General features: G+C 40.2%; 2 protein-coding genes across 2 annotated transcripts; both read right to left on the bottom strand.

Annotated features, from left to right (window-relative positions):
- Positions 1-38,717: 38,717 nt before the first annotated feature.
- Positions 38,718-39,794, bottom strand: LOC132620553 (F-box/kelch-repeat protein At3g06240-like). The gene has a single exon (XM_060335179.1). The coding sequence runs from the start codon at positions 39,792-39,794 to the stop codon at positions 38,718-38,720; it is 1,077 nt and encodes a 358-aa protein (XP_060191162.1).
- Positions 39,795-42,400: 2,606 nt separating this feature from the next.
- Positions 42,401-43,560, bottom strand: LOC132628634 (uncharacterized). The gene is made up of 3 exons (XM_060344398.1): positions 43,164-43,560; positions 42,999-43,071; positions 42,401-42,890 (listed from the first exon to the last, which is right to left on the bottom strand). Exons 1-3 carry the CDS (start codon positions 43,558-43,560, stop codon positions 42,401-42,403), a joined length of 960 nt encoding a protein of 319 aa, XP_060200381.1.
- Between the last annotated feature and the right edge of the window lie 28,529 nt (positions 43,561-72,089).

The raw sequence follows: 72,089 nt of genomic DNA, 5'->3' as shown, positions 1-72,089 counted from the left end.
TGCATGTTGGTATTGGATTGTTGTTGTTGAAGTTGAAGTGGGCCGTGTGCCATTGACTCATGTGAAATAATGCTTAATCTCCTTGTGCATGTATTGGGAATGGATTGAATGTGTTGTAGAATGAAATAAATGAATGCAAATCATGAAGTTGTAGTTGTGTTGGAGCCGTGTAGGGGCTGGTTTGGAGGAATTTATGGACTGTTTTGTGTCACATTTTGGTTGTTGTTGTTATGGACATTGTGGTGTATTGTATGCATGTTGAATATGTGAATTGAGGTGTTAAAGAAATGAATTATGTTGAAGTGTATAGGCAGTCCAAAACCGTGGACAGTTTTGATGTTAGAAGTGAATTTGTGTGTGTTGAATGTTGATTCTTGTTGCAAACGTTTAGTGAAAGTAAAGTGCATTGATTCAAGTTAAAACTGAAATGATGGTGGGCTGTTGTCGGAATGAAAACGAGGTTAAAACAGTTCCAAGAATCATGAAAGTAATGTCATTAAACGTGTTGTTGTTGTTGTAAGTTAAAACTGGAAAATTGCTAAGTGAGAATGGAAGTGTTATGTGTGTTGTTTAGCCGTGTGTATGAGACAGTTTTGAATGATGTATGGACTGCCCAAGTTCCCTAAGTCATGTTTAAACAAGTTTGGATTAATATATGTAAGAACAATTAGCAATGTTAGCTTGTAGCGCTAGTTGGTTTGAATGCGAACGAAACGTTGTTTAAATGTTAGAAAGGGATTGTGAGCGTCAAAATACGTATTGAATTCCCTCGTAGACTAATTGTAGCTCTTGATATCTTGATATAGGATAAGTGTTTTTGGGCAGCAAGTACAAGTTATAATACGACTAAACGCTAAAGGTATGTAAAGCCTATTCCTTCTTTCTTTTGGCATGTCCTAGACGTAAGTATGAAATGATATGAACCTTGGGGTAAATTCTATTCTCTAGTTCCATGCATGACTTATGATTCTATATTTCCTTAATGCTATTGTCACGAGCCTACCATATGATTGACTAATGAATGATGTATAGAAGTTCCTACTCTTAAAAGAATGGCATGAATAGAAGCATACTTGACTTCCAAAAACTACATCATGGAAATTGATACATGTACATGAAAGCTGAAACGTTCCTTGCTATGGCTTGTAATGAGAGTTAAAAAGAATTGAATATGATTATTATCCCAATACTTTAGAGCTGGTTAGTTGCTTATCTATTGAGTCTCAAAAGATGAATGGCTTATATGTGGTTGCTTATTATTCTGCTCGTGCTTATCACTATATCCTTCACTGAGTCCCGGGCCAGGACACGTTTTTGTGCGCATGTTTATTATATTATTCAACGAGTCCCTCACTAGAGGGCCGGGACACGTTATATATATATGATGATGATATGATGATATGATGATATGGAGATGGTGGCCAGGAGGGTATATATTCCTATTACCGAGTCCCATACTAAAGGGTCGGGACACGTATATGTTTATGTTTATGATGCTATGATTATAATTACCGAGTCCCTCATTAAAGGGCCGGGACACGTTATATATGTTATATACAGAATGAGTATGCAGCATTGATTACACAACTCTATATTGAGATTGATATGAGAATGATACAAATGAAAAATGTTCAAAGGCAAGTTTTATGAAATTTTGTTTGTTGCATTGAATCCTATACACCTTGTCTCAGTATGAGTCTATTATTACATTTCATGCTTTACATGCTCAGTACACATTCCGTACTGACCCCCTTTCTTCGGGGGGCTGCGTTCATGCCCGCAGGTACAGACGCTCGTTTTGGAGATCCACCAGCCTAGGGTACCTATTCAGCTATTTTGGACTGCTCCTTTGCTTTGGAGCCTAGCTTGTGGTATAACTTCCTTTGTTGTATGTATAAGTGTTCATTTGGACACGGCGGGGCCCTGTCCCGCCATATGATACGGTCATTACTCTTAGAGGTCTGTGGATATTTGTGTGGGTCTGTTTGTGGTTGTTGATGCGTTTTATGACTATGACTTATGTTTGGGGCGTACCCATTCGTAATGGCAGCCTTGTCGGCTTGCATATATATGTATGTTTGGTATGTTGCATATCGTGGCAGCCTTGTCGGCTTGCGTAGGAATATATGTATGTTGCTGTTTAAAAATTGTAACTCCTCAGGAGATAGGTGCCTACGACATACAAAACTTTAACAGCTTTAAAATAACACCCTATCTTTTTATACAAATGAGATCATGACATGCTGATTATAAATGATTATAATTAACAGATAATATGAGTGTCCAACTCGGGCACTAGTCATGGCCTACGGGGTTGGGTCGTGACAATAGTGTCATGGTTGAATAGGGGTTGGATTGAATCATGAATGTTGATATGTTGTGATTATGAATACGTTATAAATGACGTTTAGACCACGAAATAAGTATTATATATGAGAAAACGCGATAATGAGTTGTAACCATAAATGTGGAGAAATTGAAGAGAAATGGTGAATTGTGGTCAATGTATATAAATGATGATTGTTGATTGCAATATTGTTAGTGTTGTTGTGAACGTTTGAGAGTTGAAATCGAACATGGGAAAAGTAGTATAAACAAAGGAAATGCTGCCAAATTTTCCCTAGAAATAGTAGCGCATTCTTAGAGTCGATTAACTAACGTTAATGCGAATTCTCTCTTGAAGGTAGAAACATGACATTGAAGAAGAACAAGTGAATGATAGCTTAGTTAAACGTAAAAGGTATGTGAGGCTAGTCCTTTCTTTCTATGGCATGAATCCGATGGTATGATTCTCCTTTCTCTCCATGAATTCTTTACATATCCCGGAAAGTCAAGAGTCTATGATTATGATTAACTATATGAAAGAAGAGATATGTTATGAGTCCAATGATGATAAGCTTGAGTCTAAAGACTCTAGAGTTCATGTTATGACTTTCCTATAACGCTAATGATGTCGAATGTTGTAAACACTCACCTCATACACTATTCCCTTCGAGGTGATGCAGAATACCATTAAGTTGAGCATGTCATGTATTGTATACACTCACCTTATGTATTGTCCCTTCAAGGTGAGGCATAGTACCATAAAGTTGATGATGTTGTGCACTATACATACTCACCTTATATACTACTTCCTTCAAGGTGAGGCAGAATGCTTGTGAATGCTCCATAATGAAATCGGGGGATCACGACCCTACGTCACCCCGATAAAGTATGGTTGTCCTTGAGTCCTCATGCATGTATTATGATGAGCATACTATGATGAGTATATTATGATGAGCATGATGATGATATTACACCGTACCTATATGGTCGGGCAGATATACACACCACTATAGTGGGCAGCTTATACCCCGGACGCGGGAGGCCTGGACGCCGGCTAATGATTATCACACCGTACCTACATGGACGGGCAGCTTATACTTATACATTTATGCATATATGATATGATGACGAGCATGAGTAAGACAGAATGATTTATTTATTTTATGATTCATAGTCAGTTACAGATTGTTCCTCATTTGATGCCTCCTCATTTCATTGATGCTTCATTATTGTTTATGCCTCTCATACTCAGTATAATGTTCGTTCTGACGTCCGTTTCTTTGGACGTTGTGTTCATGCCCACAGGTAGACAGGGGGGAGAGCTTGACCCAGATACGTAGTAGCTGTCAGCTGATTTGAGAGCACTCCATTGTTCCGAAGGTGCTTATGATTATTCTTTTGTGTATATATTCATGTATATATATCTTGGGCATGACGGGGTCTTGTCCCGTCCTTATATCTAGTACTCCAGTAAAGGCTCGTAGATACGCAGTGTGGGTTAGATGGTCTTAGAAGATTTCTACTTTGTATATGTATTATTTTGATGGCCGAAAGGCTGATGTATGTAAAAGTATTTATGTTTTTCAAAGTAAATATGACTCTCTCACTATTTGAGTATAAAATTGATAAAAGATCATTAAATGAGTAAGATGAGTAATAGAACGAGCGGTGCTCGGTGGTTAGCCCCGGGTACCCGTCGCGGCCCTAGTCGAGTCGTGACAAAAGTGGTATCAGAGCAGTTTAGTCCTAGGAAGTGTCTACGAGCCGTGTCTAGTAGAGTCTTGTTTATGGTGTGTTGCGCGCCACTCTAATAAACAAGGGGCTACAGGGCATTTAGGAAAAATGACCATCTTTCTTCTTAAGAGATCATGTGATAGAGCCGTGTATAAGATTTTATCCTCCTTAATAGTGTGTTGTGATTTTAGAATTCCGCCAAAGGAAAAAGCTACAGCCGCCCAGAAGGGCAAGACTACGACAAAAAGGCGGGTGGAAAGAGAGCCTCCGATGAATGTAGAAGAGGGCGAGTCACATAACGAGGCACTATCTAATTCTTCCTCCACCCCGCCTAATGTGGAAGAACAAGGAGGAGCTCCATCTCCAATTCCTCCCCCAGGTGCTTCGGGTCAACAAGTGACCGAGGCCATTCATTTATTGACACAATTGGTCACCGCACAGGTACAGCGGCAAAATCCGAGTTCAAGTGATCGGGCAGCAAGTACCAGAGCCCGTGACTTTATGAGTCTAAATCCTCTGGAGTTTTTCGGGTCAAAGCCGGATGAAGACCCGCAAGGCTTCATTGATGAGATGATGATGACGTTGAGGATTTTCCATGCCTCCGAAACTAAATTCGTGGAGTTGGTATCTTATAGGCTCCGAGATGTGGAAGTTTTATGGTATAATAACTGGGTATTATCAAGAGGAGAGAATGCGCCTCCTCCGGTTTGGCAAGAGTTCGTAGGTGCTTTCATTCATCACTATTTGCCACCCGAGGTCCGCCGAGCTAGAGCGGATAGGTTCTTGAATCTAAAGCAAGGAAGCATGAGTTCCTGGGAATATAGCCTGTAATTTAATTCATTGGCTAGATATGCCCCGACTATGGTGGCCGACATGGGAGATCGGGTACATAGATTTGTGAGTGGTTTGGGACCATATTTGTTTAAAGATTGTTTAACGGCTTCATTGCAAGACGGGATGGATATTTCCCGAATACAGGCCCATGCTCAGAATTTAGAGGGGAGACAATAACCACAAAGAGGTGACCGCGATATCGAAAGAAGGCAAAACAAGAGGGCCAGATCTATGGGAGCAGGTAGTGATTATAGAGGGGGATCAAGGCAGACATATTCTAGGTACTTAGGCCAGTCGGTGACTAGTGCGCCTCCTCGATTCGCAGGTAGGAGATTTGATCTCTCCTTTCGTTCAGGACAGGGTCAGAGTTTGGGGGTTCCAGATTCTCAGTTTGGGGGAGATTATAGTCAGGGGAGACCCTCGGTACCGCAGTGCAGCCAGTGCGGTAGATTACATTCCGGACGATGTCGTCAGGGTTCGGATGCTTGCTATGCCTGTGGACAGATTGGGCACATGCTGAGAGATTTCCTATCGATGAGAGGTAGAGTGGTGACTCAGCCCACAGGTTCAGCAGCTGGTTCATCGTCAGTGCGCCCAGTAAGGCAGACTCCTCAGATGTTAGCAGGTCGAGGTAGAGATAGAGGGGCAGCATCTACTTCAGGTGCCACTCAGCCCCGTGTATATGCTTTACCCGGACGGCCAGATCTTGAGCCCTCCCCGGATGTAGTTACAAGTACATTGTCTATATTCTCCCGTGATGTATATGCATTAATAGATCCGGGCTCTACTTTCTCTTATATTACTCCGTATGTTGCTGGTTGTATTGGGGTGAAACCTGAGCCAATTAAACCTTTTGAGGTATCCACTCCGGTTGGTGATCCCGTGATAGCTAGACAAGTGTATAAAAATTATATAATTATGATATGTGATCGCCAGACAAAAGCTGATTTGATTGAGCTGGAAATGTTAGATTTCGATGTAATTATGGGTATGGATTGGTTGGCATCATGTTATGCTAATGTCGATTGCCGATTGAAAGTGGTTCGATTCCAATTTATGGTAGAGCCCATGCTTGAATAGAAGGGTAATACAGCATCATCGAAAGGCAGGTTTATTTCCTACCTTAAGACAAGAAAGATGATAGCTAAAGGCTATATTTATCATCTAGTCCGAGTACATTACACCGAGGCAAAGTCGCCAACTTTCCAGTCAGTTCCGGTAGTGAATGAATTTCCAGATGTATTCCCAGATGAACTTCCAGGTCTTCCTCCAGAAAGAGAAATTGACTTCGCCATTGATGTGTTGCCGGACACCAAGCCTATTTCTATTCCTCCTTACCGAATGGCCCCGGCATAATTGAAAGAACTGAAGGCACAGTTGAATGATCAGCTTGAAAAAGGGTTTATTATACTGAGTTCTTCACCGTTGGGAGGACCAGTCTTTTTCGTGAGAAAGAAGGATGGTTCCCTACGAATGTGCATCGATTATAGGCAGTTGAACAAGGTGACAATAAAGAATAAATATCCTCTCCCAAGGATTGATGATTTGTTTGATCAACTACAGGGTGCCAAGTGGTTTTGTAAAATAGACTTGAGGTTGGGTTATCATCAAGTGAGAGTTAGAGAAGTGGATATTCCCAAAACAAATTCAGAACGAGATATAGCCACTATGAGTTTCGAGTAATGTCGTTTTGGTTGACTAATGCTCCGGCCGTGTTTAAGAGTTTGATGAATAATGTATCAGGCCACTTTTGGATCTATTTGTGATAGTGTTCATTGGTGATATTCTGGTATATTCTCGCACAGAATCAGAACATGCAGATCATTTGCGAATCGTTCTTGAAATTCTTCGAGCCCGAGAATTATATGCAAAATTTTCAAAGTGCGAGTTTTGGCTAAATTCTGTAACATTTATGGGCCATGTTATTTCAGATGATGGCATTCGAGTCGACACTCAGAAAATTGAAGCTGTGAAGACTTGGCCAAGGCCTACGACGCCTACAGAAGTTCGTAGTTTTCTGGGATTGGCAGGTTATTATAGAAGATTCGTAAAGGGCTTCTCGTCTATTTCAGCCCCATTGACGAAGCTAACCCAGAAGTCGGCTAAATTTCAATGGAACGATGCTTGTGAGCGCAGCTTCTAAGAGTTGAAGGACAGATTAACGTCAGCTCCAGTCTTAACACTTCCAAAAGGGTCAGATGGTTATGTCGTGTATTGTGATGCTTCTGGCGTTGGGTTAGGATGTGTATTAATGCAGCACGGTAGAGTTATTGTATATGCTTCGAGACAGCTGCGGAAACATGAAAAGAACTATCCAACTCATGATCTCGAATTGGCCGCGGCTATTCATGCTTTGAAAATGTGGATACATTACTTGTATGGTGTACATATTGACATCTATGCCGATCATAAAAGCCTTCAGTACATTTTCAAACAGAACGAGTTAAATTTGCGACAAAGGCGGTGGTTAGAATTGTTGAAAGATTATGATGTGAATATTTTATACCACCCCGGAAAAGCAAATGTGGTAGCCGATGCGCTTAGTCGCCGATCAATAGGCAGTTTATGTGAAGTCCCTCCGGAAAAGAAAGAGGTGGTTCATGAGCTCCACCAATTAGATAATCTTGGAGTGCGTGTAATTGATTCGGGTAATGCAGGGATTTGCATTAGTGATCTCACAATTTCATCTCTGAACGTAGAAGTGAAAGAGTGGCAGTATGAAGATCCTCAATTGTGTCATTACAGAGACGCATCTCATGGAAAAAAGAAGTCTCTAGTTGAAGTTTCTATGGATGGAATTCTTAGATACCAAAGCAGGCTATGTGTGCCGAATGTGGCGGAATTGCGCCGACGAATTCTAGAAGAAGCACATTGTTCTCGGTATTCTATTCACCCAGGCGCCACCACAATGTACCATGATCTCAAGTTAATATATTGGTGGGATGGCATGAAGAGAGATATAGCGTAATTTGTAGCACAGTGTCCAAATTGCCAACAAGTAAAGATTGAACATCAAAAGCCAAGAGGCTTATTGCAAGCAATGGAGATCCCTACTTGGAAATGGGAAGTAATCAACATGGATTTTATTGTGGGGTTACCTCATTCCCGCAGCAAGTATGATTCTATATGGGTGATCGTGGATAGATTGACGAAAGCAGCCCATTTTCTTCTGGTTAGGACCACATACTCAGCAGAAGATTATGCGAGGTTGTATCTCAAGGAAATTGTGCGACTTCATGGTATTCCATTATCCATTATTACAGATAGAGGAGCACAGTTTACAGCCAAGTTTTGGAAGTCCTTTCAAGAAGGTCTAGGTACTCAGGTGAAGCTTAGCACGGCATTCCATCCGCAAACCGATGGACAAGCCGAGCGCACTAGTCAGACCTTGGAAGATATGCTACGAGCGTGTGTGCTGGATTTCGATGACAGTTTGGATGATCACTTACCCCTTATTGAATTTGCATACAACAATAGCTACTATTCCAATATCCAAATGGCTCCGTATGAAGCTTTATATGGAAGGAAATGCAGGTCTCCAATCGGATGGTTTGTGTCACGACCCAGCTAGGGGCCGCGACGGGTACCCGGGGCTAACCACCGAGCACCGCTCGTACTATTACTTCTTAGACTCATTCAACAATCATTTATCGGTTTCATGCTCATTTTACAAGGAAATTTCTTTTCATTACAAAACATAAGGCTTTTATACAATAACATATATCGATATATTTACACAATATCCACGTCGTGAAACCACATAACCCACATTGAATATCTACGAGCCTCTATTGGATTACACATACAACTGTACACAAAATATTCATCATGACCACCTCCAGAACAAGGTAGTGCTTTCAGTCAGCTAACAGCTTCTAAGAGTCCGGAGCAAGATCTCCTCCCTGCCTACCTGTGGGCATGAACACGGCGTCCAAAGAAAACGGACGTCAGTACGAACATTGTACTAAGTATGTAAGGCTGGAATGAAATGAACAATGTCATAGAAGCAACATGAGTCATAACAAAAGGTATAACCTGCTTGAATTTTATAAGCAACATACTTTTACATATATCATATTTTACATCATCATAGTATATGTTTTGTCATATCCCATATATCATCACATTCATCATCACATACATCATCACATACTTCATCATGTACATCGTCACATCGTACTTCGCATCATTACCCGCGTCCGGGTAACCCTCACATGCCGCCCACTAGTGGTGATCATGCCCAGACCTCTAGGCTCGGTGTAAACATAGCAGCCCGCATTAGCGGTGACATGCCCGGCCATATAGGCGCGGTGGAATCATATGCAGCCCGCATTCGCGGTGACATGCCCGGCCAAATAGGCACGGTGGAATCTTATCATCACAAAATTAATCATAACACATCACTATTACACATCTCATAACATAGCATCATCTTATCATTTCTTGGTATCTTATACATATCATCATCGTATTACAACTAGCATTGTTAATCATCCTATAGACATATCATATATTAGCATTAAGAGCACACATTAAGCTTTAAAGGCAACCACACTATGTCGGGGTGACGTAAGGTCGTGAACCCCCGATTATATTATGAACGTTTATGAGTATCGTGCCTCGCCTTGAAGGAAATATAGCATAAGGCGAGTGTTAACAAAGATAACATCATTAGCCTTAAAGGAACATCATGCAACAATTTATTAAAGCGCTATGCTGTAGCTCATTATCATCACCATCATATTCGTATGTAATTCAATATATTGAAGGGCTCATAGGCTTCGTTTTATAGAAGGATTATATAAGACTTGAAGGATTCATGCCTTTTGAAAGAAAAGATAAGCCTCACATACCTTTGTCGTTTAACTATGCTATCGTTTGCTTGATTCCCTTTGATGTCACGCCTCTACCTTCAAGAGAGAATTCGTACCATCGTTAGTCAATCGACGAGAAGAACGCACTACTATTTCTAGGGAAAATTGGGCAGCATTTCCTTTGTTTCTACTACTTTTCCCATGTTTCATTTCAACTACCAAACATTCACAACAACACTCACAATATCGTATCAACAATCGTCATTTATCTACATTTACCATATTCCACCATTTTTCTCCAATTTCTCCACATTTATGGGTTTTAGCTCATCATCACATTTTCCCATACATCACACCTATTTTATGGTATACACGTCATTTATAACATATTTATACTCCCAACTCATCAACATTCATAATTCAATCCAACTATCATTCAACTATGGCACTATTCACATTTTATGACCCATTTACTATACTCTTCTATAATCCAAGTGTTTCAACGTATAAATACTTCAATAATCATGAGAAAGTCATGAAACTTACCTTAGATGTGGTAGGAATGAGCATTGAGTAGCAATACTCTTCTATGCCAAAAACCCTACTTCACTTCCTTTGCAATTTCTTGGTGTAGATGAACTTTGATGAGTTTCACACCCTTGATTTCATGGATTTAGTGTTGTTGATCTTGATTTTCCTTTGCTTCCCTTATGGATGAATATTAGAGAGTATTCTAGATGTTTCTTGAAGTGTGGAGTGAAAATTAAATGAATGGAATGAAAAAGGGTCCCTTATACTTAATTAAAAATCTGATTTTTATGAACAGTGGTCGAAGTGCACAGTGGCCGTAAACTCAGTTTACGGGCCGTATTCTGGTTTACAGTCCGTCTTTCACGACCGTATTTAAGCATAACAGTACCAGAAAGGTTTGTTGGAGTCATGGTGGTTTACGGTCACAGTTTACGGGCCGTATTTCGATTTACGGTCCGTATTCTGAGTCGTATTTAACCATTGAGACATTTGGCAGAAAGTTGAAGTTTTGGAATGTTGAAAGACGATAGCAGTTTACGGTCCGTAAACCACTTTACGGGCCGTATTCTATTTTACGGCCAACTGGGCCGAAGTGCAAATCTGCAACTTTCGTATTTTCAAAACTCATAAGTAGTCATCCCCTTCTTAGTAAAACATCGTACACTCATACTCTTCGTTGGTCTATTCATTGTATGTTCACGGAGAAATTTCCGAGGTGTAACAGTTTGAAACAGGAGAAGCACAATTGATAGGTCCTGAACTGATTCCACAAGCGGTAGAGAAAGTCAAAGTGATCCGAGATCGATTGTTGACAGCCTAAAGTGGCCAAAAGTCTTATGCGGACAATAGCCGGCAAGACTTGGAATTTCAAATTGATGATTGGGTATTTTTGAAAGTGTCGCCAATGAAAGGGGTGAAGAGATTTGGCAAGAAGGGGAAGCTAAGTCCTAGATACATTGGACCCTATAGAATTATCTACAAGGTGGGTCATGTAGCCTATGAATTGGACTTGCCTTCGGAGCTTGAAACAATCTATCTAGTTTTCCATGTTTCGATGCTCCGCAAGTGTGTTGGAGACCCCATGAGGATTGTTCCGAATGATGATGTCCAAATGACAAAAAAGCTAACATACGAAGAGATACTTATTGCCATCCTAGACAGGCAAGTGCGAAGACTTCGAAATAAGGAAGTAGCCTCAGTCAAAGTCTTATGGCGAAACCACAACCGAGAAGAAATGACTTGGGAAGCAGAAGAGAGTATGAAGTCCAAGTGTCCACACTTATTCCAACCCCAGGAGAGATCTAAGATGAAACGCCAACGATATAAGGTATGTACGCTTACTTTTTGTGCTTTTGGTCGTGTGTAGCCATAGATATGTTGCCATTATGTTGTGGCCCTGTGAGGCAGTGATATTATGGGTTGTTGTGACAGGTTGGTAGTGCCACATTACAGGGGAAACTCTGGCGAAATTTTCATAAAAATCCGAGTGTTTAACATTCGAGGACGAATGTTCTAAAAGGGGGGAAGAATGTTACACCTTGGAAAATTCCCCGTTAGCGTATAGTGAATAGGATAGCGAAGAATAAGATGTATACGGTGATTTCACAAGTAAGAGAGAGCATTTGATGATCTTAATCGGGATTCGAAGACATTAGACGTAAAGGAAGAAGTTTGACGAAGAGAGTAAGGATATGTTATGTATCGGGTAGGAATTATGGATGACGAGTTAATGAGGGCATAATGATGTATTATAGATGAGTAACGATGTCCCTTAGATTGGTATTGAAGTGTTAAACAAGTGTTAAGAAGGTTCCATAAGGATCGGAGATCAAACGAGTCGACGAGAACAAGTCCCGGAAAGCTGGACATTATACGGCTAGACATACTGGCCGTATAAAATCCACGGACCGTATGTCCAACCGTGGATTCAGCCCAGCATAGTATAGCTCACTGGACCAAACATACGGTCCAACATACGGTCAGTGAAAAATATACGGACCGTATGTTGGTCCATATAAGTTGGTCGGGCCAGCTTTGTGATTTAATATAAGGGACCTTTCTCATTTCATTTTTCATTATATTTTCACTCCACAAGTCAAGAAGCCTCTAGAATATTCCCTAAACTTCATCCACAAGAAAATCAAAGGAAATCCATGATCAACAACACCAAATCCATGAAAACAAGTGTATGAAACCTAGCCAAAGTTCATCTACCTCAAGAAAACCCAAGGGAAATGAAGTAGGGTTTTGGTGCTAGAGGAGTAACTCCACTCAAGACTTGTTCATCCATCACATAAGGTAAGTTTCATGACTATACCATGTTGTTTAAGGTATTGGAAGGCTAAGATACTTTAATTGTAGAAAGACATAGAAAATGGGTCATAAATGAGTGAATAGTGTCATGGTTGAATAGGGGTTGGATTGAATCATGAATGTTGATATGTTGTGATTATGAATACGTTATAAATGACGTTTAGACCATGAAATAAGTATTATATATGAGAAAACGCGATAATGATTTGTAACCATAAATGTGGAGAAATTGAAGAGAAATGGTGAATTGTGGTCAATGTATATAAATGATGATTGTTGATTGCAATATTGTGAGTGTTGTTGTGAACGTTTGAGAGTTGAAATAGAACATGGAAAAAGTAGTATAAACAAAGGAAATGCTGCCCAATTTTCCCTAGAAATAGTAGCGCATTCTTATAGTCGGTTAACTAACGTTAATGTGAATTCTCTCTTGAAGGTAGAAACGTGACATTGAAGAAGAACAAGTGAACGATAGCTTAGTTAAACGTAAAAGGTATCTGAGGCTAGTCCTTTCTTTATATGGCATGAATCCGATGGTATGATTCTCTTTTCTCTCCATGAATTCTTGATATATCCCGGAAAGTCAAGAGTTTATGATTATGATTATTAACTATATGAAAGCAGAGATATGTTATGAGTCCAATGATGATAAGCTTGAGTCTAAAGACTCTAGAGTTCATGTTATGACGTTCCTCTAGCGCTAATGATGTCGAATGTTGTAAACACTCACCTCATACACTATTCCCTTCGAGGTGAGGCAGAGTACCATTAAGTTGAGCATGTCATGTATTGTATACACTCACCTTATGTATTGTCACTTCAAGGTGAGGCAGAGTACCATAAAGTCGATGATGTTGTGCACTGTACATACTCACCTTATATATTACTTCATTCAAGGTGAGGCAGAATGCTTGTGAATGCTCCATAATGAAATCGGGGGATCACGACCCTACGTCACCCCGATAAAGTATGGTTGTCCTTGAGTCCTCATACATGTATTATGATGAGCATACTATGATGAGTATATTATGATGAGCATGATGATAATATTACACCGTACCTATATGGTCGGGCAGATATACACACCAATATAGTGGGCAGCTTATACCCCGGACGCGGGAGGCCTAGATGCAGGCTAATGATTATCACACCGTACCTACATGGATGGGAAGCTTATACTTATACGTTTATGCATATATCATATGATGACGAGCATGAGTAAGACAGCATGATTTATTTATTTTATGATTCACAGTCAGTTACAGATTGTTCCTCATTTGATGTCTCCTCATTTCATTGATGCTTCATTATTTTTTATGCCTCTCATACTCAGTACAATGTTCGTATTGACGTCCGTTTCTTTCAACGCTGTGTTCATGCCCACAGGTAGATAGGGGGGAGAGCTTGACCTAGATTCGTATTTGTTGTCAGCTGATTTGAGAGCACTCCATTGTTCTGGAGGTGCTTATGATTATTCTTTTGTGTATATATTCATGTATATGTATTTTGGGCATGATGGGGTCTTGTCCCGTCCTTATGTCTAGCACTCCAGTAGAGGCTCGTAGATACGCAGTGTGGGTTAGATGGTCTCACAAGGTTGCTACTTTGTATATGTATTATTTTGATAGCAGAAAGGCTGAAGTATATAAAAGTATTTATGTTTTTCAAAGTAAATATGACTCTCTCACGATTTGAGTATAAAATTGATAAAAGAGCATTAAATGAGTAAGATGAGTAATAGAACGAGCGGTGCTCGGTGGTTAGCCCCGGGTACCCGTCGCGGCCCTAGTCGGGTCATGACATATATGCTGCCCGCCTTAGCGGTGACTGCCCGGCCATGTAGGCGCGGTGTTATATCATCATCATAACATGCTCATCATAATATGCTCATCATAGTACATGCATAAGGCTCAAGAATAACTATTCTTTATCGGGGTGACATAAGGTCGTGATCCCCCGATTTCATTATGGAGCATTCGTCGACATTCTGCCTCACCTTGAAGGAATTAACATATAAGGTGAGTGTAAGAAATAATTTGCATCATTAACGTCATAAGATCATCATATCCTACATTTTATAATCTCTATACTTTAACTCATCATCATCATTATAGGACTCATAACATATCTCTTATCTTATATATCTATTCATGGACATAGACTTTTTAGCTTTGCGGAATGTAGGAACTCATAAGGAGGAAAAAAGAGTCATGATATAGGATTCATGCCATTAGACTATTCATGGACATAGACTTGCTTGTTCTCTTTCGATATCCACATTTCTACCTTCAAGAGGATTCGCATTAACATTAGTTAATCGACTATAAGAACGCGTTACTATTTCTAGGGAAAATTGGGCAGCATTTCTTTTGTTTATACTACTTTTCCCATGTTCTATATCAATTCCCAAACGTTCATATCAACATTCACAACATCGCAACAACCATCATCATGTATCTACATTTACCACAATTCACCATTTCCCTTCAATTTCACCACAATTATGGTTATAGCTCATTATCGCGTTCTCTCATTTATAATACTTATTTCATGGTCTAAATGTCATTTATAAGATATTCACAATCATATCATACTAACATTCATGATGCATCCCAACCACTATTCAACAATGACACTATTCACATATTTATGACCGATTTTCTATATCTTTCTACAATTCAAGTATCTTAGCCTTCGAATACCTTAAACAATATGGCATGGTCATGAAACTTACCTTAGATGATGGATGAACAAGCCTTGAATGGAAAGACTCTTCTGTCACACCCTAACCTTACTAGGGTGTGATGGGCACCCGACCCCATATTCGGAGCCGAGCGAACCCGTTGACTCTTATTACATACATAATCTCTTTGGACCTTTAAATCATATAAGAATGAAATACATAGTAAAGTCTTCAGAAACTTTTGTTTCATCGTACTCAAATCAAGTATAGTCTATAATCATACTGGATCTGTAACATGATACTATAGGATACATCGGCTGATGGAGCCGCTTACAAACTGACATTCTAAGCCCACGACTCTGTCTGCAAAGTCTCTAACTTCGAACAAGACATCATAGCATAGCACTCTGACCCGGCAACACTCCAGGGCAAATGGAGCTTGCCAACTCCGCTGGAACATCTTCTACTCATCTGGGTGTACCTGTCTGGCATGAAACGCAACCCCCGAAGAAAGGGGGTCAGTACGAGCAATGTACTGAGTATGTAAGGCATGAATAGTAACATAGTAAGGGATATAAATATGAATAATAACAGAATGGAAATATAGAGCATATCATGAGGTAAAAGAGTAACCTGTACATCTGAGTGCCTCTTAGGGCAGATGCCATGCATGCTTAGCTTTCTTTGAAAAACATTTCTTGTTCATATATACAGAAAATAGAACATATCATAGTGGCGAACAACGTCGGCTCCCCCACACATGTCCCGCGTCCGGGATGATAAGTTACACCAACTGACCAGGTGGCAATGCGTCTATAGCGCAACATATGTCCCTTTTTCCCCACATTCCCCATATGCATATACATATATCATATACACATATCATATAAGCAGCATGCATGAGAGCCCAAAGAAAGTCATGTATCTATCGGTGTGACATAAGGTCGGTAACCTCCGATTATATTATGGAATAATCATCCCGACTTTGTCTCACCTTGAAGGAACAATTATTATAAGATGAGACTAGCAACGAATCACAGCGTTAAGAGAACATGGAATAAGATCATAAATCTCATAAGGCGTCGCTTCATATACATATGCACATAGAACAAATTTTCAAGACTCGATGGGTACGTACATAAATCGACACATGAAGGCTCAGAAACAAGTTTCAGGTCAATCCGACTTAGTATAAGAAAATTATGAGCGTTTGAAGTACAGAACCTTTTACGAACGTTTCAGAAGCTATTTTTGGAAAAATCAAAGCAATAACCATATCAAGTACCTTTAAACATAAATCATTCTTATCATAGTCATCATAGAGATATTCTCATCCTCGACATCATCAATGTCATCGTAAAACATATCCAACGTTATTGTCATAAGATCTTGCAAAATCATAAACCTCTGTTTTGGTAGAATACGGACACTTTGGAAAAACATTTATGAGTTATCGGGAAGAGAATCATGCCTTGAAATCATAAACATATAACTGTTGAAAACAAGGAAGATATGGAAACAATTATGAAATCATAACATCGGAATCATGCCTTTGAAAGAAAGGGGACGAGCCTTAACATACCTGCTCCACGTCCTATTAGCTACACTTAATTGTCCAAGCTCGCTATCGCTAGTCTACATTCAAGAAGAATGACACAATCATTAGACTCATCATTATATACTTGTCTTAATCCTTCAAATAAATTCACTTATGATCTGCCGAAATTTCGGCAGCATCTCCCCTGTAAATATACCATCCCCGAGAATCTAACTCGGCCCAAATCATCAATCAACAATCCGAGAATTTAACTCGGCCAAACTATCAACAATAATACCAACAATCGTGCCAACAACATCAACAATCAATTCAAGACGCATTCTAACATTAACAACCTTTGTCATACAATTCAACGACATTTCATTTATATTCAATTCAATTCACATAACATTCAAAACGATTCAATTAACATACTACTTCACCCGAAGCCTTCCAAATTCAACAAGAACAATAACAACCTATTTCCTTCTTTCAAATTCAACCACAACAACCCAACTTACCATCTTCCAACACATGTCTCACTTCCAAATTCATGAATTATGTCAACAACCCATACATTAACAAATTTATTCTTACAAATATAAGAAACCACACTAATGTCACAGTAACTTCTTCAATAATGCACAAACAATTTCAAATTCATTTCAAGCCACCAAACCTTCATTTTACATCATGGAATCCACAACACAACAATAAAACTACTAAATAAAATTAATTCATCACTTCTACACAAGCAACCACTCACACGGCCTCAACCATACACATACATATTTCATGAATTTCATCCATTTCTACATACTATAACATGCACAAATCACCCCTAACACATGTGAAAGAAGATTGAATACATACCTTCTCCACTTAACTCCTTCATTCGTCTAGGCTTATGAATTGCCCAAATGAATGCTTTGCTTGTTCCAACAACTACTCCATGTTAATAAGGGTCTTCCATTTAATAGAAAAGCTAGAATAAATAATTTTTCTTGATCAATTTCCATGGCCTCAATTGTTTTGAGCCATGGCCGAACCTACTATATTTCCTTTCTTCTTCTTTTTTTTCTCTCTCCAAGGTTGTAGAGTAAAAATGATGAGTTTCCCCTTATTTTGTCATCAATTATATGTATATATATATATATATATATATATATATATATATATATATATATATATATATATATATATATATATATATATATATATATATATATATAGCTTCTACCAATACAAGGTGGACACATGTCCCCTTCTCCATTTTTCTTGAACTTTCTTAAAATAGCAAATATGACCACTTGGCTTATGTAACAAGCTTGGTCCATATATATATATATATTTATAATTAGCCTCATTAAATAAAATGTGGTCATATACTTATATGCCACACGGCCAACTTGGCTTCTTCAAGAATTTTCAAGACTTCTTGTGAAATTTCCATTTTGCCCTTAGCCTTCTGCAATATTACCATGAGCCATTTTGTGAATTTTCCTTTTTACCCTTAACCTTTCTCAATATTTCCATACTAATAAACAACTTGTATATTAAAATAATGTTGGAACATAGTCTTGCCCTTAACCTACCACGACCACCTTGAAATATCCGAATGTGTAAAATACGGGATATAACATCTTCTAGCACCAAAACCCTATTTCACTTCTCTTGGGATTTCTTGGCTTGGATGACTTTCACTAGGTTTCATACACTTGTTTTCATGGATTTGGTGTTGTTGATCTTGGTCGTCCCTTGAATTCTTGTGGATGATTGATGGAGAATATTCTAGAGGGTTCTTGAAGTGTAGAGAGTGGGAATGAAATAAAATGAAATGAGAAAGGGTCCCTTATATCAAATTAAAAGCTATCCCGGCCAACTTATACGGACCAACATACGGTCCGTATATTTTTCACTGACCGTATGTTGGACCGTATGTTTGGTCCAGAATGTGCTGTCCCTCTTGACCATTTATACGGCCTAACATACGGCTAGTATAATTTATACGGTCTGTATGTTGGGCTTTATAATGCCCAGTGGTTCCGTTTTCGTTCCCGTCGACTTGTTTGATCTCCGATCCTTGTGGAACCTTCTTGACACTTGTTTAGCACCTCAATACCAATCTAAGGGATGTTATCACTCATCTCCAAGACATCATTATGCCATCATTAACTCGTGGCTCGTAATTTTTACCCGACACGCAACATATCCTTTGCTTCCTTTACCAAACTTCTTCCTTTTGGTCAAATGTCTTTGAATCTCGATTAAGATCGTCAAATGCTATTTCTTACTTATCCAAATCATCGTACACCTCGTACTCTTCTCTAGCCTATTCACTGTACACTAACGGGGAATTTTCCAAGATGTAACAATAACTTACCTTGTGCTTATCACGTTACATGGTAAGAATACTAATGAAATACCAATAATGTATAACTTGTAGAAGCCTATATGAGGACGGGTTACTTCTAGTCAGTTCAACCAATTAGTTAACTCATAACTAAGAATGTACGCACCTTATACATTTTTTATTATCACCTACTTAGTTGTACTCTCATGGAAGCATAAAGTAACTATTTCTTTTTGATTTCCTCAAGTAAAACCCATTACATGGCAATGACATAAAACTATCGATATGATTCTACCTAGGCATTAATCTACAACTCAAATTAAACGATGACCTATGGTTATGGTGCTTCAAAACTTAACTTATCAAGACGATATCTTAATCATGAAACTGTATAAAACAAGCACCCTTAAATATACTATCATACAATATCCTAGCAAAAAATAGGTGACATGCCTATATCCTCGTCACGTGTTGGCTCTAATCCCTGTTGATCCACCAAAGCATCCAGAAGATCCTAACCGCCACCCTCGCTCGATACTCTTATCCTCGCTCTACTCCAATTGTCACAAAGAGGTGCTCTTGATGATGAAGATGCCATGGCCGAACTCCATTACCTCTGCTCCTCTGCCTATGTAGGCAATCCCGCATCTTGTGACTAGGAACTCCGCACCAATAACAAAATTTTGAGCCCTGATGGCACACTCCTAAATGTGCATTCCACACTAGCTACAATAAGGCCGAAGTGGCCCCATCTAACCTATGTCCCCCTGAGGCTACGACTCTAATGCTTGTGAGCTCTAACTTGGACCTGTCTAAGAACTCTGGTCATACACTGGCCCCTATGACCATATGGCCGGTCGTCGAGAGGATTGCGGCTCACTACCGCCCTGTTATTTTTCCCACTATCCCTATCTTGATCATCCTGATGCTTGCTCGCGCTCTTCTTGTATCTGGGCAAGAGCCGGAATTCTAGAGATATCTATCTCCAGATTCAAGGATGTTATTATACAATCCCCCACCAAATGTGGCTCCAAGCCACGCATGAATCGAGGAACTCTATCTCTCATCGAGGCCACTATCATCGTGGCATACCTGGCTAATGAATCATACCTGAGACTATACTCTCTCATGCTCATGTACCCCTACCTAAGAGCCAAAAAGCTCTCAACTCTGGATTGTCAAATCTCCAAAGGCAAGTAGTGATCTAGAAAGACCTTTGTGAAATCCTACCATTCTGCTAGAGGTCCATTTGGCCCTCTGGATTGCTCCCACAAGTCGTAAAATACACAACTATATCTCTCAACCTATATGATGCTAACTCTACCGCCTCAGTCATCATACCATGCATAAGTACTAATCAAGAGAGGGATATATCAAACAAATTAAATTACACCCAATAATAAATTATGTAAGTAAAAACCTACCTATAGTATTATACTTCCTTAAGAGTTGGATTGAGAAAACACAAAAGGTTTTGGTTAGTAACCAATCTAATCAATAAATTTCTATGAAGGAATATACGCATGAATTTCCATTGTATTTTCTTTATCTTATTCTCTTTCTTTCAAATTCATTACTTGTTTCCGTTGGCAGTAACTAATCTACCAAAACAAATACAAGTGAACAAAATTAGTTTGAGTAGACAGTGAAAGAATAAGAGAAATGTTAATCTAATTCCCAATGCATGATATTTATCAAAGCATATGAATTTGGATGGGAATACAAAATTGTCACAAGTTTTTAGAGTACGACATTTCTTGTACATTGTACTTTATATATACATATGCAAGGAGTACTGCAAGAGGCATAATTCATAGAAACAAAAAGACTCACCACATAAATGTTAATTGGTATGATATCATTAAATGTGCAACCCCTTTAATAGTTATTCATATGTATAATAATGCAGGCAAGAAATGGGGGGGGGGGGGGGGGGGGGGCTGTTTTTGTAAACATGTAGATTTTTTTGATGAGGGGTAATTTAGTCGATCGACATTTGAAGGGTATTTTTGTAAACCAATTGTCACCGGGGCTTTGCACTTTTAGAATATTATATATATTATAGATATAGATATATATAGTTATAATATAAATTCGGATGTTTTATGTTGAATTGAGAATGATAAACAATTTTCTACACTGATTTAAACTCGAGTTTTAAGTCTATTTTAATAGTTTTTATTTGCAATCCTAATGGCCCCATAGTATCACACCCCATATCTTGGTGGGACGAACACCATTCGGTGCCTTAACTTTGATCTATAGAACCAGCTTTTGTAGAATCTAATAAAAACATGTTTGATGCATCTGAAAAACGAAAGCTTTTCATAAAAACACTTTTTTCATAACTTGTAAAACCACATGTACAAAATAGTTATTCTTACAAGTCATAAGAAACTTCAATAGGTGACAAAAAACATAACATGATTTACTTTGTCTGTGGAACCTCTAAACGTGAGTACACAACAAGTACTCGTATGCATCGTCGACAATCTCACATAAAATGGGACAAAACAGTTTCAATAATTATATAAAGAAGTAATATGCAATTCAAAAACAATATTACATAATCTCATAAAACATTAAAGATAATGACCTTTAACCATTGTTTATCCCGAATTTGGGAAATCAATTGAATTTGTATGCGGGTATAGGATATGTGCTTGGATCTTGATATATGTTTGATAGTGGAAAATAAGTGTGTAAGTATTTAGTAATAAAACGGCTAATAACGATAATTTGCTCGATTTGCTATGGACATGAACATTTAGAAGCTATGTTCAATACTTAATGGAAGAAGCACAACATAAATGGAAACAAATGGCCTTGGCCGGATCAGATATTGAGGGAGAGAGATTGTGTATATGAGCTCTTTTATTATAAATGTCCTTGGAAAGTAAGAAGAGCCCAACCCTTACAAAGGAGGGGGATGTGCTCTATTTATAGCGGTACCTCTATGGGCCTCTTCCCATACAAATGATTACAATAATAATAAAAAGGACAGCTCTGAGCAGATTTGGTGGGATTAGGTTTGCCGTACGATCTGACGCACGCATGGTTGGTGGTTGACCATGGCAGGACGCTATCGATGCGTGGCAACCGCGTAACGGAACTCCCGGATCAACGGCCATGACCAAAACGGACTAACGGCCACGATTTCCCGGACTAACGGCCACGATTTCCCGGACTAACGACCACGATCAAACGGACTAACGGCTATGATCAAACGGACCAGCGGCCACGATCAATTCGTACCAACGGCTATGATCAAACGGACCAGCGGCCACGATCAATTCGGACCAACGGCTATGATCAAATGGACCAGCCGCCACGATCAATTCGGACCAACGGTCACGAATGCTCGGGTCACCGGGCTTGGTCGTTCCAATGACGAAGAAGGCAGATCAGTCGGTCCCCTCGCTCCACCGGTTTGCCTCGCATCCGGTTTTTACCGTATACAGATAGCCCCACACTTCCCGGATCTCCGATCTATCGGAGTAACGGGGAGTGGATAACTTCCGAAACCGGTGGCCCTGTCAGCTCGTCGTTACCTTCTTATTTCTTCGTTTTGAATGTTTGCAATTATTTTTGTCATGATCGTTGGTCTGTTTTAGGACAGGTCGACTCATAGTCGTTAATTCACCGTGCCCGTGGGACTTATTTGATGTTTCATAAGTTCAGATGTATCCGAATTACGATAGGCATTTTCTTTAGGGTCGGTATTTTTTCAACCTTGGCAAAGTTTTTGATGTAGCAGTCCCCGTTTTGGGGGAATATGCCGAGCTTTGGCTTGGGTCATTGTGACCTTGTCGCCTTTGTCGAATTTCAGGCACAATCCTCGATATAGAGTATGTGAGTGGGGCAGTGCCGGAATACGGCGGTTACCATCGGGGCGAAGTCCTTTTAATAGAAAGACACCCTAGATTTTGTTATACCAACTTTTGATAACTTTGCGTTTGCAAAATGTTTGTATATATGAGAATTTTAATTCCTTCTGGCCGGTGACCGGGCCTTAGTTTTTCCGTAGCAAATGCTAAATGGGACACGATTCGTTACGATCGTTTGGTCCTAACATCGAAGGCTATGGCCGGTGACCGGGCCTTAGTTTTGCCGTAGCAAATGCTAAATGGGACACGATTCATTTTGATCGTTTGGTCCTTACATCGAAGGCTATGGCCGGTGACCGGGCCTTAGTTTTGCCGTAGCAAATGCTAAATGGGACACGATTCATTATGATCGTTTGGTCCTTACACCGAAACCTAATGCAGAAGGTCCGGTCTTGATTTTGCCGTAGCAAATATTGGGGGGACACGATTCATTAAGATCGTTTGGTCCTTACATCGAAGGCTATGGCCGGTGACCGGGCCTTAGTTTTGCCGTAGCAAATGCTAAATGGGACACGATTCATTATGATCGTTTGGTCCTTACACCGAAACCTAATGCAGAAGGTCCGGTCTTGATTTTGCCGTAGCAAATATTGGGGGGACACGATTCATTTTGATCGTTTGGTCCTTACACCGAAACCTAATGCAGAAGGTCCGGTCTTGATTTGTTAAGCTCCTCCGTTTTCCACTAACCGGGGTAAACCTCGATGTGGGTATAAGTCCCCTAATGTTTATCCGAGCTGCAAGATCAGGCGAGCGCTATCAAGTCCCCACTCGTAGGCCGTGACCCCGTGTTCCCGGCCGTTTGTCCTTATTTTTGTTAAGTAACACGTTGTACTTGTTGCCTCATTAAAAACCTTGTCGAAAAACCCATTTTGGGACAAAACCGTACTAATGAAAAGAGTGCAACACGCGTTTTCAGACCTAGATCCTAACTTTATCCGGTACTTGACTTCCTGCAAAAAGAAAAAGGTTAAACATGAGGTGTCCATACCTTAGCAGTAATATCCCTTCAAATGAGCCACGTTCCGGTTGTTGCACAATCGCCGCCCGTCCACGGATTCCAGCTGGTACGATCCTTTGCCCGTTACCTCGGTTATCTTGTACGGTCTTTCCCAGTTCGGACCCAGTTTTCCTCCGTTGGGATTCTTGGTGCTCAAGGTATCTTTTCGAAGCACCAAGTCCCCAACTTAGAAATGTCAAAAATTGGCTCTCCGATTGTAGTACCTTTCCATTCTCTGCTTCTGGGTTGCAATACGGACCAACGCGTTTTCGCGAAGTTCATCCGTGAGATCGAGTTTCACAGCCGTGGCCTCCTCGGTGGTATAACTGAACCGGGGACTCAGCCCGTTTATCACCCCCACCCGGAGAAATGACTCAGGCCATCCCTTGATCTTTCCGACCTGAAGCTTGGTTTTCGAGACTATGGCCGATACCTTTCCCTCGATGGTCCGGCCTCCGGTTCGTAACTCTTTCGTGATCTCTCCGAGCTTTTGTTCATTTTTACGGGCCCCGGGGAAGCTCGAGTTGGTCATCCTCTATTCGAATTTTTGACTCGTATCGATTATGGACATCCGCCCAGGTCACAACCTCGTATTCCAGCAAGCTTTCCTTTAATTTGAACGAAGCCGTCGAGCTCTGAACATTGAGCCCCTTTGTGAAAGCTTGTGCGGCCCATTCCTCCGGAACCGGGGGGGGGGGGGGGAGCTCCATTCGTTCCCTTTGGAACCGGTTGACAAATTCATGCAATAGCTCCTCGGCTCTTTGGGATACACGGAAAATATTCGCCTTTCGAGCCTGCACCTTTTTGGCTCCGGCGTGTGCTTTTATGAAGGCATCGGCGAGCATTTCGAAAGAAGTGATTGAATGCTCGGGCATATGATCGTACCAAGTCAATGCTCCTTTTGACAGAGTTTCCCCGAACTTTTTCAGCAACACGGATTCGATTTCATCATCTTCCATATCATTGCCTTTTATAGCACAAGCGTATGAGGTCACGTGTTCGTAAGGGTCCGTTGTGCCGTCATATTTTTGGATATCCGGCATTTTGAACCTCTTCGGGATCAATTTCGGAGCTGCACTCGGAGGAAAAGGCCTTTGGATGTACCTCTTTGAATCCGGCCCTTTCAAGATAGGCGGAGCCCCCGGGATTTGATCCACCCGAGAGTTGTATGTCTCCACCCTTTTTTCGGTCGAGTCCACCCGCTTCGCCAACGTTTCGAGCATTCTCAGAACCTCGGTGGATGGAACAGCTCCGGAGCCATTGCTTTCAACCATCCGTGCCTCATCTCTTCTGGGTTCAGCAACACTCTTCGCCTTTTCCGGGGTCGTTTTATCTCCTCCGTTCTGCAGCTGGGATATTGCGATTCCCTGTTCGGCAATCGCCGCTCTCTGTTCCTGCAACATTTCAAAAATTAACCGCAAGTCAATATTATCATTTGGGGTATCCGGTTCTTTCCGTACTTGTGTCCCGGACAAAGTAATTGAATTGTTAGTATTTAAAGGGTCAGTGGTGTTTGGCAATCCTCGTGGCCCGCTGCCTTCATTTTCGGCCACGATCTCGTTGTTGTTGATGTGACCAGATTGCCCACTGTTAGCCATTTGGTCCGTTTTTTCAGAGTCGGACAACATATGTTTCTCATTTTGATGGGAAAGATAGAGATCAAGATCAAAGACCACTATTATCCTAGCCCCACGGTGGGCGCCAAACTGTTTACCCCGAATTTGGGAAATCAATTGAATTTGTATGCGGGTATAGGATATGTGCTTGGATCTTGATATATGTTTGATAGTGGAAAATAAGCGTGTGAGTATTTAGTAATAAAACGGCTAATAACGATAATTTGCTCGATTTGCTATGGACATGAACATTTAGAAGCTATGTTCAATACTTAATGGAAGAAGCACAACATAAATGGAAACAAATGTCCTTGGCCGGATCAGATATTGAGGGAGAGAGATTGTGTATATGAGCTCTTTTATTATAAATGTCCTTGGAAAGTAAGAAGAGCCCAACCCTTACAAAGGAGGGGGATGTGCTCTATTTATAGCGGTACCTCTATGGGCCTCTTCCCATACAAATGATTACAATAATAATAAAAAGGACAGCTCTGAGCAGATTTGGTGGGATTAGGTTTGCCGTACGATCTGACGCACGCATGGTTGGTGGTTGACCATGGCAGGACGCTATCGATGCGTGGCAACCGCGTAACGGATCTCCCGGATCAATGGCCATGACCAAAACGGACTAACGGCCACGATTTCCCGGACTAACGGCCACGATCAAATGGACTAACGGCTATGATCAAACGGACCAGCAACCACGATCAATTCGGACCAACGGCTATGATCAAACGGACCAGCGGCCACGATCAATTCGGACCAACGGCTATGATCAAACGGACCAGCGGCCACGATCAATTCGGACCAACGGCTATGATCAAACGGACCAGCGGCCACGATCAATTCGGACCAACGGTCACGAATGCTCGGGTCACCGGGCTTGGTCGTTCCAATGACGAAGAACACAGATCAGTCGGTCCCCTCGCTCCACCGGTTTACCTCGCATCCGGTTTTTACCGTATACAACCATATGTAACATTTTTGTGACAGTTCTATTGGTCACTGATATAATCATTAAATCACCATCTGTATGACAAGAAGACAACCTCGATCGGTTCGATCGGCTAAGACATCTCACCACAATATTATGTGGGTCGACATTCATAAGCTTGTATTTTATTATCATAACCAAGGGATACTATCAAATCGTCCAAGCGAATGGTATGTCCTTAATCCTACATTAGCACGTGTAGTTTTGGCTATTTGGCACCTTTGCCAAAACACCTTCTCATTTAAATCGGTAACACTCCCAAAACAATTCATTTCATTCTACATCTTTTTTCCATTTCAATAAATATTAAATTTAAACTCACTAGCCAAAATTTATTTTTAAACATTTCATCATTGTCTACATTTATCATTTGAAAGTCCATAAATTCATGTTCGAGTTTTTTGGAAACATGACTAAATACCATATACATTTTTATTTAACATTGAAATAATAAAACTATCCACAAATTGAAAGGAATAAATGATGAGCTAGTCATCAAATTATATCAGTCAATAATGATTAGTGTATGAAATATTCCATGAAAGATGTAGAACCAAAAGCAAAAGTGAATAAATTATAGTAATACTAGTTAATTAAAAAATTATTTTAACATAAATATATTATGTTATATCCCGTATTTTTGAACTTCGGAGCATCTGCTGGGGTGGGGCCCACATACCGAGATTTTTTTTGGAACATCTGAAAAGTCATATGAATCACATATGTAAAGTTAAACACAACTCATGAAGTACCTTTGGACCAAATCAAAGTGGAAACCCTCCAAACGAATATTTTTAAGAAAACGTTTTCGGGTGACCTGACTTTGGGGGGCAAAAACTGTATTGTAAGTTTGGAATTTCGAAAATACCTTGAAATAGAAGTTGTATATAATTGAATTAGCTTTCCATCCATAGGTCGTGGGTTCCCAGGTGACGTCGGTACAAGGAGTTATGAACGTTTTAAGGTCGAAAGGTCAGTGGGCTAGGCCCAACTCGGGACCAACCGAGTTGGCCCAAAAAAATGAAAAAAAAAATTCAGGCCCAAGTGAGGAGCCATTCGGCCATGGTCCATAAAAAGGATCCAAGCCCATGGAATTAAGTCATGTGGTCAATGAATAAAAGACCACTTAATCATCCAAATTTCATAGAACTTTCAAGAGAAAGAATAGGAGGAAAAACAAGAGAAAAACAAGAACAAAAAGAGGGCATTTCGGGTTTGGCCATAGAAAAATCACCCCTCAAAATCTTGCCTCTAAAATTATTTTCTTGTTGAATTCCTACAAAATTAAGTGTCCTCTACAACTTGGCGTAATTGTTTTGGAAGAAGGAGCACTTATTTCTTCAAGTTGACAACTTGTTCAAGTGAAGAAGTTTGTAGAAAAAGGTAAGAATCAATTCCTTTTTCTTATGTTATGAAGGTTTGTTTATGTTGTGGTACGTGGAAATGAGTAGAAATTATGGAAATAAGGAAGTTTGCAAAGTGGGTATGTATATATATATGTAGCCATGGGTGTATATATGTTGTATACATATATGAGTTGAATTTTATGTTGCATTCTAGTTGTGGTTATGATGGAAATTATATTGGGAATGAAAGTTGAATGAATTTTGGTTGAAGTTGGAATGTAGATGATTATGTCACTTTAGAATAATTTTGTGATATTATGGAAATGAAGTTGTTAAGATGTGAATTATGATTATGGTTGATGAATTTGGAAGTTGGAAACTTGTTATAAAGTTGTATGCCAAAGATTTGATGTTTTGCATAAGTTATGATTTTGGCGGAAGATTGTATATCATGTATATCGAGTGTATATCTTAAGGAAAACGATATGAAATGTTTCTAGAACTATATGGTCATGATCATGATGGTTGTTGAATATGAAATTATTGATCTTAGTTGAAAGTTGGGTTGAATTGAAGATTATGTCAACTTGTGAGAAAAATGACTAGTTGAAGGATATTTGTGTTTTTAATGTTCATTGTTGATATTGTTGTTGTCGTTTGGGTTGTTGTTGATGATTTATAGCCGAGTTGAATTCTCGGGGTGTCATATGTATAGGGGAAGTGCTGCCAAAATTTCGGTAGCCAAATATGCTTAAAGTTGAAATAATGGCATTAATAATTCACAATTGGTAAACTTGACCAATTGCAGTTTTTCGACGAAACGGGAAGTGAGTTTGGAAAGGCTTAAGGAGCGCGAAAGGTATGTAAAGCAACCCCAATTCTTCCCTTGGCATGCCCCTAGTGTGTTAGGGTCGGATCCGGGCCCCGAAGGACCTCTTGGCCCTCGGAATCCGCAAGACAAAATTTTAGTTTTTCCTTCAGTAGAATTGAACCATTTTGATACGTTTTTTTCTGAAATTATGCAATTTTGCTCTAAATTGTTCAGAAAGTCATAGAATGTTTGTATAACCTTTTTAGGTGATACTATATGCTTAGAGGGCACAATTTGAGCCCGCCGCCTTGTTTGTCCCAGGGCGGGCCCGCTATTTACGGTTTTGCCCCTAATGTGTTAAAGCTTCCTTTTTAAGCGATTTTTGAAAGAAATGTTTTAATTACCCTACTAATCGCTTAACGAATATTATTTTAAATATTCTGTTAAATATTATAAATTATTTTGACACTCGGAATGACTTCGGGAAAGTTATACTTCTGTAATTTATTATGATATCCGAAATACATTTATTATGATTCCGTCCGACCCCATTGGATTTGTTTGTCTTTGATACGCTTCATCGAGTCTTTGAAAACATTTATTATATTTTTAAATTGCATTAGTCTCTCACTACTCCATTTGTGGATGTCCCAATGTTTCCCACACTGAGCCCGGGCCAGGATATGTTGTCAAGCGTAATTCTCTGCATTGTTTGCCGCGTCCCGATGTGAGGGGGCAGGTATACGCGTACATGGGTCTGTGGAGTATGATGTGCCATGTCCGCCTATTCTGATCTGATCTGTATGGCCATTTTGATATGACATTATATGATACGGGGCCACACCCCTTTTTCTGATTCCTCTGTATAGTGGCACCAGCGTCGGGAGGGTGGCCACATTCTGTCTGCCGAGTCCCGTGTCAGGGACCGGATATGATATGATATGACATATGTTTCTGTACGCATTCTGTCTGTTTTGGAAATATGCATTTGACACTCTGGATTCTGTACTCATTTTCTGTAACCATTATGATTTGACTTCTGTGATTCCGCTTTACATATTCAGTACATATTTCGTACTGACCCCCTTTCTTCGAGGGCTGCGTTTTCATGCCGCGCAGGTACTGACGACAGGTTCGCTGATCCACACGTTTAGGATCCTATTTCTGCTATTTGGGGCGCTCTCTTCTACAGAGCCCATCTTTTGGTACAGTCTGTCACTGCCATCTGGATATGTACTTTGTTCAGGGTATGACGGGGCCCTGTCCCGTCTTATGATTATGATATATTTTGTAGAGGTCTGTGGATACATCTGTGTGGGTTCTGTACATATGTTTGGGATGTTTTGTTTTATGATAGCCTTATCGGCTTCTGTGTGCCAAGTCTGCGCTTCGGCTAAATTCTGTAGCATCCACTAATGTTATTATTATATTATTATTCTGATAATATGCTAATTTGGGTATCGGGTACGTATAGGTGCCCAGCTAGGGCACTGGTCGCGGCCCACGGGGTTGGGTCGTGACAAAAGTGGTATCAGAGCGGTTCGTCCTCGGAATGTCCACAGACCGTGTCTAGTAGAGTCTTGTTTATCGGTGTGTTGTGCACCACACCTATAAAGAGGAGGCTACAGGGCATTTGGGATACTACCCTTCTTTCTGTCTTAGATCGTGCGATAGAGCTGTGTTATCAGGATGACCCCTTCCTAACGAGTGGCTATATTTGAAGATATGCCTCCAAAAAAAGCGACAGCGGCCCAAAAGGCCAAGTCAGTTGCCGTAGTAGAGACTAGCCGGGTCCAGAGGACTACCAGGGCCCAGGTATATATTGCTCCGGAGACTTTGCCCCAGACAGAGGGTTCGTCTACACCGCCACTCGTGGAGGAGATTGGGGCGGCCGTAGCTGCAGATCGGGGGGCGGCTCCACCGCCAGCTCCCGCAGTTTCAGTACTTGAGCCTCCAGCTCCACGGCCAGGCACTGAGGATCAGTCTATGAGGGAGGCAGTCCAGTTGCTGACTAGGCTTGTGGCAGGGCAGGTTCAAGGGCATGGACTGGGAGGTGACCGGGCAGTCAGGCGTGATAGTTCGAGAGCCCGTGAGTTTTTGACTTGTAACCCTCCAGAGTTCTTCGGGACAAAGCCCGAGGAGGATCCTGAGGAGTTTATTAGGAAGATGCGACGCACTCTAGATTTGATTAATGCTTCCGAGACAGAGTCAGTCGCGTTAGCTTCGTACCGGATATATGATGTGGCGGCAAACTGGTACGAGTCATGGGGGCTATCCAGGGGGGACGGTGCTCCTCCAGCAGTTTGGGGCGATTTTTCTCAGGCATTTCTTGGACACTTTCTGCCCCCAGAGTTGCGACGAGCCAGATCTGATAGGTTCTTATTATTGAGGCAGAAGGGCCGCAGTATTCGGGACTATAGTTTGGAGTTTGATTCCTTGGCCCGATATGCACCTACTGTGGTGGCTACTATGGCGGACCGGATGCATAGTTATATTATGGGGCTGGATCGGTATTTTGTTGATAGCTGCTTAGTATTGGCTGCTCAGCCCGGTATGGACATTGCCCGTATCCAGGCCCATGCCCAGGGCATGGAGGATCGGGGCAGAGGAGGACACCAGCCTGACAGGGGCCAGGATCGGAGACAGCCCAAGAGGGCCAGGTCATCTGGAGACTTTCGGGGCAGACAGTCCCAACAGCCGCAGCAGCCTAGCAGATTTTCATCTCAGCCGGCGCAGAGCGCGCCTCCCCAGCCTGCAGGTCGCAGATTCGATAGCCCAGGGTATTCAGGAGCAGGCCAGAGCTCCAGGGCTTCAGGTTCGCGGACAGATAGGGGTTCTGGTCAGATGAGGCCACCCAGGGTTCAGTGTTCTTTTTGCGGCAGATACCATATGGGAGAGTGCTACAGAGCCACCGGTGCATGCTTTTCTTGTGGCCGTCAAGGCCATTCTGTGAGAGATTGCCCGTATAAGGGTAGTTCGGGTGGTGCAGCGCAGCCTACCGGATCAGCCGATGGGTCTTCATCTTCGTCAGTGGCTATGCGCCCTACGGGGCAGGGTATTTCGGCACCAGCGGGTGGCGGCAGAGGCCGTGGTGGAGCTTCTGGTATTAGCGGTCCTTCGAACCGCATTTATGCTTTGGCCAGTCGCCAGGATCAGGAGGCATCTCCTAATGTCGTCACAGGTACTTTATTGGTCTTCTCTCGATCTGTGTATGCACTAATTGATCCAGGTTCGACTTTATCATATATTTCACCCCTTGTTGCCGGTAAAATTGGTATTATATCTGAACCTATAGAGCCATTTGAGGTAGCCACACCGATAGGGGATTTTGTTGTAGCGAAACAGGTTTATAAAGACTGTTCTGTGATCGTTTGTGACCGTGACACTAAGGCAGATCTGGTAGAGTTAGATATGACTGAATTTGATGTTATTATGGGTATGGATTGGATAGCTTCCTATTACGCTAATGTTGACTGCCAGAATAAGGTAGTTCGCTTCCAGTTTCCCGGGGAGCCAGTTTTAGATTGGGCTGGAAATACAGCATCGCCGAAAGGCAAGTTTATTTCATACCTTAAGGCAAAGAAAATGATCAGAAAGGGTTATATCTATCATCTGGTTCGGGTGCAAGACTTGGACGCCGAGACGCCGACACTTCAGTCAGTCCCCGTGATTAATGAGTTTCCAGATGTTTTTCCCGACGAGCTTCCAGGTCTTCCTCCAGAGCGGGAGATAGACTTCTCTATTGACTTACTCCCAGACACTCAGCCTATCTCTATTCCTCCGTATAGAATGGCGCCTGCAGAGTTAAAGGAGTTGAAGGAGCAGCTGAAAGATTTGTTGGATAAGGGCTTCATCAGACCCAGTACTTCTCCTTGGGGAGCCCCGATATTATTTGTGAGTAAGAAAGACGGGTCGCTGCGTATGTGTATTGATTATCGGCAGCTGAATAAGGTAACTATAAAGAATAAATACCCCCTCCCCAGGATTGATGATTTGTTTGATCAGCTGCAGGGCGCTAAGTGTTTTTCGAAGATAGATCTTCGATCCGGTTACCACCAGGTGCGAGTACGAGAGGCCGATATCCCTAAGACAGCTTTCCGGACCCGATATGGGCATTACGAGTTCAGGGTTATGTCTTTTGGGCTTACTAATGCCCCCGCAGTATTCATGGATTTGATGAACTGGGTATTCAGGCCATTCTTGGATATGTTTGTAATTGTATTCATTGATGATATCCTGGTTTATTCTCGGTCTGAGGCGGAGCACGCGGATCATCTGAGATCGGTATTAGGGGTACTCCGGCATCAGAAATTATATGCGAAATTTTCTAAGTGTGAATTCTGGCTGTCTTCAGTGGCTTTCTTGGGGCATGTTATTGCAGCTGATGGTGTCCGGGTGGACACACAGAAGATTGAGGTCGTGAAGAATTGGCCCAGACCTACGACGCCCACAGAGGTACGCAGTTTCCTGGGGTTAACAGGCTATTACAGGAGATTTGTGGAGAAGTTTGCTTCGATTTCAGTGCCTTTGACAAGGCTGACTCAGAAGGGAGCTAAGTTCCTATGGTCTGACGCTTGTGAACGGAGCTTCCAGTTGCTGAAGGAGAAGCTGACTACAGCCCCAGTTCTGACTCTTCGAGAAGGACCGGACGGGTATGTTATTTCTTGTGACGCTTCTGGCATGGGGTTGGGCTGTGTATTGATGTAGCATGGCAGAGTTATAGCGTATGCTTCCCGGCAGCTCAAGAAGCATGAGAAGAATTATCCTACCCACGATCTGGAGCTCGCAGCGGTAATTCATGCTCTGAAGATATGGAGACACTATTTATATGGCGTTCATGTGGATATCTATACTGATCATAAGAGTCTCCAGTATATTTTCAGGCAGAGAGAGCTTAATTTGCGACAGCGGAGGTGGCTGGAGCTTCTGAAAGATTATGAAGTGGATATTCTGTATCATCCGGGTAAGGCTAATGTTGTTGCCGATGCGCTCAGTCGGAAGTCTATGGGCAGTTTGGCCGATTTACAGCCAGACAGGAGAGAGATAGCCCGTGATATTCAGCAGTTGGCTAGTCTCGGGGTTCGTCTGGCCGATTCTGGAGATACACGGATTTCTGTTCGAGGGGTTTCTGAGTCATCCCTCAGGGACGATATTAAGCGGCGTCAATACGAAGATCCTGTCTTAGCTCAGTACAGGGACAAAGCCTATGATAAGGAGAGGACCCCGTTCGAGTTTTCACCGGACGGTACTTTGTTATACAGAGGTAGGTTGTGTGTACCTGATATTGCAGGCCTTCGGCAGCAGGTTATGAGCGAGGCACATTATGCTCGCTATTCGGTCCATCCTGGGTCTACGAAGATGTACCATGATCTCCGATGCTTATACTGGTGGGACGGCATGAAGCGGGATATTGCAGAGTTCGTCGCCCAGTGCCCTAATTGTCAGCAGGTCAAGATTGAGCATCAGAAGCCGGGTGGACTGTTGCAGGAGATGGAAATCCCGACTTGGAAGTGGGAGGTTATTAATATGGACTTCATTACAGGTTTGCCTCGCACTCCATGGAAGTATGATTCCATCTGGGTCATTGTTGATAGGCTGACGAAATCAGCCCATTTTCTTCCCGTCAGGACTACTTATTCCGCCGAGGATTATGCCAGGCTCTATATTCGAGAGATTGTGAAGCTTCACGGAGTTCCTATATCTATTATTTCTGACAGAGGCGCCCAGTTTACGGCGCGTTTCTGGAGGTCGTTTCAGGAGGGTCTAGGGACTCAGGTGAGTCTGAGCACAGCCTTTCATCCTCAGAGCGACGGACAGGCCGAGCGCACTATACAGACGCTGGGGGATATGTTGCGGGCCTGCGTTATTGATTTCAGAGGCAGCTGGGATGATCACTTGCCATTGATTGAGTTTGCATATAATAACAGTTACCATTCCAGCATCCAGATGGCTCCGTACGAGGCTCTATATGGCAGGAAATGCAGATCGCCGATTGGCTGGTTTGATATTGGCGAGTCAGAGTTGATTGGCCCAGATATGGTCCAGCAGGCCGTGGACAAGGTAAAACTTATTCGGGAGCGACTGTTGGCAGCCCAGAGTCGACAGAAGTCATACGCGGATAAACGGCGTCGACCGTTGGAGTTTCAGGTAGGTGATTGGGTATTCCTGAAGGTATCGCCTATGAAAGGCGTGATGCGGTTCGGCAGAAAGGGTAAGCTCAGTCCGCGTTATATTGGGCCTTATCAGATTGTTCGAAAAACTGGAAATGTCGCCTATGAGCTAGATTTGCCATCTGATTTGGAAGCAGTACATCCGGTATTTCATGTCTCTATGCTTCGTAAATGCGTCGGTGACCCTTCTAGAATATTTCCTGCTGATGATATTCAGGTGACGGAGCAACTATCGTACGAGGAGCAGCCCGTATCTATTTTGGATCGTCAGGTAAGGAGGCTTCGGAATAAAGATGTAGCCTCTGTTAAGGTACTGTGGCGGAACGATAATAGGGAGGAAATGACATGGGAGGCCGAAGAGGAAATGAAGAAGAAATATCCTCATTTGTTCTCTATACCCACAGGTAACCTTAAATCCCTGCTTTAATTTATTCCAATATCAATCGTGTGTCATATGTGATGTCTGTAAACATGAACTCCCCCAAAGTATTTTCAAACCCTATGAGATTAATTTAACATTCGAGGACGAATGTTCTAAAGGGGGGGGAGGATGTTATATCCCGTATTTTTGAACCTCGGAGCATCTGCTGGGGTGGGGCCCACATACCGAGATTTTTTTTGGAACATCTAAAAAGTCATATGAATCACATATGTAAAGTTAAACACAACTCATGAAGTACCTTTGGACCAAATCAAAGTGGAAACCCTCAAAACGAATATTTTTAAGAAAACGTTTTCGGGTGACCTGACTTTGGGGGGCAAAAACTGTATTGTAAGTTTGGAATTTCGGAAATACCTTGAAATAGAAGTTGTAGATAATTGAATTAGCTTTCCATCCATAGGTCGTGGGTTCCCAGGTGACGTCGGTACAAGGAGATATGAACGTTTTAAGGTCGAAAGGTCAGTGGGCTAGGCCCAACTCGGGACCAACCGAGTTGGCCCAAAAAAATGAAAAAAAAAATTCAGGCCCAAGTGAGGAGCCATTCGGCCATGGTCCATAAAAAGGATCCAAGCCCATGGAATTAAGTCATGTGGTCAATGAATAAAAGACCACTTAATCATCCAAATTCCATAGAACTTTCAAGAGAAAGAATAGGAGGAAAAACAAGAGAAAAACAAGAACAAAAAGAGGGCATTTCGGGTTTGGCCATAGAAAAATCACCCCTCAAAATCTTGCCTCTAAAATTATTTTCTTGTTGAATTCCTACTAAATTAAGTGTCCTCTACAACTTGGCGTAATTGTTTTGGAAAAAGGAGCACTTATTTCTTCAAGTTGACAACTTGTTCAAGTGAAGAAGTTTGTAGAAAAAGGTAAGAATCAATTCCTTTTTCTTATGTTATGAAGGTTTGTTTATGTTGTGGTACGTGGAAATGAGTAGAAATTATGGAAATAAGGAAGTTTGCAAAGTGGTTATGTATATATATATGTAGCCATGGGTGTATATATGTTGTATACATATATGAGTTGAATTTTATGTTGCATTCTAGTTGTGGTTATGATGGAAATTATATTGGGAATGAAAGTTGAATGAATTTTGGTTGAAGTTGGAATGTAGATGATTATGTCACTTTAGAATAATTTTGTGATATTATGGAAATGAAGTTGTTAAGATGTGAATTATGATTATGGTTGATGAATTTGGAAGTTGAAAACTTGTTATGAAGTTGTATGCCAAAGATTTGATGTTTTGCATAAGTTATGATTTTGGCGGAAGATTGTATATCATGTATATCGAGTGTATATCTTAAGGAAAACGATATGAAATGTTTCTAGAACTATATGGTCATGATCATGATGGTTGTTGAATATGAAATTATTGATCTTAGTTGAAAGTTGGGTTGAATTGAAGATTATGTCAACTTGTGAGAAAAATGACTAGTTGAAGGATATTTGTGTTTTTAATGTTCATTGTTGATATTGTTGTTGTCGTTTGGGTTGTTGTTGATGATTTATAGCCGAGTTGAATTCTCGGGGTGTCATATGTATAGGGGAAGTGCTGCCGAAATTTCGGTAGCCAAATATGCTTAAAGTTGAAATAATGGCATTAATAATTCACAATTGGTAAACTGACCAATTGCAGTTTTTCGACGAAACGGGAAGTGAGTTTGGAAAGGCTTAAGGAGCGCGAAAGGTATGTAAAGCAACCCCAATTCTTCCCTTGGCATGCCCCTAGTGTGTTAGGGTCGGATCCGGGCCTCGAAGGACCTCTTGGCCCTCGGAATCCGCAAGACAAAATTTTAGTTTTTCCTTCAGTAGAATTGAACCATTTTGATACGTTTTTTTTTTTGAAATTATGCAATTTTGCTCTAAATTGTTCAGAAAGTCATAGAATGTTTGTATAACCTTTTTAGGTGATACTATATGCTTAGAGGGCACAATTTGAGCCCGCCGCCTTGTTTGTCCCAAGGTGGGCCCGCTATTTACGGTTTTGCCCCTAATGTGTTAAAGCTTCCTTTTTAAGCGATTTTTGAAAGAAATGTTTTAATTACCCTACTAATCGCTTAACGAATATTATTTTAAATATTCTGTTAAATATTATAAATTATTTTGACACTCGGAATGACTTCGGGAAAGTTATACTTCTGTAATTTATTATGATATCCGAAATACATTTATTATGATTTCGTCCGACCCCATTGGATTTGTTTGTCTTTGATACGCTTCATCGAGTCTTTGAAAATATTTATTATATTTTTAAATTGCATTAGTCTCTCACTACTCCATTCGTGGATGTCCCAATGTTTCCCACACTGAGCCCGGGCCAGGATATGTTGTCAAGCGTAATTGTCTGCATTGTTCGCCGCGTCCCGATGTGAGGGGGCAGGTATACGCGTACATGGGTCTGTGGAGTATGATGTGCCATGTCCGCCTATTCTGATCTGATCTGTATGGCCATTTTGATATGACATTATATGATACGGGGCCACGCCCCTTTTTCTGATTCCTCTGTATAGTGGCACCAGCGTCGGGAGGGTGGCCACATTCTGTCTGCCGAGTCCCGTGTCAGGGACCGGATATGATATGATATGACATATGTTTCTGTACGCATTCTGTCTGTTTTGGAAATATGCATTTGACCCTCTGGATTTTGTACTCATTTTCTGTAACCATTATGATTGACTTCTGTGATTCCGCTTTACATATTCAGTACATATTTCGTACTGACCCCCTTTCTTCGGGGGCTGCGTTTTCATGCCGCGCAGGTACTGACGACAGGTTCGCTGATCCACACGTTTAGGATCCTATTTCTGCTATTTGGGGCGCTCTCTTCTACAGAGCCCATCTTTTGGTACAGTCTATCACTGCCATCTGGATATGTACTTTGTTCAGGGTATGACGGGGCCCTGTCCCGTCTTATGATTATGACATGTTCTGTAGAGGTCTGTGGATACATCTGTATGGGTTCTGTACATATGTTTGGGATGTTTTGTTTTATGATAACCTTATCGGCTTCTGTGTGCCAAGTCTGCTCTTCGGCTAAATTCTGTAGCATCCACTAATGTTATTATTATATTATTATTCTGATAATATGCTAATTTGGGTATCGGGTACGTATAGGTGCCCAGCTAGGGCACTGGTCGCGGCCCACGGGGTTGGGTCGTGACATATTAAATCCCCTCAAATCTAAACTAGCAAGAAAAAACAACATGGAATGGATGACAATGATCAGGACCACTTGTCTCTCTCTTTCTTGAGAGAAATCAAGCTCTCTGTGCAAACAACAGCTTCCAATGTGTCGGGAACACCAGATATATGAAGGTCCTTGATTTATTGGGAAAGGAGGTGACAAGACACAAGTTTTCCATCCTCGCTTTTTATCATTAGTTCGGTGTCCTTCTTCCAAACTGACAAAGGTGCCTTTATAAGCATAGGTCCAACTGTAAATTCCTTTATCCAGGACTCTCTCACACCATATTTCTTCATTACCCATATATCAATAGATTGGTGAAGTAACACGTCTCTAAGATAGTTCTCAGTAAAACAAATCAAAGCTAGAGTTTGATTCAAGACGAAGAGGCTCTGTCTTCCTTCATTAACTAAGCCATCAGGAAATGGAAGTTTTTGGAACTTCTTAGTGCTAAAGTTGAAAGATACGATGCAACTATCATACGACTTGAGATATCCATGCCAATCATAGGCTCTGTTAAACAAGACGTGAGAACAAAGAGAGGAATCTGTTTTGTATTCTAGATTCTCAAGTTCTCTCCAATAATTTGTGCTTAGATTGTAGAATTTGACCTTACTAATATGCTTATATTTATCACAATTATCAAAATCCTCAAACTCATATTCGTAGCAGGAATCTAGGACTCTAACAACCATATAATCATTCATCTGAGGGTCAAATCCGATTCCTATGGTCATGCTCATACAATAGTTAAGCTTGTTACTGGGGTATAAGTGTGGGGGAGGAGGAAGAATACTAGAAGGGAGTTCCCAAAATTCTCTTAACGTTGGGTTATACAAAATAATTCCCCTATAACTAGCAAAGCAGACTATGCCATTGCAGGGACCTGCAATGTCGACACCTATATAATTATCCAAGTATTCTATATTTGGTGCTATGCATTCGAATGATTCATTATTTGAATGGAGGGATAACATATTTTTACCATTATAATAAATGGACTCGGTACTTTTCTTAATTTTGAGGTAGCGCTTACGAAATATGAAATGATTTGAGAGAGAATCATAATTGTAATGGATAGAGATGAAATCAGGGCTATTTATCATAGTGCACCAACTTTTAGATACACACTTAAATCTTATCAGTGATTTTGCTGGCAACCGCTTTGATATGTCTATCATCACATCATCCAGAAGTTTTATCCTTTGCTCTTCCATCCTCTAGAAATAATCTTTTATCTCTTTTGTAATTGCAGAGGAGGATAATTTAAGATCATTCCAGGGGGAATGTGATGTTTAAGGTATTACCAAGATCTACAAGTAAGCAAACTTTGGAAATCAATGATCCTGTTTTATAGCAATCTTTTAAGCTTTGTTGTATGTTTAAAGCAATGAGTTTCTCAACATGTGGGTTGCATGAGTATGTCATCATTTACAATAGTTTTTGTAAAATAATATTAATATAATTATAAAAAATTAATATATACCTAGGCATGAAAGAATAAAATCAAATTAATGTGGATCGTCGTATGATGAATTGTTTGTCAAAATCAAAATATAATTAGCTATTGTATGAACTTGAATAGACAAAGTTTTGTTAGCTAAATATTTTTTTACTTATTTTGATTGTATGAAGTACAAACATGTAATGGAGTGTGTATCACCTAATAACATCTTGCGTTGAAATTAGATATTATATTATTTAGTAAGTATATTGGATTAGATATTATATTATTTAGTAAGTATATTGGAGTAATTATAATTAGTAAAAAATTGAAACATTACCAATTGTGACTGGGTAATCAAAGTAACATATTAGAATGGTACAAAATGAATTAGCATCAGATGCAATATTAGATTTGTAAGGAAAGAATAAAAATTTCAAATAAAAGTTTATTTCAACAAACACCGTATATATATAAAGAAATATATATATATATAACCGTAGTATACCAAGTTACGAAGAATGTCGAAAAATGACTCGAACAAGAGTTAACTATGGTTATATTATAAAAGTACATTACTACAAGTTCATAAATGCCAAAGGGTGAAGGAGCAGTTTAATCCTTTCTCACTCTTATAGGATTAACTAACGAATCCGAAAGTTAATTAATATAATTAGTTAGGTGTTCTAATGTTAGTTAATTTTTTTTTTTTTTTTTTTTGAATCAAAACTACCAAGCAGATTGCTTGATAGTGCTTTATTAAAAAATCAAGTTTTGTACAAAAACTAAAAATGCAGAAAATAAAGGAATATAATACAAGAATCCAAACTAAAGGAAATCTAAAAGCTTGTCTATTGCAAATCCTTTGGCCTTGACTTGATAGCATGTTGACACCTCAAGCTCTCACCAGGTGCTAAGGATCCACAGTCCATTGAATTAAAATTCAGACTTCAAGGATGGAATAGAATTCTTTCAGAAAGTTCCTTATGTTCAGCTGTTTCTGTGATTGATCCAGAACGACCTTTTCCTTCAAGAATGATTGTATAAAAAGATTCTTTGGACATGTGACAATAGAATGAGCATTTAATCACACTAATACCACTGTTGTAACCTATCCAAAAGTCCTTCTATTCAATCTGCTAGAACTGTTCTTGGCCTGATTACTGCAGTTTTGACATCCTGCAGAATCCTTATTGCATGTGTGAATCTCTTGGAATCTGATGATCTTTCGCCTGCCTGATTCTGACGTATGGCATCTGTGCTTTTTCAGTATTCAAAATTTGTCTTGCTTTCCTTGGAAGAGATTGGTAACTATTGAGATGATGTTCACCTGCAAAATCAAAAACAAAGTTAGTCAAAAAATCTGCCAATCCATTTCCTTCCCTCAGTACATGCTCCACTCTTACTTCCTTATCCCTCCTCAACCTTATAATATCCTTTATGATCAAAGAGATACTCCATTATACTTCCCATTGTCCTATCAAGATCATTTTAAGAGTCATTGAATTTGTCTCTAAGATTATAGGCAATAGATCATTTGTCACACAGTATTTAATCCCCTCTTGTAAAGCCATTGCTTCAGCAACTAAGTTTGATCCATCTGATATTCTTCTAGCAGCAACATGCACCAGGTGTCCCTCAGAGTCCCTAATACAAAATGCCACTAAGCTTGGCCCTGGATTGCCTCTAGAAGCACCATCTGAGTTACACTTAAACAACCCTGGCATAGGCAAATTCCATCTCACTATCTTGCTCACTATATGTGGTCTGTATGTTTCAATCATCTGCATAATCTGTGGAAGAGACTTTGGTACTTGCATTCTTGGATTTCTAACTCTGCACATCTGATGTGTGGTCAAATTTATTTCATATATCACCTTATTGATTGTCACCTTCCCTCCATGCACCACAGTGTTTCTCCACTTCCATATTTGCCACATTGTGATCACTGGCATGGCTCTAATAATAGATTTAAACATAGATGAAAAATCAGCATTCCACCAGACCTGTATCACTTGTTTCACCGGAAGCAAAGTTGTTGTGATTCCTGCAGCAGCTTTAACATATCTCCAAACCTGTGAAGCAACTTTTCTTGTGCCAAACAGATGATCTACAGTTTCACAATGTTTAGGATCACAACAATAGCATTTTCCTTCCATATCACTCCCAATCCTTCTCATTATATCCCCTACTGGTAGTTTGCATTTCCACAATCTCCAGAAAAAGAATGAGATTTTGAAAGGCAAACCAGGTATCTATATGCTTTTGTATATATCAGACTTCACAGATTTCCTTCTTAAGAGCTCCCATGCACTTCTAACTGTAAATTTACCAGATGTTGTCATCATCCACCTTGGTTTATCCCATTCTTCTGTAGATTCATGAAAGTCTAATTCTTCCAGTACCATGATCAACAATATGAGTAGGAAAAAGTTGTTGTAGTTTACTCATGTTCCACCCATCCTGATTTATCGGTTCCTTCACATCTTGTACTTTTTCATCCACAACAAACTCATTAGGAACTAAGTAGTATAAAGCTCCAATTTTTGTCCAATTATCAAACCAGATATTAGCAGTTCCACTTCTTGGCTCCCACCACATTTCATGCTCCATGTTGTCTCTAGCTTCTAACGTCATCTTCCAAACCTGAGAGCCTCCTTTCCTAGGCACATACTGAGGATAGTGCCTTTTACAATACTTGTTCCACATATAATTTGACCATAGAGTATTTGTAGTTCTGAATTTCAACCAGAGTTTAGCACATAATGCTTTAGAAACATCAAATAAGGATCTAAAGCCAACTCCACCTTCCTCATTTGGCAAGCACAAATTCAACCATGAAGACCAATGTCTTTTTCTTCCTTCTTCACTATTATTCCAGAAAAATCATGCAAACACTCTATGAAGATCATATATAACACTGTTGATCAAAACAACTTTTCCTCCAAAAGATAAAAGTCTTCCTTTCCAAGCTGACAGTTTGTCCTTCACTTTTTTGATCAAGTCATTATAATCAGCCTTTCTCTTTCTAGCATGTGTGATTGGGCAACCTAAGTATGTGAAAGGGAAAGATCCCCTAGTACAACCAGTAATAGCCTTTGTACTATCACATTTGCAACTTTACTATGAATGTAGAAGGAACTTTTTCCTTTGTTGATAAGCTGCCTTGACGTCTGCTCATACTCCTGCAATATTCCCATGATCAGCTGCAATGAAGTATCATCTGCAGATGAGAATATAATAGTATCATCTGCAGATGAGAATATAATAGTATCATCTGCATAGGCAAGATGATTCAAATTAGCACTCTGTTTAGGCATTCCATAGCTTCTAAAGCTATTGTCCTCAAATAAAAAGTTCAATGCTCTAGATAGCACTTCTGGAGACAAAATAAACAAAGCAGAAGAAAGTGGATCTCCTTGCTTAACACCTCTTATTGAGTGGAAAAAACCAGAAGCCTGTCCATTGAATAGAAATAAGTACCAATTGTTTGCTATCAATCTCCATATCATATCTATAAATATTTCTGCAAATCCCATCTTCCTAAGAACTCTTGCCAAAAAAATCCCAAGACACTCTATCATAAGCCTTAGCCATATCCAGTTTAAGCACCACATTAGCTGGTTTTAGCCTAAGTCTTATATCTGATAACACCTATTGAGTTAACAGTACATTCTCAATGATACATCTTCCCTTTACAAAACCAGACTGATTAGCAGATATCAAAGAAGGCAAAACATTTTCAAGCTTAATAAAATTACTTAGACTTATGGGCCTCATATGTGCAAAGGTCTCAACATTATTCTTCTTTAGGATTAGAACCAGATTTGTATGAGTTATGGACTTTGGCAAAGTCTGTCCTTCAAACAAGACTTTCACTACATTATAAACATCAACCCCCATAATATCCCAGCATACTTGATAAAATGCTCCTATTATACCATCTAGACCACCTGAGCTATCTCCTGATAGATCAAAAACTGCCTTCTTAACATCTTCTAGAGTTGGCATGCTGGTAAGTATCTGATTTTTCTTCTGATTAACCATATTAGGAACATGTTGCAGCAATGAGAAATCTGTAGAGATATCCTCCTGTATAAACTGATGATGATAAAATTGGGTTACTTCCTCAGCTAGAGCATCCTCCCCCTCAATCCAACTTCCATATTGCTTTTGCATCATTTTGACCTGCAGTCTCTTCCTCCTACAATTTACGATATTGTGGAAAAACCTTGTATTCCTATTCCCCTCAGAAAAATAAGTAGAATGAGATTTCTGTCTCCAGAATTCCTCCTCATAATGCATATACTTCTTCAATTCTGCTTGTGCTAGTTGGAGTACTATCCTGTTTGCAGAAGAAGGATCCTCTTCAAAAAGCTGTTCTTTAACTCTCACAATATCTTCCCTTACTACCAGCTGCTTGAAGATATCCCCAAAAGTAGCTTTATTTCATTATGATAGAACATACTTAATTTTTTAAGCTTGAGTTTAAAAGTAATGAGTTCATCTGCTTCAAAATCAGTATTCCACCCTTGATTCACAACCTCTAAAAAGGACTCATGTTCTATCCAAAACTTTAGAAATTGGAAGGGTTTCTTTACATGTTGAGATTAATCTCCACAAGTAAGTATAAGAGGAGCATGATCAGAACCAGTTCTAGATAAATGTTCAACTTCCATATGACCAAACCAATCCTGTAGTTTTGAGTTAGTGAGCATTCTTTCCAACAAATTAAAAATACAATCCCTACAAGCTCTACCCTTCCACCATGTGAATGAGCTCCCTTTAAAAGAAACTTCAAATAGTTCACATGAATTCACACAGAATGCAAAATCTTCATACTCATCTGGATAAACTGGCAGGCCCTCTATTTTCTCATCTTCATTCATAATGACATTGAAATCTCCTCCTACAAGCCAGGGCACTTCCATTTGATTGGCCAGGTTATACAAGTTATCCCAAAGATTAATTATTTCCAATGCTTCACACTTTGCATAAATCATAGTAGTCATAAAAATCCTATTATCCTCCTAAAAACATTGCTTAACTATGATTTGTTGATATGTATCCTGAATCATCTCTACATCTATATTGCCATTTATAAAGAACCAAATTTTACCATTGCAGTTATGATGTGCATATCTCATGCCCAATCAAAATCTTTGAATGTGTCTAAAATGCTGAAATGGTTCCATCAAAGCAATGATAGAGAATTTATGATGCCTATGTAACATTTCCACTCTATGAAAAGCTTGTTGTGAATTCACAGACCTGATATTCCAAAATAAAGTCTTTATAAAGATTTATTGACATTCTTCACTGCTCTATTTGGAAATATTCTTAAAGGCTACATATCCACAACACTTTGTTGTTTGCCCTTCTTACTCCCTTTCTACATGGACTTTGGAGAAATATCAACTTCCTTAGCTACATGATTAAACACATGCTCTATCGCTTCCTCATCTACCAAATCTTTAGCACTGCTACCTACTTCAAGCTGCTTAGGTAATGCCATATCTGCTAGATTATGGGACACTACATCATGCACTTCTTTCAAAGGAGAAGGTTTCTTCTGGGATAGAATTTGTTGATCTTGAACTTTGTCCACCTGATCCACAGGCAAATCATCAGGTTTCTCCTTTTGTAGTGGATAGGATCCGACTCCATCCTGATTTATAGAAAAATTCAACTGATCCTCCTGTCTGAGCACAATTGGAAGGGGAAATTCCTTCTGAGTATGCTCCTGATTAAAGATTGTGTTACTTAGCTCGTGCTCTTGAGCTAACTTGTCCAAACATTCATTTAATTTATGCTTCTCTCCAGCTTCTACACGTTCTTAGCTATCTGCTACTTTGTCTCCTCTATCAGAAACTTTCTCTTGAGGATCATCTACATTGTTAGTGTTTTGTTCAGGACCCTTACAAGTAACTATCTCAGTACCTACACTATCTTCTACTTGTTCTTAGCTATTTGCTGCGTTGTCTCCTCCATCAGTAACTTTCTCTTGAGGATCATCTACATTGTTAATCTTTTCTTCAGGACCTGTTTAAATAACTATCTCAATACTTGCACTTGCCTTCCCATTCTCGTCCTGCGTTCCAATATGACCTTCTTCCCTAATTACATTCAAACTTTCATCAGACTTGTCAACATTATCTGCCTTTTTGGTTAAAATATCTGGTTCTTTGGATGTCCCTACTGAGTCAGTAGGAATCAAATCCTTTGTGTTTTCATTATCCACCCCTTCTTCTACATTGTCATTCAATACATCAAAATTATTTTGAAGTGTAACTCCTTCTAGCTGCTTAGATGTTGTTGCTACTATTTGTTTCTCAGTTGTCACTTCCTCACTCTTCTTCACTTCTGCCTTTCTTTCATTGACATCCTTTTTCTTTTCTGCCTCAACTAAGGATGTAACACTTTACACTCTTTCTTTGCATGGCCTTGTAACTTACATTCAGTACAATACTTAGGCAAATGATCATACTAAATCTTGACTTTCATAACATTCACTTCCTTGGTTTGGTCATCTTCGATCTCCATCATAACAAACTTAGGAAGATCTGATAATAAATCTAGTTGTACTTTTACCCTAGCATAATTAGTCTTGGTTTTATTAATAGTAGCCATGTCTAATAACAAAGGTTTCCTAACTGCCGATGCTAAGGTAAACAAAGATTCCTTAACAAAGTAAGTAGGCAGTAAATAAGGAAAAGATATCCATGCCATTACAATTGAAGTCACTTCTTCAACCCTAAAATGGGAATCATATATGAGAGGTCTCATTTGGTAAGACTTACCATCCTTAGACTTCAACCAAAAGGCACTCTTAGAAGAGATGTTTATTGTTATACCCCATATATTTTATACGTCGAAATATTCGCAAGCAAGTCGACTCAAATTAAAGACAGGATCATTTCAGACACGAAATAGAAATCTTTAATTTTCAATTTTAAGGAGAACATAGATTGTTTATAAATTTTATTTAGTGTAAAATATTATTGGAGATTAGGAACTAATTAATTATGACTAAATTATTAAGTAGGAATAATTGATTAATTAAAATTTATCAACGTAATTAATAGAAGTGGGCCCCACCGAATAAATAAATAAAAAATATAATAAAGGGCGGCCACGTGGCACCACGTAGGCTACCACGTGGCACCAATTGGTCAAGGATTGGTGGCAGCTACGTGTCATCATAAGGAGGAGCATATTTATACAAGAGTTGATGAACAATTTGGGACTTAATTTCATTTTTTTCCTAGCTGAAACAAAAAGAAAAAGAAAGGGAAGAGAGCATGGCCATGGCTGCTGTTCACGGCCAGCCATGGCTAAGAAAATTATGTGGTTGTTTGCTTCAATTTAATTCCAAGATGATTTGCAAGTCCAAGGAGGTGATGGCAACATTTAATTTTAAGTTGGAGAAGAAGAAATTGCAAAATCGGAACAATTGAGCGTACAAATTTCTCCGAGGAAATTGTGGTAAGATTTTCCTATTTTATGGTGTAGTTGTGTTAATAATGCTGTAATGAAATTGTTAAAATTTAATTGGATAAAATCGGAAGTAAGAAAATACATGAAATTGTTATTATGTGAAATCGTGGGTTGAAATGGATTTAGAATTGTTATGGGCTGAGTTGTGAGAATTTTATGTGTATATGTTGTGGTTGGTGTTTCTGTGTTAACAGGAGGGTAATTGGAAATTCGGGTTAGGCGAATATATAGGGGAAATGCTGCCCGATTTTCGTTAAGTCCTTAAATAATGAAAAACCCTTAACGGGAAAGTATAAGCCAAAGAATAAGTTTTATAAGCGATGGGCTACGGATTTATGAACTAGAAAGTATAGTTACTAACGTTAACGTTACTCTTATATTAAATAGGCTAAAAGAGTGACAAGGCGAACGGGTTTGCGAATAGTCGCTAACAGGTACGTAAAGTTGTCCCTTCTTTCTTTTGGCATGTCTTAGATTTAGGTGACGAATGATATGAGCTTTGGGGTAATTCTATTCATAAGTTTCGAGCGTGATTCATGATTCTTATTCACTTCTTGATGTTAGAACTCTTAAAATGATTGAGCTTCCCTCTTCAGTCTTTTTGTACGTTGGATAATAGTTGATATATATCAGCTTCTATTCTTAGGAACTCTATGATGACTCATGTCTTGACTTCTATAAAATGTTTCATACTATATTGACAAGTAACGTTTTGTAACTTCATTATATATTCATACTGTATATCATATGTATTGTTATTGCTCTACCTGATCAGCTAGATTATGATATTATTAAGCCGGAAACGGCTGCCCGAAGGGGCCATCATTATTAAGCCGGAAGCGGCTGCCCGAAGGGGCCATCATGACTACGTCGGAAGCGGCCGTCCGAAGGGACTATTGTGTTATTAGCCGGAAGCGGCCGTCCGAAGGGACTATTGTGTTATTTGCCAGAAGCGGCCGTCCGAAGGGACTATTGTGTTATTATCCAGAAGCGGCTACGAGTAGGACATTCTATATTTATATTGTGTATGCTAGAATTTGTGTAAGGGACCATATGGCATGGTTCAAAATGCTGTTCCAGGTTACTCCCGGGTTGCTTTCTAAACTTGCTTACTGTTACGTTTTTCCTTGTTTTATGATTCAGTACTGCTTTACATATTCAGTACATATTCCGTACTGACCCCTTTTCGTCGGGGGCTGCGTTTCATGCCCGTAGGTTCAGGGATGCGGTCAGACTTTCCAGCCGCCTAGGAGGAGTCAGCATTGAGAATCAGACAGCTCAACTTTCTTCGGAGACTGATCCTGTTTTGGTATAATTTTGTATGTATACATTATGGGCACGACGGGGCCCTGTCCCGTCACTTATGCACGGTCATACTCTTCTAGTAGTCTGCGGACAGCATGGGTGTCATGGATACTGTTTGGCCTTGCCAGCCATTGTTTTGTTGTACAGAAGTATCGGCAGCCTCGTTGGCTTGCATTGTGATACGTTACGTATATATATACATATGTTTTGGGATGTTTTGAGTTACAGGTCGACTTTGGTAATCTATTTACAGCGTCAAACTTAGTTAAATAAACCCTATTGAATGCTATGTTTGAGTACAGGTAACATAAGTTGGGTTATCGGGCAGGTTAAGCTCGGTCACTCGTCATGGCCTTTGGTTGGGTCGTGACATTTATGAAATATTCCATTAAAGAACATCTAATCAAAACATGTCGATCTCTTAGGAATCCAATTTGACGCTTTCCCTTATCACCACATTGACTTGGAAACATACCTACATTAGCATGCATTAAATTCTCTATTTGCTCCATTCTTGATATTTATGATGTAGTCCAATGCACCAATGGGATACCATTAACATATTGAACCTCCTTGATAGGTATAGGATCAACAATGGGGTTGATAGTAAGGGTAGATTCACGCACAAGAGTCTGCATGTAGGTTGTAGGGTTCGTTTTTGTGACTGAGAGAAGCGGCACAATTGACTGAGAAGCGGGTCTTTTCGTGTTGGTAAGGGGAGGGTAGTGAACTAGGTTGGAAGTTGATAGAGGCTGGCCAGCTGCCATTGACCGCTGACCAGTGGCCGGAGTGGCCATAGTTTGAAAATAGGTTAGTTTAGGGTTTGCATGGGAATAGGAGGAGAGAAAAGAGAGCTTTACCCTTTCTTTGAATGATCATCCCAGACAAAATAGCGATTTTGTGCAAAAAAGTAATGTTAGTGAGTAGCTAAGCTAGTTAGTTACTTACCTATGCTAACCAAATTTGTAACAATTCAGCTTGTATCTCAAACATTAAATTAAAATATCAATCACAATATTTCTCTATCTATCTCTGCATTCTCTCCTCCTTCATATGTTTCTCTCTTCTTCCAGATTCGGGTTCATCCCTATCATAAATTAATAATGGTATCATAGCAATTAGACTTTAGATTCTAGCTTACGACTTGAATTCTAAAATTCCACATTTGATTTCTTAAAAAATTCTTGAAGTTCTTATAAATGTCGATTGATGAAATTCTGGAAAATAATGTCACAACTGCTAATCAAGATCCATGATCATCTCAAGGTTCTAGAACTAGTTAAGGTTAGTACAATCGTCTCCTATATCTTCATCTATCAGACATAAGTAGAATCCAAATTATATCTTGTAACACTTCGTTGTTTCAGCTAAGAGTTGACTCGTTTAATGAGAATGGTTCTACCCAAACTTGGGGATTATGATAGTGTTCAAATGGTAAAGTCATGGATTAAATATACAGTGCTATTGTATAAGTTTTACATTGAAAGAAATTGATACAACCAAGATTGGAAAAAACATGGCCAAGATATAGCCAGTAATTAGGCTGCATAAGTAGAAAGTGCGCCGCATGTGTAACTGCATGTGGAAGGAAAATGTTAGGCTTTAATGATTATGATTCGAGATCAACATACAGACTACATATGTGTCATAAAGTATGTATATCATACCATCTTTTGAAACATGAGAATGGGATAAATGTCAAGCTACAGGTGTTTATGTGCAGAGAAACATAAAGACCCTCTGATGTAACGACCCATTTGGTCGTTATAGGAACTTTACTCTTTTTTCCTGAAAACACCGTACTCGCAGTTCTCTTCTATGTTATTTGACTAGCAGAATGGGTTATGTGGTTCCCCACGCAGTCGGGTGGGCCTTCATTGGCTTTGGAGAATGTTAGAATCTTTTTAGTCTAATTGATAGATAAAGGTTGACAAAATAGTTGACTTTTGGAAGAGTGGGATTTAAGTTATTATTTTTGGCTTCAGGTGCCTCGCACATGCGGATTTGGGTGCGTGGGTGCGGAGTCACACCTGCGAGTATTATGTCGTACTTGCGATTGAGAAGATTTTAAGGGGGTTCCCATCTACGGAATGTTTTCCACAGGTATGGCATCACATCTGTGGAATTGTTTTTGCAGGTGCAGCATTGCATCTGTAGGAAATGCCTTGCAAATGTGCAAATCGCAGAGCAGACCAGGTATTTATTCCTTTATTTCGGTATTGGATTTCATTATCACTCACCTAAGATTCTAGAGCTCATTTTGGAGGAACATTCAGAAGGTTCCATTGTTCCTTGGTAAAGGTAAGTCCTAATCCTTATTTCATTACTCCCTTTAATCCTTCCACTTCCATTAGCTGTTAATTCTTGTTTTGGGGTTTAGAAATTAGGGGTTTTAACCCCAACTTAATTAAGGATTGAACGTATCTTGATCTAGAGGCCAAATCTTGTGGGGTATTGAGTGGGTTTTGTTGCTTTAACTTGTTTTAGACTTCGATTAGAGAGACGTATGTAGATGGTAGTCATTGACCGGGAAAGCATGATAGGCCTTCGGGCATGGTGTAGAGGATGATTTCCTATTAGGATGGTATTGTCTACTGTTATGTGGGCTCGTTACCATATTTATTTTAGAATGTGACTAGGGTTGGTGTGGACTTTTTCCTGATATTTCATTATGATTCATGAATAAGAAAGTTGATATATTGTGGGTACTGACTGAGTCGCTTGTTCGTGCTTTCTCACTTATCTTATGAATAGGGAAGGATTTATATAATGATGTCTTGTTGAGTTAGGTATTCATGACATGCTGTATTGATTACATGATTTGAGTTATTGTGAGTCGATTCAGTGTTAAATTGTTTTCCTGGCCTTGGCATGTTGTCTTATAAAACTAGGAAAATGTGGTGTGTTTGCGGTTGTATTCATGCATAGCATTACATTCCATACTCCACATGTGATTTGTTATGATGGTGATATTAAATGATGATAAGTGAGAGAGTGTAGCCTCTGGGGACTTTCCCAGAGTGTGTAAAAGAGAGAGAGAGAGAATGCTCGTTATCCAAGGTCTTTACCAGAGTGAGATGAGTGCTCGTGATCAGAGGTCATTTACGGGAGCGAGATTAGTGCTCGTGGTTATTCTTGAACAAAGGTACATGTACTTTGCAGGTCCCCCATGGATCATGACTTTGAAGCATTGCCCTTAGCACGTGTGTACGGTACCGAGAGGAGGCCTGGGGGCATTGCATAGCATAGCATTTCGTCCCACATCATTCCACGATACATTTTCTCGTGGATCCTTTTTTGATGACTTGATTGAGTTCTTGCTTGCTTGTAAGGTTCTTTTGTTTAGAAACTTGATGCACTTGAGGATTAGAGATCACGCTTAGGCTTATGATCTAAGAATATAAGGATTTACTGTGCTATGTATTATTGTGAACTGTTATCTAAATATGCTTATACATAATCACTTATATGGTCTACATACTAATTTCTTCTTTTTATATGCGTGACCTAATTGTTGTCAACATATGATACCTTACGAGTTCCAGTGTTATGCTCATACTACTCTTGTTGCACTCCTTGTGGAGTGCAGAGTTGATACAAGTTCGTGTTCGAGATCATGTGACAGGTTCTGGGGCATTTATCAGAGATATTTGGGTGAGCTATTAGACGGTCCCACATCCCGGAGTCTCTTGTCATGTTTTTTATTTTTTTCTTATCCATAGACAGAAGTTGTAATCAGTATCGAGTATGTACCTTATCAATTAAAGTTTTCTTCCACACTTGGTTATGTTAATACGTTGTTGATTAGTGTTTCAGTGCATTTAATTTCCGCACGTGTTTCTTAAAATAGGTATATGATTTTGGGATGGTTCTCCTATCTGTGGGATAGTGTAGGTGTCATCATGACCCGTGAATTGGGTGGTGACAAGTTAGTATCAGAGCCTTAGGTTCACCGGTCTAGCAAGTACAAGAGCAATGTCTAGTATAGTCTTGTGGAATGGTACGTAGAAGTCCGTACCCATCCGCGAGAGGCTATATGACATTTAGGAAATTTCCATCCTTTCACTCCTTTCGTGCTACTTCATTTCAATTGGTATCTAGTTGATTCAAATTGGTATCTAGATGATTCCAATCAGTATCTAGTCGTGGCGTGGTTTAGGAGCGGTACACATGGTTGGGTTATGTCCGGAAGATTTTGGATGAATTTTGGGTGTCGGGTTGGAGTCTTAGACTTAGCAGATATCTTTTCTTATTTCAGGTGCCTCGCATCTACTAGAAGAGGGCCGCATATATGAAACCGCACCTGGGCAAGGTGGGACGCAGGTGCAACATTGGCTGAGTAGGCTAGAGGTTGCATCTGCGTGACATAGTTCGTAGATTCGAGGCAGCATCTGCGGGTTTTGTCCGGAGAAGCGAAACTGGGTTGATAAGGTGAATCTCGCAGGTGTGAGCTATTTCGCGCAAAAACGGATCTGCACCTGCGGCGGGTGGTTCGCATCTGCAAAATAACTGGGAAGAAATAGTGGACTTCTTCCTTGTTTCGAAATTTTGTTCCCATTTCTAAATCATTCAAACCAACATCCCTGCATAAAATAAAAAGCCCGGCAAGGGCACAAGTCTAGCATAACAAAGGCCTGACAAGGGCACAAATCCAACATCCATGTCAAGCAAAACAAAAATAGGTAAGCATCATCCAAAATTTACTACATCAAAACAAAGCAAAAAACAAATGTCAGAAGTCCATCAAGAGGAATGAAACAAATCTACAGAGGAGCTCATCCCTGCTGTGCCAAACTCTGGGCCCCATCATCTTCGTCAGTACTGGTATCACTTCTACCGGACTCAGCACTATTCTCTTATAGGAAGTAGTACTCCTCATCATCATCTACATCCTTAATCGGAAATATCTATCTCTTCTTCAGATTCCACCATATGAAGATTGCCTTAATACCCCTCCACATCTTTACTAGGAGCTTACTCTTTGACTTGTTATTGTTCTTCTTCTCCTTATCAAAGTTATGACAAGGGTTGACATACACCTTGGCCATAGCACCTTAGGCTGACTCTAGCATATTGACAGACTCTGCAAGCTTCTTATGCGAATTTGCCTGCTCCTTCTTGGCCTCTAGGTACTTCTGCATCTCCGTTCGGATGAACTAGCTGGGACCGACCTCTGAGGACCCACTGAGGAGCTTGGAACTAGCTGCCAGATAGACTGTAACTCCAAATATCACGCCACAAAGTGTGCCTCTGCCTACAAAGGGGAATCATCACCTATGTTTATCTTAATCTTTCTCTTCATACTCTACACAACACTACCCTCTCCTGTGACTCTCAATGGGAGTAATGCCCTATCTTTATCAACCTAGTGATCGGTGGGACGGTCAAGAATCCCAGCTTCCCTGCACAACTCACTGATCAAGGAAGGAAATTTCAAACTCAAGCTATTCTGGTGCAGGTACTCTTGTAGCTCCCGGATGATGTAATAACCAACATTCATAGGAATGTCATCTAGTATGCACACAATCAACAAGGCTTTAATATATATGAAGTCTGAGGTATTCCCCAAAGGGGATATCCTACTGGCAATGATATACTGCCATATCATCTCCTCCGTGGTAAAATCTGCAGACTTGTTCCCTGTCTTCCGGGTACCCCAACGAATTTTCTCTCTCTTGCTTTCCGAACAAAATCTAGACACCAACCAGTTCCCATTATCACAATTTTTCTTTCTCATGCATTGGCTCTACTGGATTATTGGTCAAGTTGTAAAAAGTATTTATTTCCTTCGCACGAAACCTCACCACCCGACCTAAGATAACGATCTCCAGATTCTCAAACCTCACGTGCTTCAAATTCACTTAGAATTCCCTTACCCGTTCCTCATTAGCTTTTCACGGAGTGGCAGCAAAGTATGTCGAACCAATGGCCTCATGGCGACCATAAAACCCCGGTAGTAGCTCAGGTACTTTCTTCAGATCAATCCCCTTTTTGGATACAAGTTTTTTGTCCAGCAAATTAGAGTGGTAGCGGTGCTGGCAATTCGGGACATTAATCTGGTGGTATCATAGTGATCCCCCGCAGCCGCTTTGGCCACTTCCTGACCTTGTACGATATCCTCATTTACATTTTTGTCAATTTTTACAGCATTAGTACCTAAAATAATCAAAATCAAGTTAGTCTAGCAACAAAATCATGTCTAGCACTTTAAAAATTATCAAACAAGTCAAAGAAACTAGCAAAACTGACTCGAAAAGCACCAGTTGCAAGGCTACTGGATTGTGGAAACTGTCCAGGAGTCACACCTGCAGAAATAACACCGCAAATATGAGGGCTCTGGGAAAAAATTTCCGCATCTGTGGAAGTATCAAATCACAGCAATCACCGCACCTACAACATTGACGATACCACCGGAAATTTTCTCGCAGGTGCCGAGTTTGTCATCATCCCTAAGAAACCTAGAAAATAGTGGGTTCAATTTCTCCAATAGATTTTAGACCCAGAATTCTCAATTTTTGCTTCTAAATCTTCGACTATTCAAGCATGCACGATTTTTAGACTACATAGAACACGATTTCAAGCAGCAACATACCAAAATTCCAAAAATCCCACAAAAAAATCATGAACACCCCAACTAATTTTGTTCTTCATTTTTCAATCAAGTTTTACACCATTGCAACGATCCAACAGTATTAATCATGCTTTCAAGGCAAACAACAAATAATCCTTAATCTACCATAACCCATATGAAAAACCCCAACCTAAAATTTTCAAAAGTTTCTACCCAAATTCTAAACCCACAAGAATGTTATGCAGTGGTAATTAATTCAAACATCTAACAATTCTATTGTAGAGTAAGGGGAGAGCAAGAGAGCATCCCTTGCTGAAGTAAGTTGAAAGAAAATAAGGGTTCCTTCCTTTGAAAATGTCGCTTACTTTCTGAATGCCTTGTCCTTTTCTTTGTGAATTTTTGGTTGTGGGGTGTGAGGGTAATAAGGGGGAAGAGTTTTATTTGTGGGGAGGGGGAAGGATGGTAACTGTTTGGGGGAGTTGGGGTAGTGGGAAACCGGGCATGAAAGGGTGTGATGGAGTGTTTGGAGAAAACTCTTCTTTTCCCTAATTTTGAACTACGTGATCGCCGCCTCTGTGGAGTGGGGTTCGCCTCTGGGAACTAGATTATACGTCATTTATGTTGCATCTGCAGACTAATGAATTTTCAGCCCAATCGTATCTGCAAAACTTTGTTCGCTTCTGCAAACGCACAGCTGCGGACTTCCTTTCTCTTCTGCGAGACTCATTTATCTAAGGAAGTTTGCCTATGTAGACAAAAAATAGTCTTTGTGGAGATATTGCCAAAAATGTGAAGCTTCACTATTTGACTTATAATCCAACACCTCGACCCTTATGGAAGTCCTTGAGAGGTATTTCAGACAATCATAATCGTTGTTGTGTGTTTGACTGATGAAGTATTAATTCGATACAGCGTAGGTGGGCGTAGTTATTCAACTATGATATTGCCATTCTTTATCATCTAGACAAAGCAAGCGATTCTCAATGGCGAAAGGTTGACATATAAGGATGTACTATAGGTCTTGTATAGAAGAAATTCACTGTGCCAGACATTCCATCACATTTGGTACTACAAAGGTGTATCGTGATGTTGCTACCAAAGATTTTGGGAAATTTGATGCCATTTGGGACACCATGGGTATGATTAACCAAGACCGCATTATACTTTCCGGTTCAGATTATCTACATTTCAGAGCGATTGACAAGGATCTATATTAGGGAGAATTGATCGAGATTATGGAGTGCTCATTTCAATCATTTCAAGCGCGGGTACTCTGTTCCCTTTCCATGTCTAGAGGTTAAGATTTCAGGCCTGCATATTCTATTTGGGTGGTCGATTTAATTACGCTTGGGAAAGACATTAGAGTACTGGATTATCGAGAGAGTCGTGGATAGAGTGAAGTTGGTTTAGAAAGTGTCTTCAGTAGAAGCATGGCGGAATCACTGTCCCATTGGGAGAAATTACTTGAGGGGCCTAGGGCGGATATACGTAGTAGATATCCTTAGTTCCTTACTGATTTACATACCTCTCCTTTGTTTCTTTTCGTTTGAGGATGAACGGTTGTTTAACTGGCATCAGATGTAACGACCCGTTTGATCATTTTAGGCATTTTACTCCATTTTCTCAAAAATAACCTACTCATAGTTCTCTTCTATGTTATTCAAATCGCGCGGATGGGTGACGTGGTTCCAGAGGAAATCGTGTGGTCCTTGATTGGCTTCCAAGAATGTTAGAATCATCTTAGTCGAATTGATTGATAAAGGTTGACAGATAGTTGACTTTTGGAAGAGTAGGACTTAATTATTATTTCTAGTTTTAAGTGCCTCGCTTCTGCGGACTTAGGTGCACAGGTGCGGAGTTGCACCTGCAAGTGTTCTATCCCACCTGTGACCGAGCATAGTTTAGTGGGCTCGCATCTGCAAAATGTTTTCCGCAGGTACGGCGTCGCATCTGCAGGCAATGCCTCACAGATGTGAAAATCTGTGAGCAAACCAGATATTTATTCCTGCATTTTGGGATTGGACCTCATTTTCACCCTCCTAAAATTCCAAGGTCATTTTGGAGGAAATTTTAGAGGGTTCCATGTTCTTTGGTGAAGGTAAGTCCTATTCCTTATTTCATTACTCCCTTTAATCCTCCCTTTTCCATTAGTTATTAATTCATGTTTTGGGCTTTACAAATTGGGGTTTTAACTCCAACTTAAGGATTGAACATATCTTGAATCTACAGGTCAAATCTTGTTTTATTTTTGAGTGGGTTTTGTTGCTTTAACTTGTTTTAAACCTTGGTTAAACTACCTTTAGCTCTAAATTACAAATTTAATCCCGGTTTAAATGGTTTGACTTAGGACTTTAGCAAACTTGAGGATTTAGGGGAAAATAATATTGTTAAGGCTTAATTGGTATTTGAAAGGATTGATAATTAAGACTTGGACTGATTAGACCATGGATTGGGTGGATTCTACCTTAAATTTTTTATTTTTCCCTTGTGGGCCCAAGGTCACTTTTTGAGTGGCGTTTGGGGGTTCTACTTCAATGTTATAGATATCCTTATATTTGTCCTTTAACGTGGAGTACTTAATTGTTTGGACCTTGCTCTTTTGGATGCATTCCAAAAGGGAAAAGCTAAAAATGGATGGTTCGTGACTCCTGTTCGACTTCGAGGTAGGTTACGGTTTACTTATGTTTAGATTTCGATTAGAGAAACGTATGTATATGGTAGTCATTGATGAGGAAATCATGATAGGCCTATCGACATGATGTGGAGGATGATTTCCAATTAGGTTGGTATTGTCAACTGTTATGTGGGCTCGTTGCCATATTTGTTTTAGAATGTGACTACGGTTAGTGTGGGTTGTTTCCTGATATTACATTATGATTCATGAATAGGAAAAGAACACTTGTTGATATATCGTGGCCATCATGATTCCTCACTTATCTTATGAACAGAGAAGGACTTAAATAATGATGTCTTGTTGACTCGGCATTCATGACATGCTTTATTGATTACATGATTTGAGTTATTGTTAGTCGATTCACTCTTAAATTCCTTTCCAGGCTTTGGCATTTTTTCTTATACACTAGGAAAATGTGGTGTGTTTGCGGTTGTATTCATGCATATGCATACTCCATATTTGATTTGTTATGATGGTGATTTGAAATGCTGATAAGTGATAGAGGGTAGCCTCCGAGATCTTCACCGGAGTGCGTAAGAGAGAGAGAGAGAGAGAGAGAGAGAGAAAAAGAGAGAGAGAAAGCGAGAGTGCTCGTTATCCGAGGTCTTTACTAGAGCGAGATGAGTGCTCGTGATCCAAGGACATTTATCGGAGGGAGATGAGTGCTCATGTCCGAAGTCATTTATCTAAATAAGGGTACATGTACTTTGCGGGTCCCTCATGGGTAATCACTTTGAGGCAATGCCCTTAGCATGTGTGTATGGTATGGAGAGAAGGCTTGGGGTCATTACATAGCATTGCATCCCACATCATTGCATGATACATTTTATCATGGGTCATTGGTGTATGACTTGATTGAGTTCTTGCTTGCTTGTAAGGTTGTTTTGTATAGAAACTTGATGCACTTGAGGATTAGAAGTCACAGTTAGGCCTATGATCTAAGAATATTGAGATTTACTGTGCCAAATATTGTTGTGAACTGTTATCTAAGTATGCTTAGTGACTATACTTGATCGCTTATCTGCTCTACTTGTTGATTTCCTTTTTTTTTTTTATGCGTGACCTAATTGTTATCGGCCTATGATACCTAATGTCACGACTCATTTAGCCTAGGCCGTGCAGGCACTTACATTGCCACCTCGGTAAGTGAACCCTCACTCCAACAATGAACCAATACATAAAAGTATGAAAATGTAGTAGCGGAATAGACCAATTACGCAAGTCTCACGATATATATATATATATATATATATATATATATATATATATATATATATATATATATATATATATATATGCGGAAGGCAATAAACACCCCCAGGGTCTAGTCTGAATAATACAACAGCATCTAAGTGAAAATAATACAGTCTTCAATAGTAATACATAAATGTCTATGTCTCTGAAATAATTAGGACATATGATAAGAAGTCTTCAAGGTCAGCGGATGGCCCTGCTCACCCTAGAAACTCGAGAGAAAGTTGAACACGTCTTTTAGCCACGGGTCACGGAAGTGGATCCGACCTGATACGCTGCATTGATAAAAGAATGCAGCAAGTGCATGTCAGTACAAAAAACAGTACTGGTAGGCATCATCGGCCGACTAAGTATAGTTAACACAATTCAGAAAATAAAGCAAATAGGCAAGGAAACAACAAGTATAGGAAAATGCAATCAACTCCAATAGTCCGTCATCACCTACGTTGAGTATCTAATCCCAAATGTGTCAAGTCTGACTTTATCTGATTCGATCCAACACCACAATCCAATCATCAAGCCTCTCAATCAATCCATAGTACAATGCAATGCCATAATCGTATGAATGCAATGCAATGCTATGCAAATGAGGTGTACACATGTACTCCGGACGAAATTATCGATGTCTCGATAGCACAACCAAGCGTGACTCGCGAAGTCTAAGTGCTACCCATCCCGGATCTTTGCCCAACAGACAAACAGGACCCCAAATCTTTGCCCACGGGGGGTTCTCACTGGCACCACCCTGGGGGACCCGCGGAGTCTATGCACTAACAAATATTTCGGAATATCATCGGAATCAGCCATGCAACAATGATGCCGGAATAGATCACCGGACATCGACCATCTCACAATCACTCAATTAAAGAGTTTATCAAATATCAGTTTCATAGAATCAACGATTCTGGAATTGATCTTCGGACATCGACCTTCTCAGAATCACTAAAGTAAACAATTTATCAAAATATCAGTTTCATACAATCAACGATTCCGGAATTGATCTTCGGACATCAGCCTTCTCAGAATCACTCAAGTAAAAGTGCTTATCAAAATAACAGTTTCACTCAATCAACGATACAAAATCATCACCGGATATCGGCCATGCATCATGAATGAGTGAGAATGTATGGAGTGCGTGTATCAACTACAACAATCAAGTTCAATATCACAAGTACCAACAATGGGGTATGCCAACAATGTATCAATATCATAAATACAAACAGTGGGTATGCCAACAATATATCAATATCACAATACCAATCGTGGGTATGCCAACAATATATCAATATCAATAGTGCGTATGCCAACAATATATCAATATCACATTACCAATAGTGGGTATTCCAACAATATATCTAAATCAAGATGAATAACAGGATTTAATATCTACCAACAACTCATGGCTTCAAGCCAACAAAATAGAACAGTCAAGCACACCACAACGGGGTGGCCAGGCCCAACACACAACAGGGCCCAACCTAATGCAATATCCAACCCAACTTCATACCCGAAGGTTCACATGCTCTCTCCGACAATATAATTTAAATATGTGCTTTGCTATACAAATTCACACCAAGGGTAAGCCATAACCTACCTGGATGGCCGAACCACAACACCAACAACTCACTCTTTTGCCTTTCCCTTCCGCTGAACCTCGGAACCAAAATAGTCTAATCATAATCCAATTCTACATTAGAAATCATAAAGAATGATACTAATGTTGCTACTATTTCAATTAGGTCTATTCTAATTCTAGAAATTGGGGAAACGGGCCCACATGGGCGAAACGGGGAAATTCAAAAACAAAATACCAAATTAAGTACTAGGTAATCATAACCCAACCACTAATTGTTGATTTAACTCAAGGATTTGTCTAATTTCTTATTTCAAGAAAAACCCCAAATTGGGTATAAACCCTAAGTCTCCAAATCCGAAATTCAACGCTAATAATGGAAGATATATGATTAATGAGCTTAGATTAGTCAACATCAAGCATAAACATCACCAATTTATCATTAATAATTCTAGGGACAATATTCTTCCTAAACCCTCTTGTAACTCCCATCACCATGGGCTTATTAAAGGAAAGGGGGAATCTAACATGATAATGGTTAAAGGGAGAATGAAGAAATGGGTAACATTTACCTTCAAGATTCTCCTTCAAATATTTCTAAGAACAGTTTCTTCAAGCTCAAATGGGACAAAATGAGGGTCCAAGGGCTTTTAACACTTTATTAATGTTACTAACTGCCCGTCACCCGCTTTAGCCATACTGGGACCGCCCCAGCAGTGCCTATTCAGCGGTGACTTTATCGCTTCAATAGTAATGACCAAAAGACATTAACCGCTCCAGCAGCAGGGCTACCGCTCTAGCGGTGCTGCGGGCACCAAACACTAGAAAACACCCAAAGTTTCACAATTCGATCCAATTTTTGGACTAGTTCCCGAGGCTATCTGCTCACATACCATATACATAGACACACATAAAAACGCGTTATGAACGCGCCTGTGGCCTCGGAATTCCCAACAGGGATCTCGTCAACCGAGTCAACCCTCAATGCCTTAATTTTCATTTCCCAACCCAAGCCTCGAAATGCATCCAAGTACATTGGGAAGGGAACCAAATACACACCAAGTAAAAAATTACCATCTTGACCTCTCAGAATCGATGGGATTCTGAAAAGGGTCCGTTTACCCTAAAGTCAACTTCAGGTCAAATATTTTTCTCTTTAAGCCTATATTTTCAAAAAGTTGCCCGAACCCGGTCCAGACAGCTCGAGAAGCATGTCAACAGTCCCCTCGGGTCAAAAGTGAGCTAATCAATGCTCGAAAACGGGCAAAAATATCGAAAAGACCATAACGACCAAACAGTGTTTGGTCGTTACATCAGATACCAATTGAACTATCGCTCGTCCTCGAGCAAAGAAAAGAAAGAAAGTAGGGAAATACCTAAATCAGTGAATAGCTGGGGATATCGGCTTCGCATGTCAGACTCGGTCTCCCAAGTAGCCTCTTCCATAGGACGGTGCTTCCATTGCACCTTCACAGAAGCAATTTCCTTTGACCTCAACTTCCGAAACTGCCAATCCAAGATCACGATAGGCTCCTCCTCATAAGTCAAATTCTCATCAAGCAATATAGAATCCCAACAGACAATGTAGGTACCATCGGCATGGTACTTCTTCAGTATCGAAACATGAAAGACCGGATGAACTCCTGCCAAGCCTGGCGGCAATGCTAAGTCATAAGCTAGATCACCGATACAATCCACAATCCTCATAACACCTTTCATGGGTTAAACCTTCAATAGAACATGATCACCAATAGAAAACTTCAAATCCCGAACCTTTCGGTCCGCATACATCTTTTGCCGACTCTGAGCTGCCAAAAGCTTGGCCTGAATAGCTCTCACCCTATCAAGGGACTTGCTCAATAGATCCGTCCTCCATGGTTGGGCCTCGAACCCGTCAAACTAATCAATTGGAGATCTACATATCCTACTATATAAGGCCTCAAAAGGTGCCATGCCAATACTCGAATGATAACTGTTATTGTACGTAAACTTTACCAAGGGCAAGTGCTTATCCCAATGACCCCAAAAATCAATAACACAAGCTCTCAACATATCCTCAAGCACCTGAATGGTCCACTCGGACTGGCCATCGGTTTAGGGATGAAAAGCTGTACTAGAGTCCAATCAGGTACCCAACTCCTGATGAAATACCCTCCAGAATCGGGAAGTGAAGATAGTACCCCGATCAGATACAACAGAAATAGGGATCCCATATAATCTCACAATATCCCGAATATACATCTTAGCTAACTTCTCTGCGGTATAGGAAACTTGAACCAGAACAAAGTGAGCAGACTTAGTCAACCCACCCACTATCACCCAAATAGAATCAAACTTGCCAAGAGTCTTCGAAAGGCCCATGACGAAATCCATGGTAATCCTCTCCCACTTCCACTCGAGAATGGGCATTCTATAAAGCACCCCACCGGGTCGCTGGTGCTCATACTTTATTTGCTGATAATTTCCACACTTAGCCAAAAAATCAACTATATCTCTCTTCATATGACGCCATCAATAGTGTTGACTCAAGTCACCGTACATCTTAGTTTCTCCCGGGTGAATGGAATAGCGATAGATATGAGCCTCAGATAAGATCAATTGAATAAAATCACTAACACGAGGAACGCACAAGTGTCCTCTAATCCTCAGAATGCCCTCAGAATCAATCACGGCCTCCTTGGCCTCCCCAATCGAAATCCTATCTCGGATCTTGCTCAACTGAGCATCCTCAAACTCGAAATTCTTCTCATGAACTTTTAACTGATGGGAACCATAAGCTATCACTCTACCTTCCTGTATCAACACTGTACCCAAACCCATATGGGAAGCATCACAATAGAAAGCAAAATCCTTACCTTCCACAAGTAAGGCTAGGATCGGGGCTGTAGTCAAAAAAAGCTTGAACTTTTGGAAGCTTTCCTCACAATCATCCGTCCACTGAGAGGGAATATCTTTATGGGTCAATCTGGTCAAGGATGAAGCAATGACAACAAAACCCTTCACAAAGCGACTGTAATAATTGGCCAAACCCACAAAACTACGAATCTTAGTAACCGTAGTGGTCCTCGCCCAACCGCTCACGGCCTTAATCACCTGTGGATCAATCATAATCCCCTCCTTGGACACCATATGGCCCAAGAATGCTACAGACTCCAACTAGAACTCACACTTAGAAAATTTAGCTAAAAAGCTATATTTCTTCAACAACCCAAGATGGCTCTCATGCTCCTCTCTACTCTTGGAATACACCAAGAAGTCATCAATAAACACAATCACAAAGAAATCAAGAAACGGCCTAAAGATGCCATTCATCAGAGTCATAAATGCAGCCGTGGCATTATTAAGCCCGAAAGACATCACTTAAAACTCATAGTGGCCATATCTCGTCCTAAAGGCTATTTTCGGAATATCCTCCGCGCTGATCTTCAACTAGTGATAGCCGGAATGAAAATCAATGTTCGAAAACACCAAAATACGAGGCATAAGACGATTATTCTGAATAGTGACCTTCTTCAACTGGTGGTAATCAATACACATCCTCATGGTCCTATCTTTCTTCTTCACGAATAACATTGGAGAACCCCAAGGGGAGACGCTTGGTCTAACAAAGCCTTTGCTCAATAAATCCTGCAATTGTTCCTTAAGCTCTCTCAGCTCGGCAAGTGTCATCCGATATGGTGGGAGGAAATAAGACGAGTGCCTGGGTCCACGTTGATATAGAAATCAATATCGCGATTGGGTGGCATACCCGGCAAATCCAACGGGAATACCTCCGTGCACTCGCTTAAAATAGGGATAGACTCAAGGGGTGGAGATGCAACATTTGTATCACAAACATGCGCCAAATATGCCAAACACCCCGTACTTACTAACTTCTTCGCTCGAAGGAAGGAAATGATCTTTTTCGGGGCAGGACCTGGAGTACCTCTCCAATCAAGCCTAGGAATGCCCGGTATGGCTAAAGTGACTGTCTTGGCATGACAGTCTAAGATCACATGATAGGGGGAAAGCCAGGACATACACAATATAATATCAAGTCCACCATATCAAGAATCATCAATTCTACCCAAGTGTCAGACCCCATAAAAGTAACCAATCAAGATTGGCACACTCGATCAACAACCACAGAATCTCCGACCGGAGTAGATACATGGACAGGTATATCTATGCTATCACAAGGAAAATCCTAACCAGCGACATGAAATGCAGATACATACGAATAAATGGATCCGGAATCAAATAACATAGTAATAGGCTGACCCCGAACAAAAATAATACCTGCCGTCGCTACATCAAGGATCTCTAACCGGAGGCCTAGCTGCTCTCGTCCTCGCGGCCTCAACACTCGCCGCACAGTCAACAATGGCTTGGAATGAAGCTCCCTCAGCCTCAAGCAGGACATAAGGCAGTTGGAGAGGACCATCGAGCCTATTAATAAACCACCGGATCCTACCGGCCTCCGTTAGAATCAAGGGGTAGGAGTAACGAGCCAGATAGGAAAAGGATAGAGCATAGGTAGCGACCGACATGCCTTCCAGATAGAGATCGAGGAACTGACCCTGACGCTCGTCCCTCCGTGATCGGGGCACGTACCTTTCCTAAAACAACCCATAGAACTGCTCCCAAGTAAGTGGACGCGCACCTTGCTGGCCTGCTGGTAAGGTTGCCTCTCCACCATGCCTTTGCGGCACCGCTGAGTCGAAGGGTAACATAGGCGACTCCGAGGGTATCCATAATCCCTGCTACATGGAGTAGTGCGTGCGTGATCATGATGAACTCTTAGGCATCCTCGTCTGGTGCGCCAGTAAATATCGGTGGGGTCAACCTCATGTACATCCTCCACACTGGCGTGTCGCGAGTCCTCACCATATGTGAGGGATGATACAAGAGTCAGATACCAATTTTATCTTTCCATATATCAATTTGAATAAAGTAGCACGACGGAAAGAAAGAAAGTGAGATTTTCTAAATGTCCTATAGCCTCCCATAGATAAGTATGGAGCTCATCGTACCGATCTGTGAGACTCTACAAGACATGCTCTTGTATTAAAGGTAGGGTAAGCTAAGGCTCTAATACCAACTTGTCAGGACCCATTTAGCCTTGGTCATGCGGGTACTTACCTTTCCACCTCGATAAGTGAACCATCACTCCAACAATGAACCAGTACATAACAGTATGAAAATGTAGCAGCGAAATAGAACAATTAGGTAAGTCTCACGATATATATATATATATATATATATATATATATATATATATATATATATATATAGGTAAGTAGTAGAAAGTGCAGAAGACAATAAACACCCCAGGGTCTAGTCTGAATAATACAAGAGCATCTAAGGGAAAATAATACAGTCTGGAGTACTAATACATAAATGTCTATGTCTTTGAAATAGTTAGGACATATGATAAAATGTCTTAAAGGTCAGTGCACAGCCATGTTCAACTTGGAAACTCGAGAGAAAGTTGAACGCGTCTGTCAGCCACGGGTCACGAAAGTGGATCCGGCCTGATACTCTGCATTCATAAAAAAAAAACAGCAAGTGCAGGTCAGTACAAACAACAGTACTGGTAGGCATTATCGGCTGACTAAGCATAGCTAACATAATTCAGAAAATAAAGCAGATACGCAAGGGAACAACAAGTCCGTCATCACCTACGTAGCGTATCTAATCCCAATAGTGTCAAGTCTGAATATATCTGATCTGATCCAACATCACAATCCAATCACCAAACATCTCAATCAATCTATAGTACAATGCAACGCAATAATGGTATGCATGTAATGCAATGCTATGCAAATGAGGTGTACACATGTGCTCCGGACAGAAATATCGACGTCTCGGTAGCACAACCCAGTGTGACTCGTGAAGTCTAAGTGCCACCCGTCCCGGATCTTTGCCCAATAGACAGACGAGACCCCGAACCTTTGCCCACGGGGGGTTCTCACCGGCATCAGCCTATTGGACTCGCAGAGTCCATGCCCTAACAACGATTTCGAAAATATCATCGGAATCGGCCATGCAACAACGATCCCAGAATTGATCATCAGACATCGGCCATCTCACAATTACTCAATAAAAGAGTTTATCAAACATCAGTTTCATACAATCAACGATTCTGAAATTGATCTTCGGACATCGGCCTTCTCACAATCACTCAAGTAAAAGAGTTTATCAAAATATTAGTTTCATACACTCAACAATTCCAGAATTGATCTTCGGACATCGGCCTTCCATAATCACTCAAGTAAAAAAGTTTATCACAATTCCAGTTTCACTCAATCAATGATACCGGATCATTACCGGGTATCGGCCATACATTATGAATGTGTGAGAATGTATGAAATGTGTGTATCAACATCAACAATCAAGTTCAATATCACAAGTACCAACAATGGGGTACCCAACAATGTATCAATATCACAAATACCAATAGTGGGTATGCCAAAAATATATTAATATCACAATATCAATCGTGGGTATGCCAACAATATATCAATATCACACTACCAATAGTGGGTAGGCAACAATATATAAATATCACGATACCAATAGTGGGTATGTCAACAATATATCCAAATCAAGATGAATAACAGGATCTAATATCTACCAACAACTCATGGCTTCAAGCCAATACAATAGAAAAGTCAAGCACACCACAACGGAGTAGCCAGTCCCAACACACAACAAGCCCAACCTAAGACAATATTCAAACCAACTTCATACCCGAAAGTTCACATGCTCTCTCCGACAATATAATCTAAATATGTGCTTTGCTATACGAATTGACACCAAGGGTAAGCCATAACCTACCTGGATGGTCGAACCGCAACACTAATAACTCACTCCTTTGCCTTGCCCTTCCGCTGAACCTCGGAACCAAAGTAGTCTAAGCATAATCAAATTCTAGATTAGAAATCATGAAGAATGATACTAATGTTGTTCCTATTTCAATTAGGTCTATTCTAATCCTAGAAATTAGGGAAACGGGGCCACAAGGGCAAAACGGGGAAATTCATAAGCAAAATACCAAATTAAGTACTAGGTAATCATAACCCAACCACTTGTTGTTGATTTAACTCAATGATTAGCCTAATTTCTTATTTCAAGCAAAACCCCCAAATTGGATATAAACCCTGAGTCTCTAAATCCGAAATTCAAAGCTAAAAATGATTAATAAGCTTAGATTAGTCAAATCTAGCATAAACATCACCAATTTATCATTAATAATCTTAGGGATAATGTTCTTCCAAAACCCTCTTTTAACTCCTATCCCCATGGGTTTATTATATGAAGGGGGGAATCTAACATGATAATGGTTAAAGGGAGAATGAAATAATGGGTAAGATTTAGCTCCAAGATTCTCCTTCAAATATCCCTAAGAATAGTTTCTTCAAGCTCAAACATCGAAATGGGACATAATGAGGGTCTAAGGGCTTTTAACACTTTAATAATGTTACTAACTTCCTGTCACCGGCCGTGGTGGTACTGGGACTGCCCCAACGGTGCCGCTTCAATGGTATTTGGTCATTGACCGCTCCAGCGGTAGGGCTACGCATCCAGCGGTGCCGCCAAAGCGGGCACCAGACACAAGAAAACTTCCAAAGTTTCACAATTCGATCTGATTTTTCAACTAGTTCATGAGGCCATCTGCTCACATACCATATACATATACACACATAAAAACATGCTTTGAATGCGCCCGTGGCCTCAGAATTCCCAACGGCGATGTCGTTGACTGAGTCAACCCCCGATACCTTAATTCTCATTTCCCAACCCAAATCCCGAAATGCATCCAAATGCATTAAGAGGAAAACTAAATACACACCCAAGTACTAAACGACCATCCTGAACTCACAAAATTGACGAAATTTCAAAAAGGATCCGTTTACCCTATAGTCAACTTCGGGTCAAACATTTTCACTTTAAGCCTATATTTTCCAAAAGTTGCTCGAACTTGATCTAGATACCTCGGGAAGTGTGTCAACGGTCCCCTTGAGTAAAAAATGAGCTAATCAATGCTCAAAAATAGGCGAAAATATCGAAAAGACCACAATGACCAAACGGGTCATTTCACCTACGAGTACCATTGTTGAGCTCATACTACTCTTGTTGCACTCCTTGTGGAGTGCAGAGTTAATACATGTTAATGAAAGAGACCTCGGGACTAGTTCTGGGGCACTTATCAGAGGCGTTTCGGTGAGCTATTAGGCAGTCCTGCATCCTGAAGTCTCTTTTTAAGCTTTTTGTTTATTTCTTATCCATAGACAGAAGTTTTAATTAGTATCAAGTTTGTACTTTACTTTCAAACTGTGTAATTCATCTAGAAGCTCTTGGTACATGTTAAGACCAGGTTTTGGGAATATTATTGATTTAGGTTTTCTTCTACACTTGGTTATGTTATTACATTATTGATTAGTGTTTCAATGTATTTAACTTCTGCACGTGTTTCTTAAAAGTGGTAAATGATTTGGGGATGGTTCGCCTACCAGTGGATAGTGTAGGTGCCATCATGACCCGCGAATTGGGTTGTGACAACATGTTTGACGTAGCATCGCATGTCGTATTGTATGTTGAAGTCCAAGTTTGGTCCAAAAATCTTAACTACTATTTAGAGGACGTCAGGATGCAGAGGCCCACATACGCCGCATATGTGACATACGACCTGTATGTCCACTGTATGTGGGTGTCACTATTTTTTCTTAGAAATCAACATGCAGCCAACATGCGGATCGCACGTTGAAAATGCTGGCGCTATGCCGCCATCGCAAGGAAAAACTAGAAGATTCTATAAATTTACAAAATTCTTATTTGTATTACATTTTCTCACTTCTACTCGACTTCACCTGATCTCCTCTAATCTCCCACTCATTCTCCTTCAAGGTAAGTGTTTCCTAATGTGTCCTGTGTTAATTCCTTTAACGATTGCATGACTCTAACAATGCTTTCTCTTCCGATTCTAAAAATTCAGGGGCTTCATCCTAAAGGTGTTCTAGTGAATTAAGTGGGGGGTTTTCTTGAATTGAGGTAAGGACTCCCTCCAATCTTTGTGCATGGACATATTTTGGTGTTATCCTTGGTATAACGGAGTTGAATGAGATGCGAAAGAAGGGCTTGGGAGCTTTCCTTTCTTATAATGGTGCTTGAAAATGTTTGGGGTATCCTATAGAAGTTTAGGGTGGTTGTTCTTGATGTAGAGAAGGGTCTTGGGTGTGTGAACACCATTTTCAGAGGGTTTTGAGCTTTAAGCTCACCCTGTGATTGATACGATGATGTAGTCCGTGTATTCTTTCTAATGTTAGTTCCTTCTATTGTTATTATTGTAGATTGAAGTCTTAAGCAAGAATTGATTGATTATTGTACGATTGAGATTTGGTATTGAGGTATGCAAGGCTAAACCTCCTTGTTTCCCCTCTATATCATGTCCTCCTACCCAAAGTTTCCTTTCACGAGCCTATGAGATCCCTTAAGTCATGAATCATTGTAAATTTTCCATGTTACGTGTACTCTTTTCGTTGCTTCGATTGCTATGTATTCACCATACCTTCCTAATGCACTCATAATTTCTCATGGAAATGTCTATAGTTCATGAACGCTAAAATTGATTTCTTCCTAGAATCCTATGATTGCTACACCTCCTAAATTTTTGCGTCGTTTGTTTCTTAAGTAAGCTAATGTAAGTACAGAGAGGACATGTAACCCTTTTAAGGTTAAGAAAGACTTTTAAAAAATTTTGAGCATGTATCTGAAGGTTTCGGGATCAAGTGAATTGAAGAAATTAAGTTCGTCGAAACTCGCGGAAAATTAGGCAGAATTCTGGACATGATTTTTGCCCATCTTTTGGGAGGCATATCTTCTAGCGTATAAGGAACTATGGAAATGCAAAACCTATCTAAATTCAATTTTAGCCATTCTTCTTTCCAATACAACTAACAAATTGTAAATTCGAGAAGTACGCTGCCATGTGCGACCCGTACAAGTTGGACGTACAACCTAGGCGGTGGTCGACCTTTTGTTGTTTTAAATTCATTTAAGGGGTCATTGTTCATTATTTCACCACCAAACTTCGTCCATACACTCCCATAAACCCTCCCAACAGTTTACAAAGGGTCCATGGTGATTCCCAAGTGATTACACCATAATCCCACATCAAAAGTTAAGATAGAAGAAGAATTCCACCTCTTGAATGTTGTGAGGACATTAAGGGGTAATTGTAAGCTAAAGGGAGTTTGATTTTCGAGTTTTAGCTGCTGTACAAGGTATGTCTATCATCCTTTTACTTGTATTTAAGATTGTCTTGGTGTTGGTTGGTGTAAATGGATGAGGAAAGGATAAACTAGCTTATAGATATCATATTTAAGATTGATGAGTTCCATGGGTTGTTCTTGTCATGACCTATTTTGCCTAAGCAGTGCGGGCACTTAAATTCTCACCACGGTAAGCGAACCCTTAACCTAACAATAGATAAAGTCACAAATACATAACTAATCAAGCGGAAAGAATAGATAGTAAGTCTCACGATATATATATATATATATATATATATATATATATATATATATATATATATATATATATATATATATATATATATATATATATATATATATATATATATATATATATAATAAAATAGTGCGGAATAGTAATAATACCCCCAGGGTGTAGTCTGAATAATACAAGAGCATCTAAAAGGGAAATAATACAAGTCCGGAATAATAACACATAAAGTGTCTATGTCTCTGAAATGAATAGGACATAAAGATAGAGAAGTCTTCCAGGGAGCGAACGACCATGCCCACCCTGGAAACTCGAAAATAAAGCTGAAGCAACTATCAGCCACGTGTCACGGAAGCAGATCCGACCTGATACTCTGCATTCATAAAGAATGCAGCAAGTGCGAGTTAGTACAAAACAATAGTACTGCTAGGCATCATCGGTCAACTAAGCATAGCTAACACAACTCAGATAATAAGACAGATAAGCAGGTAAACCAACAAATATAAGTCAATCTAATGAAATCCAAGTATGCGTCATCGTCTACATAAAGGATCTAATCCCAATTGTACCAAGTCTGAAAGTATCAAGTCCGAATCCAATAATCACAAGTACAACACCAAAACATCTCAACATGAATCCATAATGCAATGCAATAGTGTATGAAAGCAATGCAATGCCATGCAAATGT

Source organism: Lycium barbarum, chromosome 2 (genome assembly GCF_019175385.1).
Source record: "Lycium barbarum isolate Lr01 chromosome 2, ASM1917538v2, whole genome shotgun sequence".
Taxonomy (NCBI): domain Eukaryota; kingdom Viridiplantae; phylum Streptophyta; class Magnoliopsida; order Solanales; family Solanaceae; genus Lycium; species Lycium barbarum.
Note: the sequence above shows the minus strand (reverse complement) of the source record. Positions and strands in the feature narration are given on the sequence as shown.

Excerpts from the sequence above, each read along its gene's own strand:
- LOC132620553 (XM_060335179.1), bottom strand. The coding sequence starts at position 39,794 with ATGGAAGAGCAAAGGATAAAACTTCTGGATGATGTGATGATAGACATA.
- LOC132628634 (XM_060344398.1), bottom strand. The coding sequence starts at position 43,560 with ATGGGATTTGCAGAAATATTTATAGATATGATATGGAGATTGATAGCA. Across the intron at positions 43,072-43,163 it reads GCTTATCAACAAAGGAAAAA|GTTGCCCAATCACACATGCT; the intron begins GTTCCTTCTACA and ends TCACATACTTAG. Across the intron at positions 42,891-42,998 it reads AAAAAAGTGAAGGACAAACT|TGAAGAAGGAAGAAAAAGAC; the intron begins GTCAGCTTGGAA and ends CTGGAATAATAG.